We start from the raw sequence: 72,089 nt of genomic DNA on the forward strand, positions 1-72,089 counted from the left end.
TGCCTTCAGGTTATATTCATTTAAGAAGGCAGAAACATTAGATAGTGCCAAAACATGAACTGAATTTTGATAAGCATTTGCTTTTAAAAGGTTATACAGAATTTGATTGCAATCAGCAGCTCAGAGTATGCTAGTCATTTTCAGACACCTTCCATATGCTTTGGTATTTGGCTGTAGGTACATGCACAGTCAGAATTTTAGTAAGTAATTTAGATGTTCGTACACAACTTTTCAGAGCCTGATTTCAGTCCATCTCCTTGATTAAAGCCCATGTATTTCACTATTCATTAACTCAGTTCAATAGTAATGCCAAAGCTTTGCCTTTTGGCGTATTTCTCTGGTTATCATGTGGCTTTTCTGGCAGAAAATTTGTGCAACCCTTTGTAAAATATATGTTGAAATATTAACTCATGTTTCCTTTTTGTCACGTGGAATCAGAATCTGTCACATGTGCACTTGGAATATTATTTCTTTTAACAAATATTTTCATTTCTTTTAATGATAAAGCTATGATTCTACATGGCAGTATTGGGACCTTATTTACTTAATATTCTGTTAGCCCTTAAAGTTCTGCCAGAATAAAACCACACCTTTATTTGCCATTATAACTAACTATTTGAAAACTAGATCAGAGTTTGGGTGCTTGCCCCTGATAAGAAAATAAATAGGTGATTATTATAATTAAGCAAAAGGCAAATGCCTTCAAAGGCTCGGGAATTTTGTTATCTTACTTTACAAAACGGTAAGAGAAATCAAGCAGCCTGATGGGCTCCCAGCCAAATGGTTATCATATTATAACCACATGGGTCAAATTGTTTGCCTAATCACTTTATATTCAAACATACACACACAGAATAAAAATTTTCCAGTTTAGAGGAAAATTATCTTAAATGTCTCAGAATAGTCCATATTTATCCCTTTCAATGTAGTGGGTGTTTCATGACGTATTTTGATATTTGGCTGTGGACATGTATCTTTTCATAGCTGCAGCTATGCTGCCTTGAAGAAGTTCTTGCCCTTTAGCTTATTCTCAAGTACTTATCACTGCCACTCTTTTGGAGATGGCAACTTCAAATCTGCTGGTGGAGCTACTTGTTAAACTCTACCCATTTCAGTCAAGATAAGCTAGGTTAACAAAGACCGAATATTTAAACTGAGACAAGTCTAATGAATTAGATTAGCTTGAAGGAAAGAAGCAAGGCAATTGTATTGCAAATATCCATCTGTCTTGCCAAAAACTTCTGAATCCTTCAACCAGACCTGACAGAGAGCCTGAAGAGTCAAGCTCTCTGAAATTTTGTGGCTAGATATTAACTAGTTCATACTCTCCCTTTTTTCTCTGCTGATTTGAAAGAAAAAGAAAACTTTAACAGTATGTTTAAGTGAAATAGGGAGAACCTTTCAGGAGCACATTTTCAGATTTAAGGGGGGGGGGGGGGAAGGTGCTAAACCAAGTAACAGAATAACAGCAAATGGAAAAGGCTCATCATAAGCTTAATTCAGTCAAATTACTCTCTGGTGCCAACAGTGAGCCAGAGACAGCAGTAACAGGGATAAGAACAAAGTTATCTCAGGAACCTCAGAATCCAAGTAACAGGAGGAGGAGAAGGGGAATTATCATCCATTCTTGCAAAAGACTATATGTTTTCTTCTCAGGAAAAAAAAAAAAAAGGAAAGGAAAAGTCAATAGAAGGAAAAGTAGCATCAGTATGAATGCTTGAAGCAAGAGCTATATCCGGGAAGTTAACAATGTGCAATGCCTGATATCGTCTCCTTAAACTTTATAGACAGTCTGCAGAAGCCTGCCGATGGGAGCTCACCGCTGCACAAGGCCCTGGGGTTCTTTCCAGCAATAATATGTTCTGAGTTTTTCCTCTAATTTTTCAAACAAGAGGTATAGAGGGCAAAAAGGCAGCAAACAGCTGTTGTAGCATGGCAGATGATATTTATAATTTTTTTTTGATTCTGAATGATAATGGCAAAGGGCTAAATCCTGCCCTTTTTTACACCAGTGTTTAGATCCCATCAGAGTCAGCTCAGCATTATGAATAAAACTTAACTCTCCTCTTCCAAGTTAGCAAAATTTGTTTTGCGTTGTTAGTCAAACGGGGTAGAGGTTAGTAGGGTTTAGAAGAGAAAGGGAAGAGGAGGCTGGGAAACCACAGGGCAGGGACTGGCTGAGTTTCCAAAGGGGAGGTAAGAAGGACAAATTGAAGTTTGGGGTCTTTATCCTATCTTACTCCCTCCTTGCTGCACACACACTTTCAAGATTCACAGATCTGCACCATACCCTTCACTGCATCTGCCTATAGCCATACTTAAATCACTCTCCTGGAAAAAACTCCATATACTATCTACCCTGCCTCCATTCTCACTGCAGCTGCCACCAGCTCTCACCTAAGTCTGGAAAAGGGACAGATCTAGGGTCACTCATGCTGTAGAATAGGAAAAGGATGGGCTGTACCTGATAAACCTGGCTGAGCGATTGCTACTCCTGCAGAATTTCCTTGAAGGGTGCTCAGTGTGACTTCCCACACTCCACCTGTAAGGGCAGCAGCAGCAGCAAGCCTAAGAAAGAGTTTGGGACTGGTCATTCAGGAGACTTATGGTGAAGGCAAAGTAGAGCTTGCTAAAGTAAATAGGGGGTGGCATCACAAAGACAAAAAAAGCGGGGGAGTAGATTTTATGCATTGTAAGATTGGTTGGTAACAGAAATTACTTGTGCCCCGTGGGAGGATTTGGGGCATTTGTTCATTCACTTTTTACATCCTAGTATCATGGAAGTGTTCCTATTTGTAGTAGAAAATGTCTCAGTATAAATTAAAAATGTAACACTTATTCACTAGGCTAAAGATAATGGAGAACATTTAACCTGAAACTTCCCAAGCAATAGAAAAGAAGATGGAGAATTTTAAATGGACTTGCAGGAGGAAAACTGGGGGAACGCTGGGGTCATACGGTCAATTTTTCAATTTTGGGATTGATGATTAAAAAAAAAAAACCAAAACTAACTAATAGATGATGCGAGGTGCCTCATTCATTCCGAAGAACTCTGGAAGACCCAGAGTAAATCCTTGGAGGTCAAGCGAAGGAAATGTCTCAGTTCCAGCTGACCTCCCGCAACGCTCAAAACCCATCATGTTGTACTTGTTCTGAGCTACTATTCTTACTTTTTGCTGAGAAAGACTTACTGGAAGATATAGTCTCCAGTTGGATTATTTGGATCCAATTCACTTTTCTTAAATGTAACAGTTGAAAGTGAACCACAGTTTACTGTGAACCGTTGAATTAAGTAAAATTTGAAACTTGAGCAGGCCCTGACTGAAGGTGGATAACCATGTACACATAATTTCTTTTATTTCCCCCTGACCAATTCCCAACAAATCTAAAAAAAGCAGCAAACATCATTAACAAGCTTTACTTCACCTCGATATTCCCAGGCTCACATTTGGTTGGGCTTTCACCTATCTTGCCCTGTTTCGCCTATATCCTTGACATTGATTTGAGCCACTTTCAGTGAAGTATGGATTGAAACATCTTAACAACTGAATGTTTTTACTTGTGCCTCTAAGTTAAGAATGTAGATTAATTTCTTAGATTAATATGAAGGCTGTTCACCCTAGTCCCGTGTCCCTGAAGGGAGAAATGGTAGTACGGTCCACATGGATGCCTGAAAATCTCAGTGAGAGTTTAGGATATGGAATATGAGAAGGGACAGTCAGCTGGACCACTATTTTCAGCTTCGAGGAGAGGAATACAGACAAAGGATCCACACCTATAAGTATGTTTATATGGTCCCAGCCAGAAGCAGTGCCTTGGCTTTGGAAACTTAAAGCAGGCAAGCAAATTGGACTAGGACCAACAGTCACCTCAGTGCTATTCGAGTTGGGGAAGCCTAGCACTAACAAAAGCACAAGAAATCCAGTGTTCTGTGACAGGCCACTTAACTGATTAATTATAACACATCCTAGGTTAGTTCCTTGCAATTATAATTACTATATCATTACACGTAACTGTAATTTTGATGTTGCATTAAGTGTTTTATGTAATGTTATATCGTTACTGCAATATGCGTGTGCTTTATAAAGATTTATACATTCATCAAGGTCCCACACATGCGAGGGGTCGGCCGGGAGGTGTGGGCCAGGATTCGCAGCCGGGGTGGGAGCTGTCGAGCCTGCCCGTAAGGAAGGAGCAACGGGAGGGTGAAACCTGGGCTTGCCGGTGGAGGCAATCATGGTACGGCAAGAACCGTAAGCACAGGGAAACTATCGAGAAGGGGAAATGTATGCACAAACAGCTGAAGTAGAGGTCACCACTGCAGGACTCTATGGCTGAAATTGTAGCTCTTTGGAAATCAGCATGAAATTTGCCCTTGAATTCAATGTAGCAAGAATGTCCCCCTTTCTTATCAATACTACTTTGTTTGCCTGCTAAAAGAGAAAAAGTGCTGTTAGGTTTTGCTAAGTTTTGTATTTCTACTTTTCAAATCTTCAGTAAATTATAAAAACAAACAACAAAAATTTTAATTGAAAACACAAGAGGTTGCTGAGTGACTGGCCATACATCCATCACACCCTTTACAAAAGCTAAGCACTGAAAAACAAAGAATGAGTAGACGATATAATAAATCCTTACACTTTGTCCATCATAAACAAATGCATTACTTCTATCAAGTGCAAAAACATTAATTCTCCATCGCAAAACAACTACGCTATCTCATGAACAGTAGGCTTTTAATATACAATTTTCATTTTGCCATCTGATATTTTTAAGCGACAGCATTGATAAGGGAGCCTCCATTAATAAGCTTTGTTTAAATAATTTCATTCTTTCAGAATGTTTTTGAATTTGTAATTAACAGGAAGACCTTGATAACAGAATGGGTCAGGTCCTTGCCAAGAATAGGTAGAAACCAGATGTTTCAAGTGAGAACCATTTTTTGTTACTTACACTTTCCTTTTTTAACTAGAAGGTTTATAGGAACAAAAGATGCTAATCTTGGAGTATTGGACAGTTTGTTTCAAGAGATTATTGAACTTTTCTCTGCTTTTCTTTTTGTCTGACCTAAGAATTTCGATACCCAAGGTTATATCAAGACATAGCTGTTTTAAGTATGAGTGTATGTCTGTAATGCTGTGATTACCTGTAAGACGCCCCACATTTTTGTCTTATTTGTCTGACAAATCTCTCTCCTAACTCAGGAAAAAGAAAATTTTGCAAAATTTTAACTGTCACTTATATCTAAATTTTTCATTTTTGTGGTTACCAACAGGAACAGAATGTTTTGTTGTTTGAACAAATCCCTAGAGACTGAGATAAAATACTTCCAAAAGGATATGAATTGTTCCTATTAATCTCAATGGCATGTTAACTGTGATATAAAGTAAATTGGGTACTGCTGTTTAGCCTTTCTTACATAAGAACATAGTTAAAAAGTGTCTATCAACTAAACTGATAGATATAAACTGAAAAATGAATGAACAAAGGACACAATTATACCACTATCTGTGGAACTCATCCACACATGGCTTCAGCACACAAGAGGAGACTAAAGAACAAAAGAGGATTAAAAGATGAGGTACACATATATAAAAAAAGGGAAAAGTCACCACTGACACAAATGTGAGACAGAAAAAAAATCACATAATTATCCAGTAGAAGGGCTTTACATTTATTTTTCAAGTTGTTCTGATGCCTGAAGTATTAGCTAGGACCAATACAAGTTGCATAGATGAGAATACCTGTATATGAAAATTCAAACTATATTTTTAAAAAGTAAGAGACCTAATGGAAATGGAGGTTAACCTGTCCCAGGGTTTAAGTCCCAAGAAATTCTGATGACAGCCTCTAACTACCAAAATTGCTCAGCTGAAGGATGAACAAGTATTTTCACAGAACCAAAGAAGCTACTCTGTCTTTAAGGTGGAATCTGCTTTGCAAGCTTGACTACATAAAAGTTGTCCAGAATGATTTCTAATTTTTAATGTTTGTCAAGAGTTTTTGATTAAAAGCTTGTTGGCCTCATCAGCAAGAGAAAATCATAGCAGCTTTTGCACTATAGGAAAATCATAAAAATTTTGTGGAAACTAATGTGAAAACTTTCCAGGTTAAAAAAGGGATCTTCTTAATCTGCATAAATTATTCATTCAAACCTGATGACATAACAAACTTATCAAGGCAATGACACTTTTCTGCAGTTGAGAACTCAAGGTCAGACTCCAGATTCTCTGTTTGGCTCTGCTACTTAGGTAATGATCTATGAAATAAAACTTATAAAGAATAAAGTTAACAATATAGTGAAGTAATTTATTGAAATACTCTCTCCTGCTCTCCCCCTTGAAGGGCTACACTCATGAATAGGTCTTTTTAGATGGTGTACCTATTTGTGTCACATAAAAACATTTAACAGGGTGAATAAAAATGGTCCTGAGACTACAGGAAACCTGTGATATCTCCAGCTTTCCAGAGCATATGGAAGTTATAACCCTTTGTCCTTTACCTCTACCCTTGTGATTGATATTTCATTAATGCAACAGGACTTGTATAGCGGTGTATTTTATGTTACAAGGGTATCATTTTGCATAATTTTAAATGACAGGATAGCATTACATCTTTGTGTCACATGTATTGAAATTTAGAGGACTTCTTCATCTTGTGAAGACTTCAGAGATAATGTAGAAGCAGGGAGATGGATGACAACATTGAGCTGGCTCACAGATAATTTTTGAGTACCCACCTCTAATCATGAAATTCAACACGCTGAGTTAAGTGCCCAACCCCCCAAGGTTGAGACAATTCAGTTCTCCAGGTGAGTAAATACAACAGCTGAATATAAAGAGTTCTTTCAATTGAGTAAGAGGCACCTCTACACCCAATGGGAGTGGCAAACAGAGGAGCCTCTGAATGTGGTTCCTGAACAGGTGTCTTAAATTAGTTTTTGGATATGAGCATCCATGATGGACCATTGACCTCTTGTTTGTCTCATGTTCTGGTTACCACAAGACGAAAAGCAGAGACTCCAGTTATATTATGTTATTGCATATGATTTGAAAAACAGTCTCACAACCTGCAGAATTCAAGGTGACTATGTAAGCCTGAAACCATTTTTAAAGTAAGAAACAATTGTTTTTGAAGGTCTGTCACAGAAGCGAAACGTTTCACTCCACAGATCTATATACTGCATACACTGCCTTGTGTTTCATGTTGATCATTTCTCCAGATGCTTTAACAACCCCCGGGATGTTAATAATTCTACCCTAGGACTCAAAGAATTGGGATGAGTTTTAATATTCCGCCTTGCTCCTTTGAAATTCTTACTCTGCTATTTCCTAGATTTGGTTGCCTTTTCTTTTCCTCATTAACCTTTGGTATATACTGAAGCATATTACTGATACTGGCAATTCAGTGCCAGAGGATTCCCCATTGGCAAAACTACTCATCTAAAGTAAATGGAAGTCATTCCCCTCATATAGAATGTTTTTAAAAGTAGAGATATTGATTATCATGCTTTCAAGATCGATAGAATAAGACAAAAGAACAGGGACTGACAGAAAATACTTGGAAAATAGGCACTTAGTGGTCTACGTGTTTGTTTTCAAAATATTCTGATCACCCCAGATATATCAGTAATTCTGATAAATTGATTTCATTGCTTCTGAATTTCCCATTGTAAGCTATTCAGTGGATACAATGTAGGGCTCTAGAAACGAATGTGTTTTTCGAGGCAATCGCAATATGTAACCAACATTTCTTTGTTGGCAGATTAAATCCTCTTCCCCCTCCCCAAATGATTACAACACTTATAAGGGTAATGGAGTCCTCCGAGGACCGTTAGGAGTTCTCCAGGCCTCAAAGCATCCTGCCTATATTAGTAATTAACACACCTTCCTTTTGGGGGATCAAGCACTTGTATCTATTTTCCTGACTTTGGGAGAATACAATCCACATGTCAGGGCCATAGAGATGAAGCACAAAGCATGTTCTTTCCTCCCCTCCTTAAAAATCTCTTGTATCCCCACAAATTAGTTTCTTTTGTGGCCTCTTACGCTAAACCAGCAATGTCTGTCCATCTTTTGGACTTGCCCTACCCATCTGGAGGTGTGGATAATTCCAGATGGCTTAAGTGTCTTCAGCTAAAGGAAAAAATGTCTCCATATCTTTTAGAAGACATGCATCTAAAATAACTCAAGGATCCAAAAACCTTCCAGTCTTCAACCATTTTAAAACTGGAAAAGCTCCTCCCTAGATCAGCGCTGCTGGATACATCCTACTACTTGCTGCTGCACAGCGGTCCTGCCAGTTAGGCTGGCAGCACAGCAGGGCACAGAAACTGGGGTGCTGATCTTTTCTACAGGGGTGAGATTATAACAACACAACTGATTTGGGTGAAGATTTCAACTCTAGACCTCCCCGGTTGGTCAGAACCATGTCATGTCAGCAATATTCTGGTAGCCCGGTGCTCCTTTTGCAATTTTGTGCCACAATCCTATCAATTAACTCTAGCCCTAGCAATTTTAGTACTGAAGGTCATTCAGTCTGGTTTGGTAACAGCAGCTGCTAAAATCACAGGCACCCTTTGAACTAGGTTGCAAAAACTCTGGTCCCTTTTCAGGACGTTGTCCCACCAGCGTTCAACTTGGCACAGTGATGGGAAATCAGGTCTCTTTAAGCTTGGAGCCAGAACTAAGACGGCTTTGTGCCTTGGAGCAAAAATGATGTCAAGGCAGGTGTCCCTGCCCTAGCTCTGCCTGTAGAAGAGGCTGATCTCCCTTTTCCAGCAAGGAATTGGAGCCATCATACAATCCCCCCTTGCTCTAGCAAGCTATATAACCGTTTGCTGTTGAAGCTTGATACTCTTTCGAGATAGGGAGATCCCAAATAGCAACTGGAGAGGAAAGCTGACAACAATGTGCTGTGAGATTGATTGATCTATCTATGTATCTATCCATCTTTTTTTTTTTTTTTTCTATCTGTGCCATTATTCTCCAGCCAGCCATGGCACCTTGCTCTGCTAGGAGTGCTAACTCTCCAGTTTTCTCTCCATCGGGGTTAACAGCATGCCTGCTAGCAGTTTTTGATCTTTCACAGGTGCTAACTACCCTTTACTTCTCAAGTTGCTCCGCTGATCAGCAATTTTGCGAGACCCGATGAAGACGCTGCGTGCTTGAGAGCTCCTGCGTTTTTCCTAGCTGGCTTTAAATTAAAAAAAAGAAAAAAAGGAAAAAAAGAAAAAGATATTTGCCTTCTCTTACCCCCTTGCCTCTCAGATGGACAGGGCGTACGGGAGCACGGAGGCGATGGCCGGGGAGCGGGTGCTGGGGCGGTGGGGATGCGCTGGAGGGATGCCTGTCACTTCTAATGACTTCTTCTGCAGCTATTTCTGTGTCTGAGCAGGATGGCCTGCAGGTGGCCCAGCAGCTAGCTGTCTCCCAGGCTGCCGGGGAGCTGCCTCTGTGTGTGACCTGAATTGCAGCGCCTGGGCTGTGAGCCCTGCTTTACATGCAGCCCGCGTAAGCAAGAGGCACAGAGCAGCCCTGCTGATATGGCTGTTGTATAGCAGTTATTGCTTCAACACATTTAGACGCAGCACCTCTGTAATTTGTCTCGACGTGATATCATCTTTTGTCTCAGCAAACTGACCCTTTTATCTGTCTTAGTTCTGCTTTCTCTAGCACTTCCCGTTGCCAGCAGTGACAACGGGCAACGGCACGGGAGGAAGAAATAGAATATTCAGATGGCGATAGCAGAAATAATAACTGACTTCAAAGTTATTCTCTGTTTTGAGTGTTCGCGGATTTCTTGTTGTGGGTTTTTTTAATTGAAGCATGTGCCTGCGTGTGAGAAACGCTGCCTGTATTACATGATTCCTCTCATTCAGCTATTTGAAAACTCCAGTGAATCTCACTTACGAAACGACATGCAAGGGCTAGACTGCAGCTCCTTTTTTAAAGCAGCACTTTGCATAATAGCTGCACTTTAAAATATTTGGGTGTATTCTCACAAGTATATATCTCTCCATATAGAGGCGTGCAAAATGGGATATTAGAGTAGGTACTGTTTTTTAATTGCCCTAATTGTCTTTGTGAGCTAATCGTTCCTTTGCACTTGCAGCGGAAATGCTGGGACTGATGTAGGTGGTGTCTTCCTGAAGGGAATTTTCTATCCCCTTCTGCTCAGGCCCCTTCCCCGATAGAGGAGTCATTGGAGAGCCGCAGACACCGACCCTCACACCGAGGAATTTCCCTTTTGCAGTACAGACAGTTTATTGTGGCCATGACAATGCAAACATTGCAAAATGAGATAACTTCAGTCATCTCTGCTTCCCTCTCCTGTTGACCCCGAGACATTATGTGGGAAATGAGAGGAGTTCCAGAAACCAAAGGAGAGCAGGCTTCACAATGACAATTGAAAAGCATTTTATTTAACAACTAAATCATGTAACACAGTAAGTAAATAAAGAATCATGCAATATAGATTTGCTGTGGAAAATTAATATGCAACAGTGATACAAAATACATAATGATAATGCGAATGTAGAGAGAAGAAAAGGCAAAAAACATGGAAGAAGATACTGAAGAACAAAATTAACATTATTTCAAAGAAACTAAGAAAGGAATCGCTCAGCTGAATTTTCACCTAACTTGTTCAGCAACTAAATTTCAAGGAAAGGTTGAACAAGGAATGCTGAACCCCCTTTTGGTTATCTTAGTCAATAAACAGAACTTTTCAATCTATACAAATTAATTGGATATAATCAATCCATGTTATCTCAGCTGAGCAAAGGCAAAAATTATCTTTATTGGCTACTTGCCAGCCAAACTGCTTCTTTTTACCTAAAGTCCCACCTCATCTTTGTCTTGCACCTCTGACATTTCCTAATCCTATAACTTTCACTTAGCCTAATGCTAAATTGACCTAAACTGCCTGTAATAGTAACTCACATATGTTAAACTACTATTCATATTCTTACCCTGTTATATCTCTCATGTTTATCATATGTGACGTCCTATATTATCATAAATTAAATACTATACCTAGACTGACTAAAAGCATTAGGATTAAATGATAGGTCTATGCTGTTCCACAAAGAAGATTTTTAGGATTTAGGTTGGCGAGTATATAATAATAATAATAATAATAATAATAATAATAATAATAATACTAATAATATATCACAGGCTTTACCACTTTTTTGGTTTGGGTTTTTTCCCCCTTCTCACTGTAAATTGGTAGTTTGCAGGTAGAATTTTAAAAGTGGTTCCATGGGCTCTTGTGGCACATTCTTCCTCCTTTTTTATTGAGGGTTTATGAGACATGTCAGAGCAGTTATCAGCAGGTTACAATAGTGTCAAGGGGATTGTCTTGAATAGTTTCTATGGACCTTTTTTCTTTCAACCATTCTCCAATAAAGTAGGGGCTGAAAATAATATGAAAATGGCTCAAATAAACAGGATTACTGTGATAAAAAGGGTTATGAATATTATATCAGATAAGAAACTGTTAAGGGCTAATATTTCCGAATATTCATTTTAGGGGTTTGGAGGGGGGGGAGCCTTTTTTTCCCTGTTCTCTTCTCACTCTCTCTCTGTCTCTATGTGTTTATTTCCATTGTATCAGAGGAATTTGAATTTCCATAGTTAAGGTTAAGTAGTGGTTTTCAGCTCATTTTCCAATCAGGGGATGAAATTCTGATTGTCTCTAGGCAATGTTGTGCTGGGGCGTGTGATTGCCAGAGTCTAAAGCCAAACTGTTATGCAAATAATGGAAAAATAACATCAACTGAAAAAAAAAAAAACCCAAACCCTTAATTCCTATCCCCAAAAAGCTGCATAGCCACAGAAAACAAATTATTAACATTTCCATATCTAAATGTAATTCAATTTTATGTATTAATTTTATTAATTAATTTTAAATATTGCACGTATCTGGGAAATTGAGGCTGTTGGAGGAAAATACTGTGCCGGTGTTTCGGGACGAGAAAGCCTGTCTGAACGGCAGAAACAAGTGGGTCACAGGCAGGCAGAGTTCAATAAACAAAAGCATATGTGCCCTGCAGTGCCTCTCGCCTTTCCCTCAAGCGGAGTCTGGCTAGCGAACCTTGGCGGCGCAGCGCTGGGCCCGGGAGGGAGCACTTCTGACCTTTATCAGAGCAAAAAGCTGCTGACATCGGGGCACCTGGGAGGCTGCGAGGTGCCCTCTTGCACCTACTTCTGGCGCTGCTGGAAGGGGAAGGCGGTAGGGACCAACTCTGTCACCGCAGCCCGGGCTCTGCAGGACGATGGGGAAGGAGCTGTGGCTTTTCCCCTTCTCTCCAGGTCTGCTTCTGCTCTTCGGTGCCTTTTGGAAGGATTTGGCTGAATTTGTTTAAGCAGGGACTCTCCTTAGGGAACTGCAGCTGGGGAAGAGCGGAGGTGCCGGCACCACCTGTCTTCAGGCTCCTGTCCTGGCTGTGACAAGCTTTTCTATACTTCTCCCGTGGCTACGTTGCCAAAAGCTTTAAGGCTGATGTATAAAACTGTGCTCTGCCACCACATATTATAGCACATATACACAAATGGATTTGTAATGTGCACAGGATCATGGCGGAGATGACTTAATAAATAAAATACTATGGGTAAGGTATATGATAAATGCAGTTTCTTCTGTTAACTGTGATTTTTCACAAAAGTATGTGAGCATATTCACGTGTATACATTTAGTTAAACCAATACTGACCCTTTATGGGCATATTTAAATGAATTTATGACCACTTCATTTTTCCTTGATTCAATTATGAGTAAATGTGAATTTTTGAAGGCAGAGAAATCACTGGATCCTCTAGTTTTCCATATAGCACAAGCCTGGGGACTTCAGCCAAAAATTCCCCTATGTAGGCTAAAACTAGAGCATACCTTTGAGGAAGATAGCTTATTCAAAAATTTTCAAGTGCTATAGATCCACTGTGCCCCTTGCTTACTTTCACTGTTACTGGGGGAGTCGCGTTTCCATTCTGGCATTACCCAGTTTCCCCTTAGACGCTCCCGTTATGCCAAGCATGGCAGAAACCCCTCCTTCTCCCCAGTCTCTTACAGGTTGCAATTAAATCTCTGTAAACCCGGTATAAACCAGTTTAATTTAATCGGCGTAAGTAAGTCACCTGAAATTGGACTAATGGGTCTAGCTAACTGGGTGTAGCTGAGTCCAAACAGTCTAGATTACCAGGCTTGCCGTGGTGGTGGTTTTTTGGCGGTTCAGCCAGCTGCTGAGGGGGCAGAGCTAATTAGGTAGCGGTGCCTAATGCCCTCCTGGGCTGCCCGCCTCAGCCTGCCCCGGCAGCACAGGGGCTTCACCGGGGGGCGAGGAGAAGCACGGGTCCTTCCCCAGGCGCAGGCGGAGAAGAGGCAGAGAAAGAGTTACTGGAGCTGAAGCGCTGTAACTCATTAGCTGCCATAATTCAATTTACTGTCTGAATTCTACTGAAGTCTCCCCTGGGAAAAGGTGTGTTTTTAACCATGTTACCATCCTTTTGTAGACACGCGAATTGTAATTTAATACCCATCAATTGCCTGGTGTTAGGTTCCTCACTTACAATTACTTAGACTGGATGAAATGTGTCCAAATGAATAGTGCCTCGTCCGTATTGAGATTGTAATGCATTAAAAACATATTTTATCTTGGCGAGGCAAAGGTTAACTCTAATTTATGAAATATTTTTCTTTAACAAAGTCTGTGTACAGGAAAGACCTGTGCGAAGGAGTTCCTTGCCTATATAGACAGAAGAGTGCTTTTGCCAAATCTGCACACAGCAAGAGTGAAATGATGCTACTGGAATGGTGTGAATGTTTTTTTATTCATAAAAAAATAATAACATCTAAAATGAAATGAAGCCTACAAATGAATGAATGAGTGCTAAGAACAGAACCCCATGAACTGCAGCGTTTTTTATGGCTCAGTCCCCAACTATTTTTAATTTTCTCCCTGCTGGAGATCGCGTCCCCATAACAGAGCTGGCAGAAGGGATCGCGTGTCAACGCGTCGGCTGCTGCAGGCGAGGTCTGGTGCGGTAGCTGAGATTCCCCTTCCCTCCCCGTGCAAGCCAGGCTGTTTGCGCTGGGCTGGCCCAGGCCCCGACACATCCTCCTTTCCTGCTTGCTCTGCGGCGGGGAGGCAACCTCTGCAAAAGGTGAAACACGCAGCTGGGGTAATAACTGCGGGAGCCACTAGAGTTCATCTGTGGAAACCTTTCTTTCCTGCGTGCTGAAAAGGGTTTTTTGCAAGGAAAGGATATTTTTTTCACTATGTTTTTACATTCGGTATCGTCCTGACATATAAAGCTAGGGAAATTACTAAATTAATTAACAAAATTTGGACTACTAGCAAGGGGAACTACTTTTAGTTCCTGGACTCCAAACACCAAAAAAATATTCAGTCAATATTTACATTTCAGCTGATGTTTTGGTGAGAGGGATCCCTGTTAAAGGTTCACCTGAGGCATAGCTTTAAAAATATAGCTCAGAGATGAGGTAAGTCCTCCCTGCCTCTATCAAAAGTCAGATATATATGCTTTTTTACTATTTGAACTCAGTTAAACACTGTCGTCTTACATATCATGATTAACGGTCAGGGATCCATCCTCTTCTGCATTCTTTGAAGAAGCAGATGGGCATCATTTAATTCCTGGCTTTTTCTGGCATTTTTCTTCAAACTTTATCTAATGCTTCATTTTAATGCTGTGTAGAAAACCTCAGTCTCACCTCAGAGCACTATTATTCTGACCATGATATTTGGACTATGGCAGAAGCTTGTTTTATCCTCTCTTATTCCTTCTGATACTCTCTTCCTCCCTCCTCCCGCTGAGCCCTGAGCCGCTTCACCCCCGCCGCCCCGCTCCAGATCCCTGAGCTTTTCTAGTCTTGCTGCTGGTATTTCTGTCGCGGTTTTCATTCCTCTCGACGTCTGGTCCTCAAAATCCAACTCGTCCCGTGTTCAGCGTCTCCCACCTTAGACCGAACCCCGCTCCTCTCCCACAGACGGGGCCTGGGCAGGAGAACAGCACCATCCAACAAAGGCAAACTTTGTAATTCCCACCCCTTGGCCATCCCGGCCGGCGTCAACCTCCCAACTCGCCCCGGCGGCACCCGGGCTTGCTGCCTGCCGGCCGGGGCTGCCCGCCGTGGTGGGCAGCGGCGGTGGGACGCACGGAGCACCGGCCCCGCGGGCGGCGTGGGCAACGGCAGCCCTGCTGAACGGCCGCTTTCGGCGGGCCGGGGAGAGGAGGGACGCCTTAGGGTGTGCGGCGGGGAGGGAGCGGGGCAGCTCGCTCACCCATAGATGTGATACGCTTTCACAATATTTATAAGCTTTGTTTGGGGCTTTCTTTTGATAATAACTGAACATCTGTACGGTTTTTTTGTCTTCCAGTTCGTATGCAGATGTACGTGCAGCAGAGAGGTCGAATGCTGATAAAATCCCCAAAACTGGAGTACTTGTGGTTTGACCATTTCATTCATTGTAAGCTCAACACATTTGTTAATGGTGTCAGCACTTTGACATTTTTCCCTTGCCAGGGTGTTGATTCACATTCTAATAGGTAAGTAGGGATGTGGCAGGTAATGGAGGGACGGAGGAGGTTTCCCACCTGAGGGGGTGCAGGCTGCCTTCTGCGGGGCTGGATTTTTCAAAGGCGCTGAGCACTCCTCTTCTAAAAATTATAACCCTCTTCAGATGTCTCAAAATCAAAGGGCCACTGAAGGAAGTATAGGCTATTAATTTGTCTCAGTTTTTAATTAGGTGAAATTGCACTTTAGCCTTTTCCAGCCTGTGAGATTTTTGACTGTTTCCTTTGCATGTCTCTCAGTCTAAATGGCAAGTGTCTGGTGTCGCTGCTACCAACTGGAATGAGAACGACTTCTGGCAGCAATTTGCCGGTCCCTGAGGACTTGCGACATTTCCATGTCATCCTCCTCATCAGAAGAGTATGGCGTTAATGGCATAGATCTTCCCTCTGAGTCAGCGCAGTGGCTGGCGCTAGTTAATACAGGGGAAAGTATCAAAGTCACCTGATGGAATAATTTATTCAAAAAGAAAACTTCTTCCCAGCCTCTGTCAGTAAGCTTGAAGTGGTGGCACCTGTACCCCTCTGTGACTAAGGCTTGTGCTCCTTGTCTCCTTCTGTGGGAAGCCTGCGTGCTGGCGACAGGGTGGCCCCCACAGGGACTCACCCCGACGGCAGCGAGGAGTGCTGTGATTCCTCTCCTTGAGACACCTCTAAATAACATTGGATGCAGCTAGTCCCTTCAGGCCTGATAATGATTTTGGGACAGTGAGTTCCACAAGTTCACCTGCGATGCATGGGAGCAGGGAGAGTAAATGTTGTTTGTTACCAGTTTTAACTTACTTTTCATCTCCAGTCGGTCTGTCCCCATGTTCCTTACCACCATCAGGGTCACCTAGACCTCTTGGTTTGCCACTCATCTTGGGATGCTTTCTGGTTTTGCTAAATGTTTTCTGTGTTGCACAGATAGTAGTGCTGTACTTAATACCTACCTTTTTATACAGGTCATTTTTAACACCTTCCAATACTACAGTGCCAGCAATAGATGCCCAGGGGGGGCATCTGGAGGTCAGCAGGAGGGGATCACAGGAGGGCAGGAGAGAACCTGAAGAGCAGCACAAAGGAATTCCAGCCAGTAAGTCAGCTTCATCAGGGGCCCAACTTAAATGCCTCTATGCAAACACAGGTAGCATGGGGAATAACCAAGAGGAGTTAGAGACGTGCGCACGCCTGCAGGGCTATGATCTTATTGGCACCACAAAGACTTGGTGGGATGGCTCCTATGACTGGAGTGTTGGAATGGAAGCACACAGGCTCTTTAGGAAGGACAGGCAGGGGAGAGGAAGAGGGGCTGTCACCTTCTATGTCGATGACCAGCTGGAGTGCATGGAGCTCCACCTGGGGATGGATGAGGAGCCGACCAAGAGCTTATGGGTCAGGATCAAAGGGAGGGCAGGGACAGGTGACATTATAGTGGGCGCCTGCTACAGGCCACCTGACCAGGAAGACCGAGCGGATGAGGCCCTCTATAGACAGATAGGAGCAGCCTCACGTTCACAAGCCCTGGTCCTCAGGGGGGACTTCAACCACCCCAATATCTCTTGGAGGGAAAACACAGCAGGACATAAGCAGTCCAGGAGCTTCCTGGAATGCATTGATGACAACTTTCTTCTCCAAGTGATAGAGGAGCCAATGAGGAGAGGTGCTATGCTGGACCTTGTTCTCACCAACAAGGAGGGGCTGGTGGGGAATGTGAAGCTCAAGGGCAGCCTTGGCTGCAGTGACCATGAAATGGTGGAGTTCAAGATCCTTAGACTAGCAACGAGGGCTCGCAGCAAGCTCGCTACCCTGGACTTCAGGAGAGCAGACTTTGGCCTTTTCAGGGATCTGCTTGGTAGAGTACCATGGGATACAGCCCTGGTGGGAAAAGGGGCCCAAGAAAGCTGGTTAATATTCAAGGATCACCTCCGCCAAGTTCAGGAGTGATGCATCCCAACAAAGAGGAAGTCAGGCAAAAACACCAGGAGGCCTGCATGGATGAACAAGGAGCACCTGGACAAACTCAAACACAAAAAGGAAGCCTACAGAGGGTGGAAGCAAGGGCAGGTAACCTGCGAGGAATACAGAGAAATAGTACGAGCAGCCAGGGATCAGGTTAGGAAAGCTAAAGCTCTGATAGAATTAAATCTGGGCAGGGTCATCAAGGGCAACAAGGAGAGCATCTATAGGTACATTGGTGATAAAAGGAAGACTAGGGAAAATGTGGGCACCCTCTGGAAGGAAATGGGCGACCTGGTTACCCAGGATATGGAGAAGGCTGAGGTACTCAATGACTTTTTTGCCTCAGTCTTCACCAGCAAGTGCTCCAGCCACACCATCCAAGTCGCAGAAGGCAAAGGCAGGGACTGGGAGGATGAAGAACCACCCACTGTAGGAGAAGATCAGGTACAAGACCACCTAAGGAACCTGAAGGTGTACAAGTCCATGGGACCTGATGAGATGCATCTGCGGGTCCTGAGGGAACTGTCGGATGAAGTGGCTAAGCCACTATCCATCATACTTGAGAAGTTGTGGCAGTCCGGGGAAGTTCCCACTGGCTGGAAAAGGGCAAACATAACCCCCTTTTCTAAAAAGGGAAAAAAGGAAGACGTGGGGAACTACAGGCCAGTCAGTCTCACCTCTGTGCCTGGCAAGATCATGGAGCAGATCCTCCTGGAAATTATGCTAAGGCACATGGAAAATAAGGAGATGATTTGTGACAGCCAACATGGCTTCACTAAGGGCAAATCGTGCCTGACAAATTTGGTGGCCTCCTACGATGGGGTTACAGCATTGGTGGATAAGGAAAGAGTGACGGACGTCATCTACCTGGACTTGTGCAAAGCATTTGACACTGTCCCGCATGACATCCTTGTCTCTAAATTGGAGAGACATGGATTTGACGGATGGACCACTGGGCGGATAAGGAATTGTCTGGATGGTCACGCTCAAAGACTTGCAGTCAACAGCTCGATGTCTAAGTGGACACCAGTGACAAGTGGCGTTCCTCAGGGGTCAGTATTGGGACTGGCGCTGTTTAACATCTTTGTCGGTGACACGGACAACGGGATTGAGTGCACCCTCAGCAAATTTGTCAACAACACCAAGCTGCGTGGTGTGGTTGATACTCTAGAGGGAAGGGATGCCATCCAGAGGGACCTTGACAAGCTTGAGAGGTGGGCCTGTGCAAACCTCATGAAGTTCAACAAGGCCAAGTGCAAGGTCCTGCACATGCATCAGGGCAATCCCAAGCACAAATATAGGCTGGGCGATGAGTAGATTGAGAGCAGCCCTGAGGAGAAAGACTCAGGGGTATTAGTGGATGAAAAACTGAATACGAGCCAGCAATGTGCGCTCGCAGCCCAGAAAGCCAATTGCATTCTGGGCTGCATCAAAATAAGTGTGGCTAGCAGGTCGAGGGAGGTGATTCTGCCCCTCTACTCTGCCCTTGTGAGACCTCACCTGGAGTACTGTGTTCATATCTGGGGCCCCCAACATAAGAAAGACATGGACCTGCTCAAGCGGGTCCAGAGGAGGGCCACGAAGATGATCAGGGGGCTGGAGAACCTCCCATATGAAAATAGGCTGAGAGAGTTGGGGTTGCGTAGCCTGGAGAAGAGAAGGTTCTGGGGACACCTTATAGCAGCCTTCCAGTACTTAAAGGGGGCTTATAAGAAAGATGGGGAGGGACTCTTCATCAGGGAGTGTTGTGATAGGACAAGGGGTAGTGGTTTTAAACTGAAAGAGGGTAGATTTAGATTAGATGTAAGGCAGAAGTTCTTTACTGTGCGGGTGGTGAGGCACTGGAACAGGTTGCCCAGAGAGGCTGTGGCTGCCCCATCCCTGGCAGTGTTCAAGGCCAGGTTGGATGGGGCTTGGAGCAACCTGGTCTAGTGGAAGGTGTCCCTGCCCATGGCAGGAGGGTTGGAACGAGATAATCTTTAAGGTCGTTTCCAACCTAATCCATTCTATGATTCTATGATTCTATGATACTTTCCTAATTGCAAGGAAAGTTAACGTTATTTCTGTGCCTTGTCTTAACCTCTCCAGCCCTGTGTTCACCCAGCCATTGGTGGACCTTTTACATCAGGAGATTGAGCTAATCCAGTGTGTTACTGGGCTCTTGATCAATTCTTGATGACCAGTGTACTTCCCCGTTTGCAGTGCCACACTTTTGTCAGCGCTAGATTTTATCTGCCATTGCGCTTCCCACTTGTCTACTGGTGGGATTCTTTACAGGCACTTTCAGCCTGTATTATCCTCAGAGCTTTGTGTCAAATGCAAATATTGTTGTTAATTGCTATTTGCATTACAAGAGCGATTACATCTTGCTGTTCTTTAATTCCTGATTTATTTATGAATATTTTCAACACTGACTTAGCATAGAGGCTTTGCCAGGGTGAAAATTGACTATTTGTTTTGTTACTTTGCCAGTGTCTAATCTGTTGCAGTTCTTCACCGCTTGCCCAATGACTAACCAGGTTTCTTATTAGTCTTTATGAGGGATTTGTTGAAGGCTTGAAATTCCCAGTGCAGAGGAAGAGACTACATTATTTCATTCAGTCTCCTGTTGACATGTGCAAGAATTGGATCTGAGGAGACATGGCTTGTCTTATTTTAGCTAGCCTAATTCATTTCATCACGCATTGTTCATCGGGGTGTGCACTCATAAGTTTGCTCAGCATCTCTTCCTTGGAACCGCGGTCCACAACACCTTGCTGCCTTCATTAGGTGTGAAAGGGTAAAGTAGCTACAAGTGTCTGTATATATCTGCTGTTGCATATTGACTGAAATTGCTATTCTGGGCTAAATCCTCATGTGGACACTCTTAGCATTTAGGAATAATTATACTGAAGTAAGTATTCTGGAACAGACTTTAAAGCACTTTTGTCCCAGGGGCTTTTCTACATGGGAAAGTCATATAGGTAGGACAAGAGTTTAAAATTAGTTTATACTATGGGCACAGGGCTGCCTCCAATCACTTCAGTTTGCCACTTGGGAAGCAATTTTCAAGCTATCTGAAAAGGTTTAAAATACTCATATTCTAGATAACTGTGCCCACATGGGAGAGTTAGACCAGAAGAGCTAACAGTTAACTGTATCGGTATAATTAACTATACTGGCACTGAAAAAACTTCCTGTAACGACATATCCCAAATTTTATGCTACCAAAAAAAAAATACTCAAGACATCCATGTGTCTAGGCTTGTATTGTTAACTGGTATTTAAGATAATTTGATATGGTGAAAGAAATTTTGAGACTAAAATCTCCAAATATTTTAAAGGGAGCATTCTGCCAATGCAATCTTGCCTTCGTGTTTGGGTGAAAGCTGATACCCACTTTTAGTTCCTACCAGTATTAATTCCTCAAGCTGGTAAAGGCTACTAAAATGGGAACTTTGTGCATCTGTCCTTTTCCTAGTATTAAGCAGTTCTTATGACATTTGTAGTTTGCTGATAGACTGCAGAGAAGCCAGATGCTTTATGGCTTTTCTACATTGCTATTGTCAGATTCTTACAACTGAGTGAATACAGTGTGAGAGCATAAAAATGAAAGTCTGTGTTATGTGTTTGCCTGTGCTAAATTAGATCTTGGGTCTCCAGAAAGAGACAGAAATTCTAGATGTTGCGTGTCTGGGCCGAGACCATGTGTTTCATTCAAAATTCAGTGACAGAAATAGTAATGACGTGCTTTGAATTTGTTAGGGGTGTTTCCACATTTTCTATGATATTTTCAGACAGAGTGTCATGGCAAGGCCATTTATACTACCTTTTTCCATAAAGATGCAGTGCTACAGCAACTGTGAGATTTCTGTACTTTGCAAAGCAGAAGCCAACAGCAGAAGACAGGGATCCGCTTTGCAATGGCTTTCGTGGTTGTGAAACTGAGGGAACTTGAATATAAACCTTCTGTGAATGACTTTCCCAGAGGTACTGTATCCCAGTAAAATCCACTGCTCTATTTTTTTCATAGGATGTGTAATCAAATATAATGAGATCTGTGACAATTTAAAAGTTCTGATGTGCTCAAAAGGGGGGGAGGAAGCATGTTGGAGCTCCTGAGCATGTCAACAAGTGACCCCACCACTGAACAGCTGTTATTTGATGATGTGCCTTGGAGAAGCCAGATAATTTATGTCCTTTCTACCCCACACTGTTATGCTGCTTTACACACCTTCTGCCTTGCTCTCAAGTCTCCAAATGACATACAGCCCACAGAAGTCAGGGTAAAATCAGCCATGTATCTATCAGCTCTGGGGCAAGAAATTTACTAGCTTGGGTTTTGTTTGCTTTTTCTTTTAATTTCTTTTTCTTTCTTTCTTTTTTTTTTTTAATAGAGGAACTATTAAGCTAAGTGCTCTGTGATAATTTAATCACACTGTAGTGAGGACCTGTGATATCCCGCCTATCCCCACTATTTTTAATCCTTATATTAAGTCTTATATGCACTTGTTCATGTAACTCCAAGTATGAGGGAGAAGATATACTATACATCGCCCTCCTTCCTAATGCTCTTCCTCATTGTTAATTTTATTCCACTCTTACTTCTCCCTCAAGGGTCTAATGATATTACAGGTTTTTCCTGCACACTGAGTCCTTTCCAAAGACCAGCTTCTCTGTCCCAATATTTACCTCTGTCATTGCATAGGCCTTCAGCTGTCTGATATCCCTGGGAATGACACCTTTTGCTACTGTATAAAAGAAGAAAATAAGTGCTGTTCTGGTGGCTCACCTGTCATTATGACTTTGACAAAGAAAACTGCAAATCAAAGAGATTTTAGTACTTGGTTAGGGATTAAGCAGATATCAGGGCATTATATTTGGGAAGTGATTTGGACTCCTCAGTGTTTGTTACAAGTAGAGTGAAGGAAAAGCATGAAACTATGTACAATTGCCCACTTGCTTGTCCACCTGCAGGGCATACACGTGCCAAAGCAGGGGAGAATGCTGCCATTCCACTTTTCCACCTGTTAAAGTGTGGGTGATGTGTGGGGCTACAGCTAATTAAGAAATTCTTGCAGAACAGCTTTTCTGACAGACAGTGCTGATTCAACAAAATCGGAAGGTTTCACAAGGGATTTTTATATATGTATCTTTAATCCAGTCTCACAGGAAGTTATTAAAATGTTTGGTTTTAAAAGGTCAGTGCATTCTGTGTTTGATATAATTTATAATATAGAAATTGAAATAGTAAAGCAGAAGCAAATATTCTTATCTTCTATGACAAACCTTTTTTTGAAAATTTTTTTTTACCAAATATTGCCTTTTTCTCCTTATTTTCCAATCTCAGAATATCCAGGCTTTGTCCAAGCCCAGACAGGTCAGTTTCAGCAAGCTCCTTTGGGGGCACTATCCAACTGTCCGACTTCTGTGCAAGTTCCTATGTCTTTGTGAGAATAAGGGAAAGATAATAGCCAGTATGTATGTATATACGTATATACACTTAGGCACACGAAGACATTATGTGTGTCATTAACTCTATTCTTGGAAAGATTACTCTAATTCAATTTACAAAACCTATTCTTTTACCTTTTTCTTTACCTCCAAGTACATACCTTCTTTGGAAATGGTGTCTGTCTTATCCACAAGCTCTTTCCATTCTTTATTTTTTAAGTAAGTCTCTTTAAGATGTTAAATGTGTGATGCTAATATTTGTCACAAAAAGTTGCCAACCAAACCTTTCTGAAGTATCAAAATACACTAAAGCCTAACAAGACTTTCATCAGAAATTGCAAGACTGAATGACTATGCAGAAAATTCTTAAATTGTAAGATTTTATTTGAACCAAATTGTATTTTACTATATGAAAAAAAGTCTTGTAAACATACAGTTAACAGAAAAATGAAATAGATTACATTAATTGCCTTTGACAAAAGCAGTCAAGTAAATGGAATTTATTTAAATTGTTGACACTAAGAGAAGAACTTTTACAGTGATAATTTCTTTAATGCTTCCTTTGAAGCCACTTGCAGAATATAGTGACTGCAGACACACATTTACGGCTGGTTTCATCCAAGTCATTGTTATTACTGAAGTGGGAGCTATTTTCTAAATAAAGTCTATATTATCTGTGTATCACAGGTCCTTCTGGAAGTTCAGAGCCAGAAGGAACCAATAAGATCTGCATTACACAAGTCCTACAATGTCACAGATTAACTTCTGCAGCTGTGTGACACACCAGGACCGCTCATCTGCCGCCCCGAGCTGCTCCATTACCCCTTTTCACTAAAGGGACTTCAGGTGCAAACTGGGAATAAGGCCGGGCCACGTTGCTAATTTTGTAGGCTTGTTTCCAAAGTCTTCTCCCAGGAGCGCATCGCCTGTTTTCCCACGCCAGAGGGATGCCCGCGTCTGCCCCCGGAGCAGGCGCCCGGACCGGTGGGTACGGCTGGCGTGTGACCCGTGTGTGCCTGCGCGCTGGGGCAAGTGGCTGGGGCTGGCAGCTATGCCTCTTTTATACGGCAGGCCTGACTTGACAAACCGGCAGTTAAAAAAGGCGTTTGTGAGTCTTGGCGTTGGTAAATCATCCAAATTTGGCCATTCGTCTTTTAACGGATATGTATTTTATTGTTCTGTAGGAAAACTCTGTCAGGCAACTGAAAGATTTTCACCAAAGAAAAGCAGTCTGCTGTATATTTTCTTTTACTTTATCCTTGGAATTCAGCTGGTATTAAATAACAATATATTTATATTTCTCTGCTTTTATTTGTTTGTTTCCAGTTCTGGAAAATGTCCTTACATAACAAACTACTTGAGAAAAGGCCTCTTACAGCCCTTTATTAGGACAAAGATGCTGGTATATTTGTACCGTTGCCGTGAGATTTGGAAGCGTGTACCTTGTACAATTAGCGAAGTCACATCCTAGAAAAGAAATTAGTTATACCAGAGGAAAAGAGGGATAATTATGTCAATACCGGGAGCAGCTGCCAGCATAGCTGTTTCAGTCAAATACCCCAGCTCTGCCAGCACAGGTTTGTCAATGGATATCTGCAGCAGACTCTTCTCACTGACCGCTGTCAGTCACGGAGGGCACGTGGTGAACAGCCTTCCCTCTTTCCCAGGAGAAATGGACTTAAGAATATGTATGGTGCTTTTCTGAATTATGGTCTCTGCTTTTAAATATATATAAATGAGCGGTTTAACAAAGGAATTTGCATTCTGCAGCCCTCAACTGGAGCCCTGTCTTTAAATTCAAGGTGCTATCCCTAGAAAAGCAACATTTTTCTTCCTTGATTGCACCTACCTGATGTTCCTGCAGGCACGTTTCGGAATACTAGGCATTGCGATTTGCATATCTATTTTAACTCTTTTAAATTGTGTCTTTACAACAATACGATGACAGAATTTGTCATCTCAAAAGACATTCTGTTTCTGGGGGGTCAGTGCTTTGTGGATTTTGCGTGGAATAGCACGAGTTACAGCTAAGGGCAGGGGATGAAAAATGACTGGATATCTTACAGTCAGCATCAGGAGCCTCCACAAAGGAACAACAGCAATAATAGCAAACACATTCATCTGTGAACTCCATAAGATATCATTAAACACTGCTTTCCTATGTCTTTCAATAAATACTTAATATTCTGTTTTCAGTTAAGCAAAAACAACATTTAGGAATCACCGTGTTACACTGGATCGGTATAAATTTGTCTAATAGATTATTATGTCCCTGACAGCAGCCAATACTGGCTGTTTCCGAAGAAGGTACAAGAAACACATTAATGATCAATTATGGAAGAATCTGCCTTTTGGGCAGCAATTCACAATTTTTATATGCTAGTCACTTTTAGCAAAAATGGTACTGGGTGTACCGTATCACTACGTGCAGGCATGAATAATGGGATTACTGCCTTCCCTTATGAATGTTCTTTGAGCAGTCTAATGGTTTAAAAGTCGAGGTGGTCCATGATTAAATAAATTATGATCAATTGGGTTTTTCTTGTACTTTTCGGGGGTGGTAAGGTGAAGGGGGCTTCATGGTTATTGAGTAAATGATACTTCAGAGTTCCTTTCCTCTAACTAGAGAGAGCCTGAAACAATCATTCTGGCATTATACTATTTAGGACCCTGAAGAACAACTCAGAGATGTGTGTCTTGCTCCTGTCTTCGCCAGCCTCTGTTCATTTTTGTGGCCTTTGCAGAAGGCTGCACTCCTCACTTTGAGACTCTTGCAGGATGAGATGCGCCTTCCAGACCCTGAGTTCCATGTTTTGTGGGTTTACATCCCTGCATTGTACATGATTAAACAGAAATCTTGTAATTGCAAAAGTGCGAGTTAATACTCCTTGATAATGTCTCTTTGGAACAATGGCCGTTTGTCCAAACTTAACAAACCCTTTTATCATCCTTGACTTCTGATCATGCTAAGACTAGCGCACTTTTTAAACTACTGAATAAGAGTCTATGTCTAGTTTTATTTTGAAGGGGTTTTTAAATTCTATTTTTTTACATTTTTGAGCTGACTCAGATTGATTTTGTGGGAATAGCAAAGAGATCATGTAGTAAATTTTTAAGATTTAAACAAAATTTAAGGTGGGAAGAATGTAGAAGAAATAGCATTTTTCAATGGTTTTCATGTGTCCCTTGCTGGAGTATCTTGCTGAGAAATAACTAGGAGCTCAGTTGCCCTGAGGGGTTTTGCACATCTGAAAGATCTTGAGCTCTGACAGGGAAGGGAGAAGAGGACTAGGATTGGTATTACATCCTAGTGACTTTCCATCCTCTAGGGATAGTGTCTGACATGACTTAGACCTACTTAAGTTTTAGATCAAATAACCTTTACTCGTTTGCTTCTGGTTTGGGGACACTTTTTATCGTCATATGGTCTTAATGCTGCACTTTTTTGTTGAAAAAGCTGTACTGAGCCATTGCATCCCCTACTGGAAGTCGAACCAAAAAAAGGTCCCATTCAAGCACTAAAGGTTTGCTGCAGAGACACAGCTGGCCGGGTAGCCCGCTGCAGCTGGGGATGGGGCTGTAAGTCAGGGATCTTCAGGATTTAACCTCAGGGGGGATGGAGCAGCTCCTCCGCCACTCAGGAAGGCACATGTGAGACAGGGAGGGACTAAGGAGGGATCTGATGTGCAGCTAACCCAGTAACGGTGACAACACTGAAAAAGCAAATCTGATTATTATAATCTTTGTGTCTCTTCTGAATACTATCCAAGTTGCTAGTCTACATATAAAAAAGCACAATGCCATGCAAGTCCCCTGTGTATTGTTCTTTTCCCTATTGTGCTTAATGACTGATCAGTTATATAAAATAGGTACAACTCTTTGATAATGCTTATGTAAGTACCTGTTTAGTAATCCTTCTCTGAACATCACATTTTAACTGGTGGAATTTATTAACATTTATATTACTGTAGAGCTGAGAGACATCAGCTAGGTTATAGCTATGTTGCGCTAGGTACTGTAAAAAGACAGACTATCAGCCTGCCACATGAATCCTTCCTCCATATATTTATTTTATGAAATATATCTTCTATATTTGCATTAATGGGAGGTGACAGAACATTGTAAAATTGACCAGCAATTTACAGCCTCTTTATTTTTTAATTAAAAACATAAATATGCTTCTATGTAGCAAAAGAGAAGTTTACTAAAATGAATTCAGAATTACTTAGCAAGCTTCCTTCCTTCCACCCACAGCTATAGAGGAATTTTCCGTAATGATATAGAAGTAATTTGGCTTTTAAAAAATGTCAAGGAATGAATGAAGAAATAATCACAAGCTTTTACCATTTTAGGCTAATAGAGCAGTAGGTGAAAGATTAACTTTCAGTGATACATAAATAATCACTCAAAACTCACAAATAATGCCTTTGTCAGTTATCAAGGAATAAAACATCATTTTAACAACTAAATGTAGACTGAAGCCTTGGGACTATCATCTGCTCACTATCTTATGTGAATAGGAGTAAAATTGGGCTTATTTTGTCCTACTTAGTAGGACTAGCATTATAGCATACTAGTACTTTGTATTTGCAGATGGTGTGTTTAAGTACTTTAATTTTAACCTACCCTTAATCCTAGGATGGGCACATAAATAACCTAGAGTGGGTGGCAAGACTACAGAGGGAATAAAGTACACATTTCTAATAATTATACTCATTTTTTTATGTTAGACCAGTTTTCTAGAAGTTTTTGGCAACATATACTTTAAAGCTAGATTAAATTTTACGAACAGTTAAGTATTAGGTAGAGTTTTATATAGATTTGACATAAATAAGAGAATTGTTCTCACCAGCTAGAATGTTTTATTAAATTTAGCATTTCCTTTATTCATTCCATGAGATAATGACCCTAAAGTTTGATCCGACATGTATGCAAGATATAAATCTTGAATTTTTGTCTTTAATTATAAACTTTTTAGGACTAACCCTTCCAGATGTTCCAGGTTATAATTCTAGGGTGTATAAACTTCAGCCTTTACAGCAAGTCTACCATTTCAGTGCTACTGTTAATGAAACACAAATAGTTTGTCTGTAATCTGAAAAAGAAACAATCTTGTAATGATAGACAGGATTCCTTGTGACAGCAGTCAAAACTCGATTCTGCAAAAAAACCCTAAATGTTGCAAACCCTAAGTCCCGTGCCTCAATCCGGCTGTCTGTGAGACGGCTTTCAAATCCGCCAGCTGATTTCAGCCACATTTGGAAAGAGAATAGAACTGTCAAAGATAATAGATGACTGGATAGAATTGAAAAGCCCTATTATTGCTCCCAATCTGCAACATGAGTTCAGCACCTATTGGAGATCAGAAAATGATCATGGGATCTTAACATTGGGCTCCACAAAGCGAGAGGAGACCAGGATTCAGTAGTTCTGCTGGTCTTAGAACTAGTTATCAATAAGGATGAAATTGAAGTTACTGTATGTGTGGTGGGAGCAAAATTCAAAGAGCTGAATTCACTCGGTGTTCTGAAAGAGCTGATGCACAGTCAGAAGAGGGATTGTTCGTGATCCAGCCTGTAAAACATTTTTAAGCAGGTTATGATTGTATAAGGGGTTTGAAGAATAGCAAACGTAGCCCTTACATTTAGGCAGACTGAAAAAGTGATCTAACAGAGACAGGCACTTTTGTCTGAGTTCAAGGAAGGAAAAAATTGAAGACATGGAGGTAAGTGGCAGGTAAAGAGGCAAAAAAGGTTTGCTAAAGATAAATTTGGCCAGACCAGTCTGTTATCTATCCCTGGCAAAGCAGCTTATTTTTAGACACAGAAAACACAGTTGATCTAATTACCACACCTGAACGACTCCTTGATACAGGATGTTGTTAATGCTTGAAGTTTACGTAAATTCATTAAAAAATCAGAAAAATTCATTGAAGTCCCTCCAAGGTTATTAAACATATAGACACCTATTCCGATTAGGAAGTCTGTGAGCCATACATTTAGGGAGGTAAGGAGACACTTTGGGGGAAGTAAAGCTGTATACTCACTCCATTTTTGTTCTCTTTCATGGACATTTGCTATTTGCTGTTGACAGATGAACCTTTAGTCTGATCAGTATGACCATCCTCATACTCCTGTGTTCTTATCTGAGCTGTACTGTATTATGTGATGGGAAGTTATTAATTAAGCTGGAGAAGGTGTGGAAATAATTCCAGAATTTTAAGATGGATAAAGCAAGGGCTGTATAAGCTATCCCAACGGTGATCCTTCCCCCCTGCTCAGCACTGGTGAGCCTATACCTGGAGTTCAGGGCCCGATTCTGGGGTCCCCAGTACAAAAGAGATACAGAGCTCTTGCAGAGAGTCCAGTGAAGGACCACAGAGATGATTAAGGGACTGGAGCACCTCACATAGGAGGAAAGGCTGAGAGAGCTGGGACTGATTAGTCCAGAGAAGGGAAGGCTCAGGGGAATCTTATCAATGTATAGAAATACCTGAAGGGAGGGTGCAAAGAAGACAGAGCCAGGCTCCTTCCAGTGGTGCCCAGTGACAGGACCAGAGGCAATGGGCACAAAGTGAAATGCAGGAGGTGCCATCTGAACATCAGGAAACACTTTGTCACTGTGAGGGTGACCGACCACTGGCACAGGTTGCCCAGAGAGGTTGTGGAGACTCCATCCTTGGAGATATTCAAAAGCCATCTGGACACAGACCTGGGCAACTGGTTTTAGGTGACCCTGCTTGAGCAGGAGAGTTGGACTAGATGACATCCAGAGGTCGCTTCCAACCTCAGCGAGGCTGTGATTCGGTGACTGCAGAGAATGGAAGCAGGTGATAGAACTCCTCAAGGGTCCCACCTTATGCGTCCTTGGGGCACCCATTACATTTGCTCACTAAACAAAGCTGGATATCACTGTTAATGAAAGGGATGACTGGAGTGAGGTACAGAAGGATTTAGAGAACCCTGAAGACAAGAAAAACAAAAATAGAGAACAATTAACACAAAGTACCAAGTTCTACTTATCAGCTTGAGGAGCAGAAGAAAGGGAATTGGAGTGCTAGCCAGTTATGGGGTTAAGACCAAAGCTGTATGCTTTCGGGTCCCTAGCTGTAGCTTTACTTTGCTTTAATGTATTTGCGATCTTAGCAGTAAAACACAGTCCACCTAAATTAGGTGCCGTGAATTCCCCCACAACGAAAGGACGTAGCATTACCTGCCAGGTGTTCTGTATCACATGCTGTGCAGGGAGTTGCACAGAGCTAGCTTGTCGAGCCGGCGCTTCTGTGGAGCCCAAAACCCTGCACCCCTGTCCACTTTGGGACCCAGGCTGCCCTGCCAGCCACTTTCCCTTTGTTCGGTTTTCCCCCGTCATGGGATCAAATTTTCACAAAGTTGTATTAACCAACAGTTTATTATGTTTGGAGGAGAAGAAAGTACCTTCCAGCTTCCCAGGGAAGCTGTGACACGGTGGAAGCCAGACTGCAGGATTCATGGGGCCAGGTCGTGGTCAGATATGGAGCCGGGCTCGGAAGTCAAGGGGTGAGGGCATCCGAAGGGAAGGGACAGAGAGCCACCTTCTTCCACTCAGATTCTTTCTGCTTTATTTGTTTGTTTCTTTTTAAATATGGGAATTATGTAATATAAAATGCATAAATTGGCCCTTGGGGCTTCTTTTAAAGCATTGTCAGGATGGTGCGCATATAGCACCTTTTGGAAATCACAGCCTATAACCAGGTGAGAAGTGGTGCACTCGGACCTCCTTGGGACCCCTGAGAAGGATGCAGATCTGCTCCCCATCAAGACATGTTGCCACTAGGCCAGTGGCAGTGCTGCTTCTCCCCCTGGGAGAAGGTAAGCCCAAGCAGAAGAGATCATCATGGACCCCTATCTCAATTTTTTAGCAATGTTTCCAACAAGCCTTTCAGGTGGATTTGAACTTTGGCAGTACCTAAATAAAGTAGCTATTTTGATTGACTTGCTAGTCGTAAGTCCTGAGGCTGGCTGCCTCTGAAATTGATAGTCCAACCAAATAATTCCCTGGGGACCTGAGTATTTATTAACTTTCCCCAACAGGAAAATTATTAAACATTAACTGTATTTAAAGTGGGAAGGTTAGAAACAATTCAACTATTAGAGTCATTGACTTGTTGAGAATGCTCTTCCCAAATCGAACAGAAGCACTGGAAGTATTGTGGCTAAATCTGGCTCTTCACTGACTATAGTTAAACACCTTTTTGCATGGGTGAATTATGTGGCTGAGCCTTTCTGAGGAACATATAGTGGAAACACTTTTCTCTGATGCATTTCTGAATGGATTCAAAAAATTATACACCAATATTTTCATAGGAAGTAGGATCTTCTTAGCTTTATTCCACAGGGGTGGAAAATAGTTTTTAGTTGACAGGAAATATGTTATTTAGCATGTTCAGATAAGCTGTCCTCTGGTTGTTTAAGCTTTAAGATCTTATCACCTTAATAGTCATTCTTGTCAAAGAAGATAGCTGAGATCTATATTTATAGAGACCAGTGTTGAATCCTAGTATTTCATCTAGGGAAAGGTGATACTGGTTAAGTTGTCCCAAGGGACAAAATTTGCCGCTGGAGCAAACACAAATGGATTTTAAAAGAAGACTGTCAACCCAGGGACTGATCTTGATGACTAGTGGCCTCAGTATTATTATACTGAAGATTCTTTACAGGATACTGCACAACATAAGGCCCGTAGATGTCTCCACGAGAAGGAATATATGGGAAGAAGCTGGTTAGGCTTGGCTTAGCAGGCTACAAGGACCAATGTGGAGCAGTAACAGCAGCTGGAATGTTCTTAGGAGAAGGAGGAAAAAGAGGAAGGAGCTGGAGGAAAAGCCAGTGGATGTCCTGAGGGTGGCTGTAAGAGCAGGAAGAACCGGGACAGGGCCAGCGATGCCCTGCTCCCGACTGCGGATGAGTGTTGGGGCACCGAACCCCAAGGTGTCACTGGAATTGAGGTGATGAGTTTAAAACTTACACTGCCAATGCAAGTGGGACCTGCAAAGTCTGTAAACTAATGTCTGGTGGGTTGGGGTGGGAGTTGGTGGTACAGTCCTTCACATGGCACTTAAAGCAATTATGCCCGTGACAGTTTCACTGCCTGAGCATGGAAAGCATCGTGTGTTATTCATCAGGATATGGCTGTTTATAGGAGTCCACGGAGGGCTCAAGCTGGGAGAGGCTGGTGTTCAGGCACACATTTTCCCCGTGCCTCTGACTTTGCGTTATCTCCGCACATGTCTGCACGTCAGTGTGCCACACGTTCGGGCTGACAGGCCGAAGAGGGATCGGTTGCATTATTATCTAAATCCCAACAGTGTGCTCGGATCTGATGGTGACACTAATATACCCTATTTCTGTACAAAGAAAACTGCACTGAGAAAGGCAAGGAGGATGGCAGGTGGGACCTGTGGCTTACTGGGTGTCGGGGTTTATAGGGACTACTTGTCTAGAGTTTTTACTCATCATCTTTTTATATGGTACTTTCTCAAAAAAAGCCAATGTAGTTCTGGTCTCTCAATTATCTGTTTGTGTGCTTGTACACATGTACATAACTATCTGTAATGTTTCTCTGTAATACTGCCAGCATGATTTTTTTTAATCAGAACAGTTGCCGGTAGCTCTGTCTCTGACTGTTTCCTATTCCGACAAAGATGCACTTTTCACAGAGCGCATCTAACTGTTCTTATTTCCCAGAAGGTCCCAAAGTTTGATCTTTTTAAAAGGAAAGATAGGAAAGGCACCTTGAGTATTATTGCTACTGCTGCTTCCCTTTAATGGTTATATGGTGACACTGCTTTGCCAGGATTACTGTCACTGGCACGGAGGGGATAGGAGATTGGCTGCCTTGAGGAACGAGACGAGACGATAAAGGAAAGAGGATGTTACCTCTGCGGCATCTGGCTCCGTCTCTCGATTTTCGTTCCATGCTTTCTGTGTTGAGCCAAGGTGGGGTTTGAAGCAGTTTCTTGCCTGTGCGCACCTGCCATTGTTCAGCAACAGCAAAGAGAGCGAGAGAATTGTGACAAATCTATTTTACTTAAAATAACTGAACTGTGTAATTGTCTGAGAAGGCTTAGCAGCCAAATACGATAAAGCCGAAAGTTATGCAGATCACCAAAGGTACAGGATAGAGTGACAGAGTGATGCAGAAAATTGACTCGTGCTATATTATTCTTTGGTAAGCATTGATGTAATTATACTACTTAAGTGCTCATATTGCAGTGAACATGGTTTTCAGAGTGCTGCACTTCTGCTTAACTGGAATGAAAACCCTAAATTTCTTAACCCCATTTTGCTTTGTGCAGCGAAGGCTGACGTTTTCTCGGCAGAAATCAGGTTCCAGTATACTAACCCCTTTGCAGTGCAGCAGTTAGAGCTAATCTGGGCCATTTTTGCTTCATATGCATCCAAAGTGTCACAATTAAGACTGTTTGTCATGGTAGGAGAGAAAAATCATAAAAGGAGTGAAAGGCCCAACAGTGGGTTGATAAGAAGAAACGTTTTAGCCAACCTTCACTTGTTAGAGCGAAATTTCCTTTGAAGGCAGGGGCATGTGGGTGGCTCTCGAGCTTGCGCCTGTCATCAAACAGGCAACTGCTCTGCCAGTGGTTTTACCTTTGCACTCTCCAAAGTTGTGTCTATCCCAGATAATTTAAGTAAAAATGTTGTTCCTTAAAAATCTCAGTAATGAGAGATTTCAGTTTTCTATTGAAAGTTTCCTGTAATAGTCTTTCTATTATTTGATGTCTGTTCCTTTCAGGGAGGGGTAATTAAGAGCCAGAAGAGAAAAGAAGAAAAAAAAAGTTTCTCACCTTTCTGGCATATTTTCAAAGGATTCAATTAGGGAACACAAAACAAAATTCCTTTAAAAACATGATTGATGTGGGAGCTTTAACTAGGTGCTGTCATTTGATACAAGGGCTTTTTATTAATGCATATTGCATGATAGAAATGTGTGGTACAGGATGCCAGGCTGTTGACAGTGTTTGTGTGTGGTATATGTGTTACATGAGTAGATGGGCTGTGCATTTTGTTTCTTCTTTCACTGGTTCATTTCTTTAATCTGAACTGAAACTGAAAGATCTTACTGTGAGGCAAGGAGTTTTGAGTGAAAAGGGCTGTTAAGAAAATCTACCTTGAAGGGGAATATTTTATATACAGAATGTTATTTTCCTCTAGAATGGAAATGCTTAAAAGCTGGTGGTTGTACCCTATATTATGCATACTGCAGAGGGCTGGGAAACCATTCATGACCGCTTGATGTTCCTGATTTTCTGCATATATATGCACATATATGCACATGTATATGTACATATTTCATATACACATATTCATCTATACTCATGTACATCTAGATGATATGTCAATACATATATATGATATATATGGTATGTATATGACAGCACAATCACTGAGAGTTGTAAAATGCTGTTAGCACTGCCTATCAATAGCCTTTAGAGTTAGGAGCTGCTTCTGTTGGAGGGCAGGCTCTTTGTCTCATCTAGAGAAAGACGATAAACTGTGAAATCCTTATTATTTTTGAAAATGCAGTTCAGAAAGCGAGTAGTCATTTTTTTGTTACGGACATTTAATTTGCCTATAAAATAACTAACATATTCTATTTTCCTCTCTCTTTTTTTTTTATTCAATAGTGATGAGTTGCCTGTGCACAACGCAACCCTGATGAAATGAAAAATTTAACATCTTTTATTGAGAGATTATAGCTAATAATCTTGCATACAGATACCAGTAGCTCTGGAGAAACCTAAGGTGGTCTTGCATGGTGTTGGAAGAAGATAAAATGTAGGTACTAGTCAACAGTTTAAAACATATTCTGGAAATATATACAATGACATTTTTCACCAGCTTTCTGAGGAAGATTCAGGCAGTAGTCTAAGGGTTACAAAAAGTAAGCCTTATAAACCTGAAATTGTATTCATGAAGCAGGTAAGAAAACAGTTTAATAAATTGTTTAATGGTGATTTGTTTTAAGCCAAAGAGAAGTTTGTGTATTTTTTTCTGTTTTTCTTAAGATCTCTGAGATTTTTACCTAGAACTGTGGGTAAGCAAGGTAAATACATTCACCGGGAATGGGACTGAAAACTGCAAACACTTATGTACGTGAATAACTTTACTGAAATTTGTGCTTGACCAAGTAGGTACATGTGATTTGCCCTGCCCCGTGACTTGATCTGTTGCTCATATCAGAGAGCTGAGAACTGACCCTGGCTGGACTCCAGCATTATTTAAAATGGTTTCCTGCAGACCTTAACTCAGATACCCTTCTTTGTGATGCTTTTGCAAACAGCGTTGAACATAGTCTGAGCAGCAAGTCCATTCACAAAAAAATTGCACCCAGACAATAAATCTTTCAAAACTGCTTGTGAGATTGCTTTGCTACAGCACTAGCTACTTAAAGTACTTAAGAATTGTCCAGTAAATAAAAGGTACTGTTAGAAACTGCTAATAAAGTTTAGAGAACCTCCCGGTGACAAATTTCAAAAAAGCAGTCTTTTGATAGAAATGACACTACTTTAGCACAAGTAGGAAAATTATCCAAGGGGTAGAAGATGAAAGGTTCAGAAAATCTAACTTTTTATATAGTGGCACACTCAGATCCATTTCCGTAGGTCTAAAATGAAAATTGCCATTTAAGAATAGAGATTTTGAACAAATGGCAGAGTTGGCAGAAAGAACTGCAGGACCTTGGATTCTGGAGAAAATATGTTAACATGAACATACTGTGTACATATTGCCAGCAGTAAGGAGAAAAGGGCAATACGGCAAAACATTTGTCTGAATATATGTCTCAAGACCTGCACTCAGACAAAGGAGTTTTTTCATCCGTTTTATCAGAGCCATTAGATGAGCTCAGTAAATTTACCGTTTGAAGACACCTAGGTAAAATATAACAATTTTTTTCAATGGAATAGCTGTTCAGATTAGAGCCCTTGTAGGGTATGAAAAAAGTGTTCAGGACAAAATATCTAAAAAAGAAGGGACTGGGCAACATTGTTAGGAAACAACAAATTTTCTGTTGAAGAATCTCCTTATATTGGCCAAATGCCTTTACAGCAGATAATGAGCTGTATTTCCTGAATACTGAGTCTGAGAAACTCTTAATTGCTCATAAATCCATGTACTGGAAAGTTTGGAACATTTAATGAGTTGGCAACAGACTTCAAAGAAAAGGATTTCATACAGACTGAATTAGCAGAAACTAATGGACAATGGGTAAATAAGAAGGACTGCAGCTGAAGTGTTGGGGAGTTAGGACAAACCAACCCATACATTTTGGAATTAAACCTTTCCTTCATGGTCAAGCATATCTGTCTTCTGCTATGATGATGATTTCTACATATAGTTTGAGGCATGAAGTTCAAACAATAATACATATCTTGCCTTATTGCAAAATGATCTTGGACTGTTCATTTTCCTCAGAGGTGTCTTTAGCTGCCTGAAACAGAGGGAGTCACATAAAGGACAATGATGCCATATACCTTATTGCTGTAAGCTGGTTTTGTTTCTCTCTTCTTTGAGTGAGAGTTTGATGAGGCCTGACTTGTTCATGAAGATACTCACATGTAGAAAAATCTGTCTTTTGAGGACTCGTGTCTTGCATCTGTGTTCCTGAAATTTTTTGAATGGGATCCCCGTTGCACGTCTCAGCACCTTGTATTGATACCCCTCAGTGAACATCCAACTTGACATCAGTTCTACAACTGGCCGCCCTCTCATGTGGCACTAATCACCAGGCAGAGTCAGTAAGCTCTGCACATGCCTTGTTAACATTAACACCGATCCTTCTTTGACATGGCTCCTTTCACTGATAGCAGACAGATGGCATCTACAGGCAACCTCAAGTTTGATATTACAGATTTTGTAGGAATCTGAATGTCTATATTTGGTGTCTTTTAAATTAGGTGATCTATTAGAATTGCTCCAAAAGTGTATTGAGATTTCCAATAATTTCCAATTATACTGCCTCTTTCATCCTTGTTTTGGGTTTTGCCAACTTTCAGAAGGGAAATATCATTTTGCATGTTGTCTGTGGACAGATCTCAGAGAAGCATTTCATTAATTTGTGCCATAAACAAGGCTGTTTTGGTGTCTGGGCTTTTTGAATTCTAGGTATGGTCCATGAGAACAGTGTTCACAAGCTCCTCCTTCTTCATTGCTCAGCTAGTATTTGTGAAGCTTATGTTTCAAAACTACCATAAAAGTTAAGACATTGCAGAAAAAAGCTTACAAGAATCAGACAAATAAGAGCAGCAGTATCAGATGTATGAATAAAAACACATATTGTGGCATCCTATATTCACTTTGATAAAAATCTTGAAAAAAATATTACTGTGGACAGGTTATAGTATGTGAAATGACTCTACTAAACCATGTAAATAAAGTTGTCCAGTTCAAGTTTTGCTATCTCAGAAGTTATTGGATAACATCCCGACTAATGGACTGTGAGAAGTCCTTAACAAAGTCTACTATTCCTTAACTGGAATAAAACAAGTGGTTTATGAATGACTACATAAACACAGTAAGATGAAGTGTATCTTGTGTAATGTTCATTTTCTGTAGATGTTTAGAAAATAGAAAGTCATTCTAGAAAACTCAAAACTATCATGATAACTAGCTTAGAATGATTATGTACTGTACACACTAAAAATGCAAAGTCCTGAAAATCAATTTGCCTGAGTTTTTAAAAATAGATATTAATAAAGCAGTTAAATTTTGGCTTTGCTACAAAGTAACAGTTCTGTCCCAAGGATTGGAAAGTATTTTTGAGACTGTAACAGCAGAACAGGTATCTGACTGGGGCTCAGCATTTCTTTTCAATTTCTCAGTGCTTGAAGGATACCCTACACCAGACCAGCATTTTAGTACAGATTATTTCCCCTTTTGTGGAGGCACAGGTCTGCCTAAAGGGAGAAAAAACTAGAATCAATGCTTTCCCAGCTCTTCGTGCTTGTTCTCTCCCCTGCTTCACAGAGGAAGATGCAGAGGCCTTCAATCAGGTTTCTACTTGACTCATGGTGCCATGGAGCAAGAGTACGGGGTGTTTAAGGCTTTCCTCCCCAGCACAAAAGGGCTTGCTAGTTAGGCAGGATCTCTGCAGAAACTTTATTCTTTTTAACGCATGGATCACAACTGAAAAAGTCACAAAAAACTAAAGCATTTTCCAAACCGTCTGCCCACAACCCTATTCAACACTCTCCATCAGTCTAGAAGTTTTGTCTCCCTTCTTGGGGGACTCTGACACGATGCATTTACAAAGTAAAAGGTGACACCTGCTGTGAAAGCAATGAAGATTATTAGTGTGTCCATCTTCAAATACTTTTCAATCTTTCCGTGATTATGGATGCTTCCTATCAAAACTGTCCAAGATGTTGTAACTTTTATATGGGTTTCTGCAAAAAGATAAACCTTGGAAATTGCTGGACTGTAAAATAGCAGTACACTATGACACTGGCAAACCCTTAAAAGATAAATCTTGGCAGCCACTGGACTGTACAATATTAGCGCACTCTGACACCACTGGATCTTGAAACTCCAGAGAAGGATCCTAGAAGTGATTTTTCACACGTAACAGAATGAAGAAGACTGTCTAACCTTCGAAATCCATCTGGCTTAATTTAATTTACAACTATCCTGTGCAAGTGCATATATCTTTAGTGAGCTCCTTCTAGAAAGGCAACAATGGCAATTACTTAGTTGGTTCATATTAGTTTATATACTGTAGTGATAGCTCTGAAACAAAGCCTGGCAATTCCAGTTCTCAGAACAATGGCTTATCTGTAAAAAATAAGCTTCCAAAATAGTCAATAATTTTAATGACAATGTAGTTTTGCCATATCCAAGCTTTTGAAAACATTGAGCTTGAGCGCCCATATTTGTGGCTGCCTAAAATCACTAGGGGCTTCTTGGTTTATATGTAAATCAAACTCCCTTTTGTCCCCTTTTCTCTTCTTTTTAGCATTAGTGAGAAACTCCTGTTTCCTTCTTTCTCCCATCTTCCCTTCCCTGTCTGTGGCATTTTTTCAGGTTTTAAGTTTGTTCTTAAAAACCCCTGCAGAAATGCAACCTCTCAGCTCACTGATCCAAGAGACTCTATCTACTAGGAACCCCTGAGACTCAGGTTTCTCTATCCCAGCTGCGGGAGCAGCTACCTGCTTGAATTTTCTTTGCATGTTTTCACATAGCTCCCATGCCGCAGCATTTGCTTGACCTCCATACTTCCTCCTCTTCTCACAATTTCCTACTTGGCATTTTCCTCCACTCTGTTACAGCACATTCACCTGCACTCTGACTCTGCATCCTCATCTTCACGCTTGTCTGCCCCTCCTCTGCATCCCTCCTGGTCCCTACATTAGTCTCACTCAATTTGCTGTCCCGTTTCCGAATCCATTTTCCCTCCCCGCTGCTCCCACGGTCTCCGGCATGTCCATATTCTCCTGTCCCTTGCCTGGCCCTCACAGAGCAGCTAACGGACCATTAGCTTCCCTGATGGCATCCTGCCTTCTGCCCCATTGCAAATAACAAGGACTGGCATCCATCTTCGCTGGTTTACACTCACTTTCACCCAGAAACTTTAAGTGGATCTGGCAACCAACCTTCTGAGATCAGGCTTGGCCTGGTCCCAGTGTTGGTAATGGGAGATGGAAGGCATTTTACTTACAGATCAAATTACACAATTTTTAAAATAAAAAATGTATTAATAATTGTAATAACCTAAAAATAATTAATAATATATTAATAAAACTCCTCTATCTAATCTATTCTGTGATTTGAGTGAAAACATGAAGGCTGGTGAGGCTGTTGACAGAGGTCCTACACAGCAGTTGCGGAGTTGTGAGATCAGGGAGGACTGAAAACGGGGCTTTTCCTCTGGTATTGGTGGGACTGTGCTCCAGTGAAACCCTTACAAAATGTTAACTTCACTTGCTGAGCTCAAATCCTAAATAAATGAACCTTCCCTGCCTCACTGGCTTCCACCTCACCATGGAAAGTTGTCCCACACGTTGGAACAATTCCTGCCATTTCTGTGACAGCTGTCTGTAAAAAACTAGAAATGATGGCAACTTCATTATGATATTTCTTGCTGCACACTGTAGAAAACTAATCATGACCTAAAACTAATCACTGGACCTAATAAAACACCTTGCCTTCTATGACTTCAGAAGCTATATTTTATTTTTGAAGTTAATCTACTCTTAATGTGTGGGGAGGGAGGACAACAGACCATGTCCTCTCAGCACAGGCTGGGAATCTCAGGCGCAGTGTGGTTTTGACAGCTTTGAATAGCAATCCATCACTTAATAGACAAATAGAGGCTACGGTCTCTTTGCAGCAGCTCTTTTTCAACACTAGGATGACATCCGTGCCCTCTGCGAAGGATTGCACGGTGTCAGCCTCAGAGAGGGATAGGTTTCAAACACAGCTGGGATTGAGCAGGCTGTTTGCAAGGTGGTTTGAGTGTTATTTCTTCTTCAAGAAATGGTTCTCCAATGGTGATATAATATTTCTGTCACCCAAACTTTTCAGCAAGCGCATACCAAAATAGAATAGCTAGATAGTGGATAACAGCAAATGGAGGATCACAGCCGTATAGCTATATGTCACAGGCAAAATGAGAAGTTATACTGGCATATGCAAAACTCCATCTGAAAGCAGAACTGACGCAATGTGTATATCAGAGGATTAACTGATGGTATCTTCTGATGTTGCTCTCTGATGAAAGTTTTGAAAATAGGGGTAAATATTTGTAAAGATTTGTCTAGGGCGAACTGCATTAAATATGTATATTATAAAGTGAATTTGCAAGTGAATTCTTAAGAGGCTGGGAGACAACACAGCAAGAATAATTGCAAGTCAGTTATACAGTTCATCAAATGCTTTGACCCAATATAGTCCTGCAAACTAGATGAGTTGTGTTCTTTGTTAGGACTTTATTGTAAAATATAGTGTACCTTAAATATTCAATGTCATCTTCTCATAAAGAAAGATCAAAAGTAAAAATGCTAATCTATATTTTCTTAACTATTTCATTATTTTACTATACAGTGCTTTTCTTTTTCATGGTGACCTTGTTAGAAGTCTGACGTTGTCAGAACATCTGATTGTCCAGGTCATTAGGGACCATGCTTTCCCATAAAATTATTTGAGATATTTTACTCTCAGAGAGGACTACAGAGCTTTCCTGTCACTTACACGTGCAAATAGAACAGTGGGATTATGCACCCAGGTATTTACTTCCTTATTTCTTATGGTGGACATGTGTTCTTTGAGTAAAGTTGAAATGGTTTTAATCCATCATGGAGTGGATTTAACAAAATTTTAATATTAACAATTAACCAGTAGACTTGCTTGTTAAGAACAATGCCCCCAGAAATAGTGTATCATAATCAAAAAGTAGTATAATAATCCAAGAACTCATGGATTATTATTTCCTGCTGTATTTATACAGATAGAGGAGAACATAGTAATTGTGTAATTGTTTCCTGTTGATATGTACAATTCAGTAGCTCTCAGTCACTCACCCTGTGGCCTTGCAGAAGTCATTTGTCAGTTCCATAGATTTTTAAGCTATCAGGGACCATTAGATCATCTTGTCTGATCCTTCTGCATAAAACAGGTCAGAGAATTTCATCTAGTTACTCCGGTATTGAGTGGGGCAACTGGTATTGGACCAAAGCTTGTCTTTATGTCACACAGTTTACCTATTTTTATTTTTTTAAATGGGGGATATTACTTCCTATGTAGTACCTAAGCTGTGAAGATTCATTAATGTTTCTGAATACTCTGAGATACTGGGATTTAATGTGCTATAAAAGTGAACAGTAGAAATATTTCCAGTGATGATCTAAACAGGATTTTTTAATCAATGATATGATCAATTGGATACTGGAACAAATTAATCAGTGGTGTCTCCAGCAGGAAGGAGTTTTGCCAATTCAGTCCAAGATTTTTTGTTAGAATAGTTGCTGATAATTTGAAGAAGAAAAGATACATGGTACAAAAATGGCATGTTTTTAAAAAAGTTAAAAATAAAATGTTAAACAGAAAGTAACTTTAGATATTTGATGTCACGAAATCTAATTAATGAAATTTTCTTTAGGTTTCAGATTAAAAATTCACAGAGATTCTTATTCCTTTTATCTTCATTAGCCCATGTATGTGTTATTAATTATTTGTTAGGTATTTCCATAAACATTTGATGCTATTAGTGGTGTGAATGTAAAACCAAAATTCTTTTACTCTAACATCACTGGGACAATAGAGTGATGCTTGCCCGGCTCCATGTGTGTGCCAGAGTCTCCCTTAGAAGGCATTCAGTTAGGTAAAACTCTTGCCCAGCCTGTCTCAGGCTGCAAAGTGCCTCCCACCTCCATGTCTGCTGCACCGCCTTTGCCTTTGCGTCAGGCAAAAATGATTTATACACGCAGGGTGGGAACCCTCTCTGATCATCTGTAAAGAACGAACAGGAGTAGGTAATCAAAGATGTGTTTTCCATCCTCAGTGAATGTGATTTTAGTATGACTTAACCAAGCTTTCTACGAATTGCTTTCAGGATACCTACAGCAGTAGCAAAGTTTTAAAAAAATACTTGCTTTCACTTGTTTATATTTGTCTTTGCCTTTTTAGTAGCATCATCTTTCAATTTGCTACATGGAGCAGTATTGCCCTTGCTGCTGTGAGTCTTCTCTGGCTCCTTCTGGTTGTTTAACAAGTTCCTCTTCAACCAGCTTTTGTGAAGTTTCTCGATGGTCAGAATCTCAATTTACAACAAACCTCCTTCAGAAGAGGGTGTAGTCAAGGCCATTCTGGTCTCTTATGTATACTGTCTATTTATATTTACCCACAGTCTATGTATATTCAGTCCATTTGAAAAACACACAGATGTATTTGCTGAACAAACAGTAGCTGCTATCCCAAAGTTACATTTAGAGTGGTCAGAGTAAAAGTTTTAAGACCGGTAGTGCCCACATGGAGTTAACTACTACATAGGAGACACTAAAACCAGTGATAATGTTTTTAAATCTCTCTGCTCCATCCAACGAATTTAAATGAATTAAAGTACTTTTGTTAAGAGATATTAAAACTTCAGGCTTGTTGTTTTACCTCTGAACAGTTAACATGTCAATAGAAATAAATATTTATAAAATGTTGAGAATTAAAAGGAAGTCGATTCAATCCATTGAAGATTTACAGATGCTGTCATTTAAGCTTTTGGGAACCAGTAAAATAGCTGGCACTTCTGCAGGATCTGCTCCTCCAACCAGTTTGACTCATTTCCTCTGGAAGCAGCAATTAATAACTTACTGTCCTCAGATTATTGCTTCATTTCTTCCTTGGTATTTGAAAAGCTGCATCCTTTCTTCATTGTTCACCGTAAGAGTGGGGAAGAGGAGGTGATCAGCGGGGCTGTTGGGGCCCAGAGGGACAATCCTGTGGGAAGAGTCTCAGGAAGGAGACCGCCAGAACAGGGAAGGGGTCTCAACATGTGAGGCAGAGAGCTGTGTAGCACCAAGCTGATGTTGCCAGAGACCTTCTAGTCTACTTACAACAGAAGAATAATGACTTTTTTTTTTTTTTTTCAGTTGCTGTTTTGAAAGGAAATGAGGCTAGCATAATCACTGCCATGCCTTCAAAGATGTGACTGTGTTTAGCATAACTGGCAGGTAATCCAAGAGGTGCTGCTGTTGCTTCAGGACTTTTACCTGTTCCCGTACACATAACGAGCACTTGATCCTTTTTTTGAAAAACTACATGAAAAGACTTTGAAAAGACTTCAGTGATAAACAGTGTAGTTACTTATCCACTCACTTAGAACCAGCAGAATCGAAAGCAAGGAAATTAATAGTTTAGGGTCCTTGCAAATCTTGAAGTTTCCTGGCACGCAAAACTCCTATGTTCTTCTTACTAAGAACAAGAAAATACATATTTCATCACAACTGCCTTAACTCTGACCTGTGCATTGTGCCTTTTATGTATTATTTTTATTATATTGATTTAGAGTAGAATTCATCTTCACTACATTTAGCCATCTAAAGGTAGGGGTTTCATCTAAGCTATTTGTCCAGGTTACCCTTATAGTAAATGGAGAACGATAGGTTCCTCCAAATGGCAATTCATCCCATTTTAAGGTAGGTGTCTGAGATACAGATGGGATGAATTGCTCTCTATCACAATCTCTCTCCATTGCTTGTAGAGGAACTTAAGCAAGTAGCTTAGGCTAAGTGCCCAACTTTCAGATGGCTAAAAATTAGGTGAGATGAATCCCTCCCAAATATTTTCTTTTAAGGGATGCATTTAACTGAGAAATATCTGGTAGTCAATTTGCCATGTGTTATTTCACTAAAATTTGATAAGTGATATTTCTTCGGAATCACATACCTGGCATTTAATGAATAACCATAATATCAAATAATAGTAAAATTACATATGACTAGGCAGTTGATCAATACATGACGTTAATGTGCACATAAATCATTCTCACATTCTCTTTCAAAGAAGTGCATTCATTTAGATTGCTGGTAGAAAACAAAGCTTGTTTTTTTCTGAAGTACCAATCATGAAGAATTCCTTTTGAAATATTACAGAGCTGCAAGAACTAAGTACTTCTGAAAAATCAGGCTGATAATATTGATTTAGGGTCAGAGTAGGGGAGGAGTTGTAGTGTGTTTGTTTCTATTTGATAGGAATTGTATGTTCAGATTTTATTATGTGGGAGTATGAAATTTTTAATACCCTCAGCTATTAATTTCTTTGAGTTTAAGTGTCTGGTTTTGGAAATGATGCAATAGATAACAACACTATTGTCTCTTAGCAACATCAACTAGTATTTGAAACAAAGGAGGGTTTGTAAGCTTGGACTTTTTCCCATGATTTTACACAAACTTGTTCGTTTGTGTGTGTGTGAACACATTAGTGAATGTATCAGTTATTAACAGTTTTTAAAATGGAGTAGACAGGCCATCAGCTTATTAAATTATAGGAACGAGTGGTGCAGGGCAAGCAAAGAACACCTCTTGTGGAGTCCTGCCTGTTTCACTGAGCACCTGACAAGATATGCACATCCCCTGGGTGGCTAAGTTAGGCATGCATGCATGCACATCACAGCATGCCTTCCTTCCAAATGCTGGTAGAAAAGGCTAAAAAGTCACTGCAAATTATGTGTCACACCCAGCAGTAGTGTAGGCAGCAAGTTGCTACCAGACCTCCCATTCCTTTCGTGTCAACAAATTGCCCTCTGACCTGGAAAAATATGTCTAGAGTGGGAAATTATTTGCCCTAGATCCAAACTGGTTCTATGACCTGTTCAATTAAAATCAGGTTTGAATGGATTTAAGTACCTTCAGCTCAGTGTTTGCACTAGTTTCATTAACCAGCTGCTCCAGAAATTGCAATATTTTCAATGCCTAGGCCTATGCATGTAGCTTATGGAACTACAGGGTTCCTACTGATTGAAAGGAAGATTTCACCAACAAAATACTCATTTTGGTTTCTTTTATTTTCCCTCACTAATTATAGCTATATCCTCTGACCATATTTTGTGTAATATCTCTTCCATCTCTAAAGTTTGGCACTTGCATATTCAAAAATAAATCACATTCTTCCTTCACAAGAACTCAATATGAATAGATTTGCATTTGGAATGAATTGGTGGGGACAGAAGAGTAAGTCTGGCATTGTAATGACAGAACTGTATTACTTATATTCATTTCGTGACACTTCATGTTGTTATAACCACATCAAGCCTTGATACCTCTCAGTTTACAAAAACCATGGAAGATTGTGCAGATTCCCCCTCTTGCCTTGCCTTGCCTTGCCTTTCCCTTCCCATATCTTCTGCTGAACTAAGACTTTTTGAGAAAAACGTAGAGGAAACTTGTGTTCATGTCACCATGGATGATCTCGGACGTTCGGCTCTTTTCACACGAGTCTCGTGTTTCTGCTGCAGCGTACCTGGCAAAGCAAACAAGCAGAAGCTGCATCCAAGGTGCACATCTAGAAAAACACATGGCTAATATTATAGTATAATACCATAGTTTCCTAGGAGTGGGATGCAATAGGTCACCAGCAGGTCTTTTGCTGCATTTATGGTTTTGCTTTTTGCCATTTAAATCCTTCCAGTTCAAAAGGCAGAAGTAGCAGTTTCTACCTAATAACAGCAAACTCACTTAAGATTTTTTTTCCTATAAACCTGAGAGAAAAATCCTTCAAGAGCAAAAACCTAAAGCTGACCATTACTTGTTCTGAAGCCCCAGTAAAGAAGCCTGCTGTTCTAATAAATGAGGATCCACAAATCCTTAGATTGATTACATATTCAAATTTTGTATACTCACAGTTTAATTCCTGCAGGGAACCTGTAGGAAATAAGAACTTGAAAAAATCCCTAAAAATAAATTATTTAATCCTCAAACTGGCACATATTTATCACTAGTGTATTGAAAAGAGAAAAATAATGATAAATTACCAGAGGAATATGCACGTCTATGTTAATATTTATACATTTTTTTCTTTGAAGTGAATACAACAAATACACAGCTATAACATCCTAGTGGAAATACATGATAACTATAGATGGATAGGTAGATATTCGCAAACTGAATGTCAGAAAGATCAGGCACAGGAGTAACAAGAATTCCTGAGGAGAAGAACCAAAAGATTTGCCAAGCATGCTACAGCCATGACAACAAGAAACCTTTCAGATCCAGATCTGTAATAAACATAGCAGAAGTATTACTTGCTCTTAGTTTGATCCGCATGAGGGTATCTGGTGTGCTGCAAACGCCTCTCCATGTTTTGCCTTCTCAAGGGATGACTTTTCTCCCTGGGCTGGTTAGATGTATCTACAGCGAGCGTGGGTGAGGGTCTTCTTCGTGGCAGTGGGACAGACTTGTGTGTGGTGGCTTGACCCTGGCTGGATGCTAGGTGCTCCCCCAAAGCTGCTCTATCACTCCCCTCCTCAGCTGGGCAGGGGAGAGAAAATATAATGAAAGGCTTGTGGGTCAAGATAAGGACAGGGAGGGATCACTCAGCAATTACAATAATGGGGGAAACAGACTCAGCTTGGGGAAAATTAGTTTAATTTATTACCAATCAAATCAGAGTAGGATAATGAGAAAATAAACCCAAATCTTAAAAACACCTTCCCCCCACCCCTCCCTCCATCCTGGCCCAACTTCACTCCTGGTTTTCTCTCCCTCCTCCCCCCGGCGGCGCAGGGGGACAGGGAATGGGGGTTGGGGTCGGTTCCTCACACGTTGTCTCTGCCGCTCCTTCCTCCTCAGGGGGAGGACTCCTCACTCGTCCCCTGCTCCACCGTGGGGTCACTCCCATGGGAGACAGTCCTCCACGAACTGCTCCGGCGTGGGTCCTTTCCGTGGGCTGCAGTCCTGCAGGCACAGACTGCTCCAGGTGGGTCCCCCACGGGGTCACAAGTCCTGCCAGAAAACCTGCTCCAGCGTGGGCTCCTCTCCCCACGGGCCCACAGGTCCTGCCAGGAGCCTGCTCCAGCGCGGGCTTCCCACAGGGTCACAGCCTCCTTCGGGCATCCCCCTGCTCCGGCGTGGGGTCCTCCCCAGGCTGCAGGTGGAGATCTGCTCCCCGTGGACCTCCCTGGGCTGCAGGGGGACAGCCTGCCTCACCATGGTCTTCCCCAGGGGCTGCAGGGGAATCTCTGCTCCGGCGCCTGGAGCACCTCCTCCCCTCCTTCTGCACTGACCTGGGGGTCTGCGGGGCTGTTTCTCTCACATGTTCTCACTCCTCTCTCTGGCTGCTGTTGTTCTTGCTCTTTTGGGTTTTTTTTCCCCCGTGTTAAATCTGTTCTCCCAGAGGCACTACCACCATCGCTGATGGGCTCGGCCTTGGCCAGCAGTGGGTCCGTCTTAGAGCTGGCTGGCATTGGCTCTGTTGGACATGGGGGAAGCTTCTAACAGCTTCTCACAGAAGCCACCCCTGCAGCCACCTGCTCCGAAAACCTGGGCATGCAAACTCAATGCACAATGGCAATCCAAGTTACACCTCAACACAGTCTAATTCCCCTCAGATTTTGTAGACCCCAGCTACGCTGAGGCTAAGGATTGTCAAAGCCGAGCACACCGAAAGACAGACCATGGTGGGATGGTACCACCCAAAGCAAGAAGATGGTAGAGCTGGCAGTTCGCATGTGAAACAAGCACCAGATAAATATATGAAAGGGCAGACCCCAGTGCCTTATGACATAGGACGCAGCTTTGCACATGGTCATCAACCCTCTCCATATAAACTACCATATCCAGTCCTCAGGGCTGTTGACAAGCGAGGAGGAAGGACGAGGGGACATTACAAGGAAGGAGTTTTACCCAGTAGGCCCTGACACGATATGCTTAGTCCTTTTCAAACCTCATAACTCTCTGAAATCAGCAGCAGCTGAGTAAGAACTTTCCCGTTTGGGTCTGAAGATTTAAGTGCTGTGAAGTTTTAAGTTGTCTGTAGTTACTTTGGTGATTTCCTTTATTGTTTCTTTCCTTTGGCAAATATGAATGTCATTAGACTGCTAAAAAGTTTCCCTCTGGATCTGATGTAATCTTTATTTACTGGAGCTGTTTAAATCTTGACAAAAGACTTTTAAATAAACTGAAGGAAATAATTCAGCATTTGAAGGCAGATGCCTATGATGACCTAACAGGCTTTTTTTTTTTTTTGCTTTTTGTTTTCATCACAAACTTCTTCTGTGATTCTGTCAATGTTTCAAATGAGGTTTCTAAGTGCCAGTGAAATAGCTTCATGTTAGGGGGTTATTTTTATAATTCAGTGCATCCAAACTTCATGAAAAATATGCAAATCACCTTCATTATAACCATATCTTGTCGCAACATGCAGCATACGTAGTGCCAAAAATGAATGCATTCATGGCATCTTTTGGGTCCTAAGATCCAATTATGTCTTTTGTTGTTCCTTTTTGGCTTTCTGTGTCAGCTGCATGGTCTGTAAAGTTACTGATTACTGACCTATTGGCAACTTTACAAATCAGCTTTGAAATGCAAGCTGTCAGTAGCTCTTGAGTACCCCAGTCCCAGGTTACCAAGGCCATGAAATGCTGCATTGAATTTTTAATCAGTTTTCCCTCTGCTTCTGCCTAGCTTTTTCCAGGTTAAGGTCAATTTTGAAACCAGCTGAATTCTTTAATAATCACTGTCTTTGCAGTCCTCACTGGGTTCAAAAGGAAGAACAATTTTTTCGTTACATTAATATTAATTTTTTTACTGTGGGGGCTTATTACAGTGGCATATTTTCTATTTAAGTATTCATTGTTAGATCACAAAGTGTGCTACAATCTAGCCAAAGTATTGCCTCATGAAGATACGAGTGAACTGCCGTTAACCCGAAATTTCACTGCCCCCACTTTTAAAATGAAGCAAGGCTGCTATTGTAACCCATTCTACATTTTTTTCCCTGAAGCCGTGCTACTCGGAGGAGAAAGCTTGCCACCTCAGATACATGTCCTTTGGCTCACCTTTCTAGATGTGACAACTGCAGTTTATTTAGTAAATCTACCATCAAGCTTTGATCTCTGTTTTAAAAAGTTGCAGCTTTTTGTCTAAGTAGGCAAGACTAGAGTAAGTCTTAATTAGAGTGCTGGAAATTCAGACCTAAATGTGAAACAAAGCAGTCATCTTTATTTCCTCTTCAGTTTTCTCCTGGAAGCATTTTTCATTTAGGAATTTGCTTTGATTTAGTGAGTAGGTGCTTATTTGATTGTAGTGGTGAATAATCCAGAAATGCTTTATTTTCAAAGATCCTAGTGATGCTTTATTCTACTAGATATCCTAGAAGTTATGTTTATTTACAGGTTCCTATGCCATGATGACACACCTAATCAGATAGTTATCACCTTTTTTTTCATCACAGGTTTTTGCACACTCTTACAGAATCTCATAATAATGTGATTTTTCACCCTGGAGTGAAAAGACAGTTGTTACTACCCTTTACTACCAAGGAAAGCAGGTCAGTAAGAGGTAGTGTGGTAGCATTTCTGGTTCAATAATCAATAACTTACCCTAAAAAGATGCTGATATTTGGTCTTCTCTTGAGCATAGTTGTTCTCTTTGAGGCTACATTTAGAATGACTGGGATTTCCAGGCACTGGTAGCAGTGCTACTATATGTAAGTGAATTCTGTTGGTGTTGTTTCTAAAGTTGTTTGCCCCCATACCACTATGAATCTTTAGGCAGTTAGTGACAGAATAGTTACTCTGGGGCACTCCAGGTCATTTGAACTCTGGAGTCCACTGAAGTTGGATTTACTTATGTCTGTGAGCAATGCTTTATACTGAATAAGTAGAGGCGCCTTATAGCAACACTTGGTGAAGGTATTACTCTACATGTATCTCAAAACAATCTGAAAAACAGAGGTAGCTGGGGCAAAAACTTACTAATGATGCACACTGAATATTGAAAAATAGCTGATGATTCATGGATAACCTGTAAATAAAGGACCTGAAGAAACAACTACAAAGCTAACAAATAGTTCTGTGATTCGTAAAACCTGGTTTCTGGTGGCTTTGTGTAAGGTAAGTTTTCATCTCCTTTTAAGCTCTAGTCAAACTTCTCCTGTGACTGGGGTTTAATGAGCAGTCCTTCCCGACATTTCTCATATGAGTTGATCATTTTGCTGCTTCCTCTTTATGGATGACAGGGAAGAAGAAATAATTTGGTCAGTCTCTTATAACTGACAGCAAGCTTATTTTCTTAGTCATGTAGGAGCTTAATAATAACTGAGAACTTTCCTCTTCTGTCCTTTTCAGTGGAGACTGGTCAATAGTTAACATGTTTTGAGGTGAAAGGATGACCAGCGCACAGAAAGATGCACATGCTGAACTCTTACAGAAAGCTTATTCCTATATGAAACCAGACACAAAAATTACATTCCCAGTGGCATTCACTTACAATATTTTAAGGAATTAAATGTATTAATTATACCTAAAAATGGTGTCTTAACAAAAAAACAGGATAAAGCAAATTAGCTGCTTCTTTTAAAAAAAAAAAAAAAAAAACAAACTTGAAAGACTGAAGAAAACCTCAGATTTTCTATCAGGTTGTTCTTGCATTCAGTCATGAACATTTTGTGGTGCTGTGTGAGATCTCCTGCCTTCTGGGAGATTCCTATTGCTGGGCTTGGAGCTGCTCATGTTCCAGTTTTATCAAAGTGGATTTTAACCACCTCTACAGAGCAGATGAAGATCATCTGAGCAGGTCCCAAACTGTTCAGAGTTTTATGGATACAGGAGTCCATGCTGCTAAGCCTTTCTCAGCTCAAAACATCAGAGCTGATGGATCCTTTATAGATTTCCTATGAGCAAGCTGCTATGACTATATAGTTACTGGCCTTACAGATTACTTGGGACTTACTTTACCACACAGGAGAAAAGATTTCAATGGGAGCTCAATATTTGGGTGTTATTTGTAATTATTTTATTGCACCTATTTTAATAAGTACAGTCCAGCACACCTTATTGACACAGTTGAGACCAGGAGTTACGTCTTTTACACATGTGGCTAGAAAAACAGGACAGCATTGAAGAAAGCAATTATTCAAGGATCGTTGGAAGGAAAAAGGAGATGATAAAACTGAGAAGAGCACTGATAAAGGACAAAGAGTGGATAAAACCGAGACTGAACAAGAAGAGCAGTAAATAGGCAATTTGAGGCAACTTTATTTTGCCAAATAACTCTTGAACCAAAGATAGCTGCTGATGACTAATAATGATAGTTATTTGGCTTGGTAGCACTCTTAATGTGATAATTGATGGGCAAGCACTTCTAGCTGGAGATCATCCTATCATGCAAGATTTTTTATATTTTAACTTGGGTTTTTTGGCCATTGCTTTGGGTTAATCATAGGAGAAACTAGTCAGACTATAATGGTTTTCATTGACTAGATTGATAAGTGACCTGTAAAGCTGAACAATACCCCGGGAACTTAAATTTCAGTACAGTCCACATCACTGCCCACACAGCGCATAACTGCATTTAGAAAGCGTAATTATCTTTTCCAAACACAAATTAAGGGTCTCTACCTTGGTGATACAAAACCAAAATGCAGTGCATAAAGAAAGCTTTGAACCCTTTGCTGACTGTTACTCTGACATGTTTTGGCTGAAAACCGTAATAGCTGTGAGAAAGTCACACAAGATAAAGTGTGATATTAGGGCACTGCAAGGACTGGTATTTCTCATGGGTATTGACACCCCTCATTACACACCAGTACAACGCCAGACTGCCATACCATTTGGTGGTATATCTTCAGAAGCAAAAGAGCCACCTTACAGCCTAGTGAAGTTTAGACACAACATTCTAGCCAACCCCACAAAGAGGAACACCACAAGGAAGGGCAGAGCCAGTTGCTCTACAGCCCTGCTGAGAGAGAAGGTACTACCACATGCTCTTACTGTCAATGCAGCGTAGGCAGGGGATGAGTTTAGAGAAGGAAACCTGCAGCAGGAAGTTTTGGGGGTACACTAAACTTCTTATTTTACTTTCTGATACTGTAGGACCAAATTGGGAACACTTGTCCCTAACATAGCAGTGACCAGGGATAAAAAGCAGAGGTTGAAGCCTGCCACTTCATATCATACCCTGCACCCTGGAGTCTGGGTATAACCAAAAACTCAGCCTACTTTTTTGTTTCCTGGACCTTTTTTTCAGTCATGTATGAAGCAACGAAAAGAGATCACAGGAAAACCCATCTCTTTGCTCATTATGCTTCCTGCTGTTCGGTGTGCAGCTACTCACATGAGGTATGTATTTGCACACAGATTTTCCCTGCTTTGCGTATGACTAACCAGAGAGAGAGGCACTCCAAAGAGACTCGTTAAACCCGTGAAAGCTGCCACAGTTTGTCACATGTGGCGCTGCACACGTAAGCAGAGTGTTGCTTTTATAGTATACTGCAAGTGTCTCCTTCTGCAACAATAGTAACTCATGTCACTGCTTTAGTCCCAAGAGAACCTGCTATTAAATGGTAGATGTTAGTTTAATATTAATAATTGTCTTAACTTCATACATCTACAGGTTTTCATCTAGTAAAAGGGAGCTATTCATTTTTCCTCATAAAAACAACATTCCTCTAAAGGGAATTTAACAGATGTAACAGGGTTGATGGCAGGTGCAGCATAATGAAAGCAAGACACTTTGAACTGTCAGTGGCTCTCTAACTGCTCTTTGTATTACCCTGGCAGAGGTGTGCCTGCTCCAGTTCAAAACAGCTGCTCTCTCACAAGTGTACTCCTGGCTCCCATTCACCGCCCTGCAAGGAAAAGCAGGGCTGCAGTAGGAGAAAAAATATAGAAAAAAATATCTGGACCAGGTGAAAAACATCTGCCTGCACATCACTACAGTTTAGAGCAGTCAAGAGAGCCCATAATGTTTTATAGAACTTGCATATTGTCATTTTTAAGGGGGAAGACTCAGAAAATGAAGATTCATTAAAGCTGTAGCACTGGATGTCAGGCGAACACCTCTTTCATCATCCAGCACACCACCGTGGGGAGCGCTGCTCTTCTGCAGAGTGTTCTCCGTTTTTCTGCAGTTAGTTTTAAATTGGTGCTAGGGCTTCTGCCACTTCTCTAGGAAAAGATATTAATAGGTCTTAGCAGTAAGAGACGTTTCCTGATAGCTAAACTACAGATAGCCTTTCTCCCATTTTATCTCATTATAATTATGTTGCTATTTTGTAATGCATTTAGATTTTCTCTTTGTTCTTGTTTTTTACATTCTTCATCTTCTTGTCATCTGAATGACACAGAGTTGAATATTTTCATCTTTCCCCACATATTAGTCTTTTGACCATTTAATCAATTTTGTGCCCCCCCCCCCCCCCTTCATAATTCCCTCATCTCTGTCCATATCTTTCTGGCTGAGACTCTCAGAACTGTCTGCAGTATTAATAAAGAATGCATGATGCTGTAGTAAAAAGGTTTCTTGGCATGGGTTTGGGGTGACCTGTAAAACTCTTGTGGTAAAGTCATAAAGTAGGCTATGCAGCTCACCTGAAATTATTATTAAACCTTCATATGAAGGCTGCAAGATATATAATTTTAAGACCAGTGCAGAGCTGTTTTTCTAATACTATTGCTTCAAGTTTATTTTCCTTTCATTTTTAGTTTCTCTTAGTCACTCAGCAGAGTTTTTTCCAGGAGGAATTGATATCTTTTGACACTGTATATAGAAGACCTTCTGTTCTGCCATGTTCTCTTTTTATACATGTGACTCCACAATGAATGGGACTGCCTTTCCTGAGGCAGTCGCTGGGGCTTCTGGATCATAGGCAGGAGAAACAGGAGCTGTTGAAAACAAAACTATAACCACTGTATGCAGTTATATATGCAACAGTCCAATGTTGTCTCCTTCTAGGTGGCATGGGAATAGCTGGGAGGATGCAATTGCTATTGCATTTTATTATAGTTTAAGATTTAAAGGCAAAACAAAATGTTCTCAGTGACTACACAAGGTTGTTTGAATTCCTATTGTCAAATTTCACATTGATTAGAATAGGAGAAAAGTTAGGACCACTGAACTTTGGGATACACGCTGTATCTTTAAATAATTAATTGAAAAAATACTGCCAACACAGATTATACTGAAATTATTAGTATATAATCAGAGATCTGTTCCTCAACTATCTGTCTTCCAGTTCCGGATGTAGTGCATTCCTGTGAGATCTTAATTGAGAAAGGGGCATCTGCCATCCAGCACGCTGTTTTTAATCAATTACTGATTTTGAAGATCTTGCAAAAGAGTGTTTTACCTTACTGATTTAACTTTTGCATTGTATATATTTGGAAATACGTATTTGACTACCTTTCGTACGAAGTAATAGACCGTACTACATGGACTTATTGATATGCTTCATACAAGTTATGGTGGCCCCAACTCAGTAAAGCACCTAAGCATGTGCTTAAAATTAAATATGTGCTTGAGTATATTAATGAAAATCCACCTGCGGAAGGGCTTTACTGAATAAGGGTGGCTTTAGGCATACGTCTGAGTACTCTGCTGAATTGCAGCTTGAGAGTCCTGTTTTACTGAGAATTGAATGGAGTCACTCAAAGTATATAAAATTAAGCACGTTTATGACATGTTTATGATTTTGCAGGATCAGTACTTAATTCATATCTTGGAGCACATATTCACATGAGAAGCTCTTTATTAATGAAGGGATTCAGAACTGGTCTTTTTTAAGTGGCAGTTTTAATAAGAAAACCTTAATAAAAAGTGTAAACTACAGAGTAATGATGTTAGTTCAGTTCCCTAAGGCAAGCCTTACATCATCATGTTTGTATACAGTAAATAAGCCTACAGAGAAAAAAAATTCAGACCGATAAATGGATTATAGAAACGACTTTGGTAATGAAACTTTACACATCGACACATTTGCCAGTGAAGTCAAAACGTGTGTGGCTGAAACATTGTTAAAAATAAAGGTTCTTCTGGCTGCCTGATATTTCTTTGGCTTTTGACATGTTCATTTACATATATACATTTTCTTATGGCTTCCTTGAAGGAGGATTATTATTTGCATGCTGAAGATGCATGCTGGCACTCTTCTTAAAAAACTCTTTTCCACAACATGGAGGGAAACTCAGGGAATCAAGTCACCAGCAAAACAATAAGGCAGGTCAGAGTGAGCTGAATATTCATACTTTGTCTTCAGGCACGACAGGACTGACAGCTCTGAAATTTTAAGTTTCTGTGTCAAAAATCTTGAGGTCCCAATCATATGAAGACTTCCACTCATATGAAGCATGCTGAGGGACCAGTCCTGAACTAATACAGTGCATCTTTAGATCAGTCATCTGCTTTTATCAACCTTCTCCTCTTTGTCTAACTGCAGGGTAGATTTAAGCTGTTCTTGCGTGATACAAAATTCAGTGCATCTAGCAAACCAGAGGAAATTTAGATAAAACTTTTTACCAACAACTTACAGAATGAAGCTGCTCCCATCAGCCACATACTTTGACTCGAATACCCGTACTGCCCTGGCTTGTTTTCTAAGCAGTCAGTGCTCTTCTGTGAAGAACAGCAAGTACAACGAAGTGGCAAAGGTGAAGACTCAGGCAGCTGCTGTACTAGCCAACAGACTACTCAGCCAGGCTTTTAGGAAACATCCACATGAGACAAGGAAACTATGCTGCAGACTTCAGGCCTGAGGTCAAAGATGCATCATTAGAGACATCATTTCCTGATATTAGAGGCTCCAAATCATTAGTCTTTTAATACATAATATCAATAGCTGTAATGAAAAATGCGGATAGGATGTAGAGAATCCCCTGAATCTTAATGTACTCTCTGCTGTCGGAAGCATAATGCAGTATATATGCCAGCTGAGCTGAAGAAAAACAATAGGTCAAATGGAGAAAATGAAGAGGAAGGCAGCGGCTAAACCTCCAATTCTTGCATGTGAATGCAAATCGCCTCTGTTCCCGGGGTCAGCACAAGGTGCGCCTCTGGAAACTTACTGAAATGGAGCGCGAGTGGGATTTCTGCAGAACACGTGGCCGTTCTGGCTCCTGCACACCGAGACGTTTCACACTGTGCGCAGCAGATGGGAGCTGGGAAGTTCGGCCCAAGCATTGAAGTTTGCATACATATGCATAAATATATATATATATATATTGCGTGTGCGTGTCACTAGACCCTGGCCGAGCTGCCGCCAGTAGCCTCTCACTGGGCTGTGTCTGGGTCCATGTGCATTTAAGCATCCTTGCATGCCCCTGGCACGCCGCCCAGGCACGGCTGCTCCACCGGCAAACGGATGCTCGCGGCCAAGCGACACTAAACCTGCGGGACCGTTGCTGAGCCCTTGCTTGGCAGACTCTCCAGCAGGCCAAACCCACCTCTTCCCAGGGTATGGATATTGTGGGCACGCTGACTTTAGAAGTGATTTGCTAAGGAGCCCTAGTGACTGAAAGCATGCAGAAGCTTTATCTGGGTTCAAAAAATCAGTCGCCTTTTAAAATTTTAGCACCAGAGGAAGCTGTGAGTAACAACAGCTTAATAAAACCCCATACTCCTTTTTCTGCTTCAGTTTCTTCTCTGCTTTTAGAAGTTCTCAACAGGGTATGTGGATGAGTCTTCAAGCGAGGTGGGGATCCTTCTCCCATTTTGGGTTTTCTGAATCACAAATCCATCATGTTCAAAGACACAGCATTAACACCATATCAGTTTCTTCACCCTTTTGAGCTTTTATATTGCCCAGTCCAGAGGCTTGGGAAAGCTGGTTATGCACAGGATAAGGCAGCCTCCATTAAATCCAGCAATGCTTAGCCCCTCTCCATTATCCACAATCAAGAACAGTGTTTCCTCAACATTTTTTATCTGCAAGGTGCACTTTACCTTTTTTGAAAAAAATCCACTGATTATGTTGTGCAGCATTGCTGCAGTGATTTCCATTTAGAATAAAATAAAAGGCTGAATTAAATTTCATTTATTACTTTTATTTCCTCCTCTCCTTTCCCCATTTCTGTTTGTTTGCTCAAGTGTTGAATATGTGTAAATTTTTTAATGTAAATGTATTTTTGCAGGTTTTTACAGGCAACATTTAATCTGTATGGCATTGGTGTGGGAGATAAATAACTTGGTTTTGATTGTACGTGGCTGACTGTATACATGAAGACATTTCTTGATGCAGTGATTTCATGAGGTTAGTCAGAATCTCTAAGTTGTAAACCGACAGAACCCCCAAATATGTACCTGCAGACAAGAAACTATGTTAATTTTCACTGAGAGGCTGTTTTCTGGAAAGTTAGCCATGAATGCACAGATAAAAAGTGCTTTTTGAACTGATCTCTCTAAAAGTTATTTCTACCCAGTTGCCCATGAGAATCTGAAATATACTGACACATAGGTGTTTTCTTCAGCTCTTGCTTCTCTGCAAGGCTAGTGCGAGAACCGTTGTAGTTCCAGGCAAGGCTTTAAATATTGCTATTTTTCACTGCAAGAAGCATTATTACAGATCCATTACGTGAGCTGAGATTTCCCAACTCACTTCTAGCCCACTTTAGCTTGCATACGATGTTTGGATAATTGGGGCAAGTTCTGGGCTCTTTTCTGAACAAAACCGTAACTCCCCGAGCCATGAGAGGTGTCTCCCTCATGACAGCAGTTATCTCAGCCTCAGCCCCGGGCAGGAAACTGCATCCCAGCAGTTAATTGTTGCTCTCAGGTTTTTGAAGCATAATGGAGCTTTAGGCCTTTGAGGGGAGGATGGGGAGGGCTTGGAGGAGAAGGTCAGAGATTCCTAAATTAAGGCTTTTATTTTCTTCTTGAGAAATGAAGAGCAAGAGGCACAACTAGAAAGCAATTCAGACCTCAAGAGGCTAGAAGCATCCCCTGAAGGTGCTTCTCCCACTCTCCATTCGCTGTAGAAAGAGCCCGAGGTGACGAGGCTCCTGTTTGGGCGCCTGAGATAAGTGCTTAAAATTAGGTAGGCCGATCCCTCTCCTTTATGCCATCACAAATTCCCTGTTTTGTCCTTTGGTACAGCTTGCACAGGGCTGTACATTAATGCAATATTGATGTTCTGTGACAAGTTAAAAGACCAATAAGAGTAGTGCTCAATGTGAATTATTTCACCTGTTTGATACCTGCTTTTTCCTTAACTCTCTCGATGGTGCAGTGTGTTTTCCTACCCCAGTGACATTCGGTTGCATGTATTGTTAATTTTTGCTTTGTAGCTCGCATCTAGATTACAGTTTGCGTGTCCCCAAGGTGGTATCAGTTGCCTGAAATCTTGATTCCTCAGTGTTGTGTGGCTTGCATAAATGTCAGCTGGTCCAAGGGAGCGGTTTTAAAAGAAACAGAGCTGATCTGACATTCTTCAAAGGGAAGCCTAGGAGACTCATCTCTGCACCTGGGTTTGTTATATACACTGAGCAACGGGAAGAGTGCTATGAATGCTGTCACTCGAGCAGTGAAGAGGGACAGGCAGCCATGTCAAAAATGACAACGTTTCTTTTACTAGTCTTGCAAAAGATGTCTGCAGTGATGTGACTGCAGATGACATCAAACAATATAAGTGGCTGGTTTCTGCAGTAGATTGAAATTCATCCAGTTCCCTGTGTTCACTGTGATGACTTTCAATGCTAATTCTTAGTGAGTGAGGCATGAAATATATTCACAGGCTATACACAGTTAGGATACTTTTAAGTTATTTGAGGTACCTGTGATGTAAACATCTGTGCCTCTAGCTTTCGTGCATTTTTTCCTGCGTTTCAATTATGCAGTCAAAGAAACACTGGAAAAGGGGAGAACAAGTTTGCTGATCTAGTTCTTTTTTTTTTTTTTTTTTGAAAGGAGTGAGTGCCTCATTGTCTGAGCAGAGGAAAACGTAGGATAGAAGCACACTTTCATCTTCTCCAACAAGGAAGAGATCAGCTGAATTGATGCAAATGAGGTGTTTTTGAAAGTGATCCCCAAAGCTCGCTGTATTCGCTGAGCAAAACTGTGGGTTGCTTAAACTTTCATTTGAAAACCTAAATGAAAAGATGAAAAAGTTTTAGCTTGAGTTTTACTGCATGGCTGTAATGCTCTTTGAAGCTGAAGCTAAATCCAGCATTCAGCACATACTGTGTCCTGCAGCTGCAGCAGCGTGTGTGCTTCAGTGTGTTTGGAGAGGATGCTTCTCAGTCCTGACTTCAGATGACACTCTTGTGCCCTTCTTAGGATTATCTGGAAGAAAGAGGCTGCAAAATGCAGAGGAAAAGGAGGGAAAAGCTTCCTGTGCGTGTGTGGAAGGTCATGGGAATCTGGTGACTACTCCTTGGGATCTGCAGAAGAGGAGAACTGGGAGAACAGTCTAACTGTCAGTGCATCAGGTCTAACTAATCCGAGGTAAGTGGGGTTGTGGTGGTATAAATGAGAAAGGGATTTCTTGTTCAGTATAAACTGATACTAAACCTTTTTTTTACCACAGATAATTTCTTCCTTTTTCATATGTGACCCTCAGCATCCGCATTTTGTGTTAACTCCTTTGCTATTTACTCTCTGCTTTTACAGTCAGCTAGGAAGAGAGAGAGACAGTCCTGTCATGACTTTTGGATTTCAGTCTCTGTTCTAATGGTTTTTTTTTCACATAAAAGACATAAATAGCAGTGGGAGCAAGGGGCTTGCACTCCCCCCCTTTCCCAAGGAGAAGGCCACAGAGTAATGCACAGCCTCTCTTCCTGACCTTGAATTCTGGGTTTTATACAATGGAATAGCTTTTATAGGATAGGTTGAGAACGTTTTCACCCTAGAATAGATCACTGGATGGCTGTAAAGCCGAGAAAAAATAATTTAAATGAAGGAGAAGTAAACCCAGGACTCTCCAAGCCGCCTGTGCCTCCTCGCCACCGAGCGACCCGACCCGTGAGCTTTAGCAGTTCCCGCCGGAGCGATTCCGAAGGTTAGCGCGGCCAGCGGTTTGCCCCGTCCTTCCAGCAGAAGCTGAGGCGAGGTGGCCTGTCGGCTCCTCAGCTCCTTCACCGGGCGACCTGTTATGACCGGCGGCCGTCCGACCTCGCGCCCCGGGCTGCGACCCGCGGCGCCCGAGCAGCAAGCGCCCGGCCGGTGCGTGCGGGGTGCGAGGAGCGGGGAGAGCGCGAGGGACCCGCCGAGGCTGGCCTGGCCGTGCGGGACCGCTCAGCCACCCCGCGGCTCGGGCTCCTCCGCCGCAACAGCCTAGCCGGGGTACGCGGGCCCGGGTTTTGCAGAGGGAGGACGGAACCGGCCGGCCGGAGCCCCTCGGGGAAGAGCGACGGGTTGGTCGCGTCCGGATCCCGCCCGGGCGCAAGCAGGCAAGAGGCGTTTTCCTCCACCGCCGCCGAGACAGACCGGGTGTAGAAGGAAGCAGAATTACAGACTCTTGGGTTGGGATTCATCTCACCTACCCTCAGACGTTTCTCCTGTGAATGTCTATATATGAGCTGGTTACACCAGGCTCCCATTGATGAAAAACAGGCGCTGTTGGGACGCGATTCATCAGAGTGATGATTTCAGCATCTTATGAGCTCTTTAAAATTTTACTATGAGGCCTCTCTATGTCGGTATGTTTATTGGTGGTACCTAATTATTGTTGTCTTCTGATAAAGCTGCAGTAAGAACACTGTCCTCCCTTTTTAAAAATTAATTTCTGCAGACATCTGTTACATAAAAGAGTTGTAAGGAGAAAAAAGATTTAGGGTTTCTCTCTTGTGAAATGCCAGGAAATAAAGAAGGGAAAAAGAGCTGAATTTAGATGGATCCATAGGCTCTATATATTTGTGACCTGACACACTAGCCATTTGCTCATTATTCCTCTTCAGCATTTAATAAAGCAGAATAAAGGCTTTTATTTTATTAAATATTAATTCACCTTTTCATATTTTTAGGGAAGGCTATAGGAATAAAACATTGATGGAGGAAGATAACTGAAGGGATAACAGTAAATGAGACACAATTTCCCTGATTTCTAGCAAAAGCTCTCCTGGCTTTATGCTACCACTTTATCTAATTATATCTGATTTTTTCAACAACAAAACATATAGAGAAAGAAAAAGAGAAGAAAGCACAAACAGCTTGGCTCTTTGGAAAAAAATTGTCGCTGAAAGCAATTTTTTCCCCTCTTTGTTTACTGGTGAAGGTGAAGCAGTAACTCAACATGCAGGTACAGACGTGATAATTTACTTGTCAGTTATGTGGTGGAAAAATCACTCTTAATGATAATTGTTGTATTAAGGGTTGGTTTTTTTTTTAAAATCATGAAGGCAGCTGACTATTCTTTTTCAACAGTGCACTCGTGCACTCTACTGCTTTTTATTCCTGGCCCTTATCATCCTACATGTATTTTTTCACCCGCCAGAGTCAGGGAAGGATCTATTGTGTTTTATCATTCAGCACAAAGGCTACTTGTGGTCCTGAGCCTGGTCTTCTCTATCCACTCGGCAATGTTGTTCACTGTTATTAAGGATGTGTGGGTAGAAAACATACCTATGATTTGGTATAATTCACTTGTTGACAAAAATCAACCCTTACATTTCTTTAGATGCCCATTTCTCAAGTACAGTAGATCTTAATCTTAAGCAGTGGCATTATATTAATTTTTTAGCACATCTATTGAACTGGTATATATAGTGCATTTAGTTGATTTAATAATGTGTTTTAAGCATTCAAAATGAAAGCAAAGAGGAGCTAACTCAGTAACAACAAGGACGAATTTCTCTTCACTTCTAATTAAGCAAATAAACTAAAATAGAAAGGAACATTCTGTCACATTTCAGTGCATGCAGGAGGCAAGGTGAACAAGACCCTGGCCTCCTGGCTTGGCTTCTTCCCATAACTTTGACCAATAAAGCATACGTCCATGAAGAGTTCAAGTCCCAAACAAGCCTTCTCATTAAAAGATCTGGAAAGGACAGGACTTGATGTTAAGGGCCATTAGCAAGGGAGATGCCATCACGGATAACTTACTTGTCATGCACACACAAGTGCCTGTCATGTCCATAACCTACCTGGTAATTCTCAATGGTTTTAACTGTTGATGTTCGGTCTAGCTCTCTAGATAATCATCTTTGCCAGCCCCTCTACCACCCATCACCTGAGTGCATGTCAAGTTACAATCCAACTACCTACCTTCAGCTACTGTACTCACAGTGCAAATGAAGCATGCAGACCAACTATTAAGATGTGGGTAAAAGCAATAGGATTTACACCAGGAGATAAAAAATGGAAGGAAAAGATGTGCTGCAGGGAAGGAGAGGTGAGAGACGAAGCTGGAGATCAGAGTATCCTGCTCCTACTACTACTAGTGAGTTGGGCAGCACAAGGGCTGAGCTTGCTGCTTTCCAAGGGGGTTTATCCCATTCTCCACTCCTACAGCAAGACCTGCCACCCCAGAAACATTGATGCTTCCCTAAAAACCAGCAAGAACCCTGGTTCTTCATGTCTGCGGTGTAGCTCACTAGGTAGGGAAGGATCATGAATATTTGGTCACCCTCAGCAATTTGCTGTCTTATTTAACCAGACCCCGTGGTCCCAGCCATGACCACACTGTAGGCTTCTCCTGCCTGAAATGAGCAGCTTGTTTGAGCTTGCTTAGGCATATCACTATCTAGCCAAATTTTAATGATGCGGCTTTAATAGTGCTGGATTTTCCTTTTTGCCCCTGTCTTCCTTCTGACATAGCAGAGCCCTTGAGAATGTACTAGCCCTCACAGCAAGACCCTTGCAGAAAGAAAGGCAAAAACAATTTCCAAAATTTGGCAGTACTTGAAATAATTTCTTTATTAAATATATGGTAAAAATTCTTTTTCCTTTTTACAACTCCCTTTTGTCATCCCTGTATCTTCCCAAATCCACTTTTTATAAAGTTTTGTTGAGAAAAGTATTACAGATAAACTAGCCTACGTGGATTAGGATGGTTTTAGTATCATTTTTCCTTTTCCACCAACAGAGGGAGTAAAGTTATCTTTCCCCTCCAGAGCTTTTGGCCATAAGGCTTAGTTATGTGAGACCAGTAACTTTGCCCTGGGTTTTGCACGTGTTAAGGCAGGAGGTCAGCTAGGTCTCAGTTTGCAATCTTTAGAAAATTATGGTGCAGTATAAATAGCACAGACTGTGTGAGATTAAATCAAAATAGCTGATGTATTGTGAGCTGAATGGATATTGCGCCAATTATGAGATGCATATCGAAATTTTGCAATATGGTGCACTCCCTTAAGGACTAGTGATGAGATCTGTTAATTGCATTATATTATCTACTGGTAACTGCACCATTAATGCATGTCAGCGCCACTCCTGACAGGGCTGGCTTGAGGGGTTTTTACTGCCGTAGGCAAACTGGAAAGTGTGTGCCGCTCTTAGCCATATTTACTTCCACAGTAAACAGTCAAAACAGTCAGTTGTATCTAGTTCTCAATCTTAAATTATACACCAGTGACTTATTTAAGTAATTAGGGACGTATTATCCACCCCAACAGCCAAAAAAATGTTTTATGAAGAGGAGTCTTCATAAGAGTAATTACATTTCTTTCCTGATCTCTCCTAGACCATGAAGTAAGTACTTGTGAGTTTGCACTGCTTAGTGAGGACTTGGCAAATGCAAAACAAGCAAGGCTGGAAAAGACAGATCTTTGTTGCCCAAGGCCATATGCTCTCTGTGGCATCAAACCCTGGCTGACCTGCAGGGAAATTCCTGAAAAAGTTAACACCGGGTATGTCAGTGCTCTCTACCCCAAATTCTTCTCTGTGTCATTTTGTGTCTTGCGTTACTCCCAAATTACTATTAGACCTCCCCAAATTCCTTACTTCTAATGAAAATTATACTTCTATTGTAATATTACCCTTCATCACAAATTTGCAAAGTCTTTGCCATCATTTTCATTGGAAACTGTAATGTGCACTAAAGAACCAACCTCTCCTTTCTTGCACAAAGCTATCTCGTGATGCTAACTCACGCATGCACGCGAGGACAATACACTCAGGTTGGCTGGGTGGCTTGACTTTGCAGTCTTGGTCTCGGTGTTACACTTGCTGCTCTGTCCTTGTGGCTATACAGGATATATCATCTGAATTCCTATAAGTTGAAGTTGACCATAAGGTTCTTTTGGTTACTATGCATAAAGAAATGTTGGCTCTATGCACGTAAGCCTTATGTCCCGCTGAGTTTCCCTCTGGATGTCAAGCTGTGTGTGAAAGGAGGTGGGTATCCCTTCGTCTTCTGTCCTGCCCTCAGTTCTGTCACTTGCTCCATGGGGTTGTGGGGGAATATAGGAGAAGGAAATGTCTTATGGTAGGTTAAAAATCAGAATCCACATAAGTGGAGTGATAATTTGTTTAATGCGATCTTCTAATCAGGAGTGTTCTGTGTTATATCTGAGTAGGTATTAGATTATTTAATACAGCTAAAAACCCCCAGGAATTTCTAGCCTGGTTTTCCCCTCTGCAGTCAAAATATCTGAATTGATTGTGAATCAGAAAGTTGAAACAATCAGTTTGTAAATAATGCAATACTTTCTGTAGTATTTTAATTGAAATTAATCTTTTCTGCAGTCTCAGTTTGAAATATTTCATCTCAGTGCACTGAATCAGGTTGAAATGTTTGATGTTCAGCTGATGCATAATAACTCTTCAGTTTCCAAAGAAAAGCTTTATGGGCATTGTACTTTATTTTATTTTATTTTACCCTGCCTTACGGGAAGGGCTAATTGGCTGTAGTATATTTACCATCAGCCTTGCAAACCATGTCACTCAAGGTATCCTACATGACTTGGTCATAGGGGAAGATACAGAGCATCACTGAATATATTGCCAGCCCAGGAAGTCTGCGAGAAATCATGGAGTTATGTAGCATCTGCATCACAGTTCCAGTGGAACTCCCACGAGGTGCTGAGCAGATGCAACTTGACATCAGTATGATTCAAATGAAACATTTCTGCTCAATAAACCAAAGCATTTTGATTTGGTGGGACCACCCTGGAACAAATAACTTTGTTTTTATTTTCTCAGTTTTGGCAGAATCATTTTTTCCCTACTCAGTTAGCATAAATCATTTAACAAAAATTTCCCTGAAAATTCTAATATTTGCAATGCAAAAGTGTGTGTGCATATGTATGTGTGCTTATACAAATACATATACGCGTATATATACGCATATAAATTGAACAAAGCTTGCATGTGTTCCTCCTCAGTTTCATCAACCTGGGAGGCTTAGCTGTGTTTTAGAGGGGAGGGAGAGATGTGGCCCCAGACATTTAAAATGAAACTTGCTGCATTAGACAAAAGGTTTACTGTAGTTATGAGCATTGACTTTTTTTTTCTTTTTTAAAACTGTGACTGTGTCACCTTGAAAAGTGAGTTGATTATGTGATGCAAAATATGTATTAGAAAGTGCTTGGACTGGAGGACTGTCTGGCTCAAGGGATCAGTAATCTAATGTGGGACCTCTCACCCCTTAGTCGCTAGCCTGACTCTGGCATAGGTGAGTAATAAAAACACAAATCTCTCTGCATCTGGCATCCATTTGGATGAATAAATAAATTGAACTGATAATATCAATATAATTTGGTGGAAAAAAATCCCACATCTGTGCAATAATTAGCGTGCTTTTTGGGTATCTCAGCAAACGGAGCAAAACCTGAAAGGGCACGGGGATTGAAAATAACAGTGGGTTGTGTTTCTGTAATATTTCCCATCCTGAATTATCCCAAAGCATTTTATAATTTATTAACTTAAGTCATATTCCAGTGCATATCTCCCTGCAAATGCCAGAAACCAGGGTCTGCTTAAATCTGATCCACTCCTCTACTTGATAAGGACACCATGAAGACTGAATTTGTTTGTATTTAAAATTTCCTAAAGAGGGAGTTCTGGGACTCTGCTTGAAAAACAGGTATGCAGGGGAGCGAGGCACTGAACTGGCTCCAGGACTCTCTTCCCACAGTTACTTGGCAACATGGCCCTGGCTCTCCCTCCTCGCCGCAGTCCCCAGGACCTGCTTTTGGTTGGGGTTAATTAGATGTTGCTTAGTGCATTCCCTGGCTAATGCTAAAGTCTTCTGGGAGCTTTCTTGTGGCCTAAGGCTGAACTCACAATAACTATGCTAATGAATTAATGGGAACAAGCAGGAAAAGGGTGAGTTACAGAAAACTATCTGTCTTTTTAACCCCTGTGTGAGCCGGTGTTAATGCAGGGCTGGCAAACTCCGAAGCCTTGCTGGACACGAGCTGGCTTCCCGCGGAGCCGCTTGGATGTATCCACACCGCGCTCCCTGGCATGCTGGTTCCAGCAACACGACGCGGAGGCACCCGAGCGCTGGCTCTGGAAGCTGTACAGAAGTATTTATGCAGAGCTTAAGCTAATAAGCTCTGCCAGACCTGGGCTAGCCTGCACAGAGCCAGTATGGATGTCTCTGCAATTGTGGCACCATTTATCAGCAAACTGGATAATCTGCCAGGGGGATAATGGAGAGCTGACTGTATATGGAATGTTTGTTTGCAATGAAAATTACGTGTTAGGGTTTTGACTCTAAAGCATCAGTGGATTAAAGTCAGACAGCTGACGATTTCTGCTCCTATCTGTCTGCTGGCCTCCTTCTCAGAGGTTGCTGCCCCTGTGACAGGGATGGCTTAAAAGCTCATGAAGCAGCTTCTGAGTAGTTTATAACACGTTGTGGCGGGGGTTTTTTCTGGAATGATGGAAGTGATAAACAGTATTCATGGTAGAAGTTTCAATAAACCGGGAGACTGATTCAGACAGCTTGGACCCTTTCCATTCTGTTTTCTGAAGGTATGTCAGGTTTTTTGATTGAGTTGCTAGAGAGGGAAACGTTGTCTTGCTTCTGGCTGCATTCACTCTTTAAATGCCTAACTGTGGCTGCAGAAAGGATGATGAACGTCGTCCTACATCCACCCCAAACTTTGGCTGTTTCGGAGCTCTCTGGACGAATGCATCACTGGCTTGACATTCGTGATCCAGTGCGCCAAGAGGAGTAACCATCAAAATATGATACATGGGCAGAGCTTTGGGACTCATAATTCAGACACAACAGAGGCACAGTAGCTGCAAGGGTAAGAGAGGAAACTAGGAAGACCAGCTTCAAATGCTATGTCTCGGATGTTTTAAAGTAATAGACAGGACTGAGAGCAAGTGCACATGTTCATATACATGTGGTTGTGTAAGCGTCTCTAGAAGGGCCAGAAAAAGTAACATTTAAATTCAGTAATAAAAGAAACATGCTGGAACTACAATATATCCTGAAATTCCCTATTGGTATAATACGGCAAATGGGGAGGATCAGATATTTAAATGCAGGAGAACAAATTAGTGGACAGCAAGTACAAAAATTAATGAATTATAATTTTATTCTATTTACACTTATACATATATATGGAGTTAGTTTCTCACAGCAAAAAGAGCAAAACCAAAACAAATATGCCAAAAGTTTGTCACATCAGTTCTCAGACTCTTTGTGCTTTTAAGAAGCAGGTGGAATAATCTTTACACAGTCTTTCTTTGCCATGATACCTCTTTGTCTTGTGACTGCCAGTCATGGCAAAAAGATTATGTATGAATTTTTATGGGAGAAGATTTTGTCTGTCTCCACACCATCTGAGCGCAAGGTTTTGTGCCTATTTTTCAGTGTAGATGCATATTAAGCTGTAATGTTTTATTCCTTTATGTATTGAATGGAATGCAGAATTTTCCCCTAGCTTTAAGGTGGCAAGTACTGATGCTTAAAGTAGAGTCCCAGATGATACCGTGGTCTGTTTGTCTTCTCCAGGCTTCCTGAACTAAGCAGGAATCCTTGCACCCCCCTGGCAAGCAGATGCTCCTTGCTGTTAAAAGTCATGGTGTCTTTCTTCCTACCTCTGCATGCATTACACTGCACAATTAACTTTGTACCTTCATCTGTGAAAGATCTAATTCTAAGTATGTATTTTCCATTTCCCTTTTTAATAACGCAATCTGTGAAAGCAGACATGAGAATGGAAATTGCCATTAGAAAATGTTTTAGTATATATGTCATGTATATCATGTGACTGAAGATTTTGTCTGTTTGCAGCTTTCACACTTATAAGAAATTTCAACATTAAGGACCCAATTCTTGCATACACCAATGCCCTTTTGGAGTATCCTGATGCCCACCCATTTTACAATCCCTTCACAATGAGGAAAGTTTAAGTATTCTCATAATAAATGAAAATATGGCTCATATAAAGCCATTGAAGAAGAGACACAGAATTGGTTTAATAGCCATGGTTTCTTCAAGGTAGCAACAAAGGACATATAAAAAGCTGTTGATAACTGAGACGCAGCAGAGTTCATGTTATTTGCCTTTAACTGATGCTGGTAGGTGTTTGATGGGCTATCACAGACAAGATTTTCTTACTACTTGCTTTAATTCCAGACTGGTAAAGTATGGATACCCTTGCAACACTGAAGTACTCATCATCCTCAAGCTCCCATTGTGCCATGCTGTGTGCAAACTTGGAGCAGTTCCATGTGTTATTCCTGACAGTACTTTGGGTTGTCCACTGGGTCATGTTTCCTGGAATTAATGGTTGGGATGCTGGACCTCAAACATTTCCCTTTGGCAGATACTGTTTTCCACAGTTATGAGCCTGTTAAGGCCCTTACAACCAAAACATTAAGGAAGATGCTTTCCATATGCAAAACTATATTAATAATTATATTTACATTACACCCTATGTAAACATTTTCAGGGTGCAGAAGAACCATCTCTAAAAAAACCTTCATGAATTATGAACATCACATTCTCAACAAAATTACACAAAGGTGTATAAAGCGCTGGAATTGATGGAGCTGGCTTTCATATATTTTTCTCCATTACAGCAGCCACAGCAAAAGTCTGGTACCTAAAGCTTTTCTCTGTAGCAGTCTGGGCTCATCCACACTGCAGAAGTATCCTCTTAGAAGGTGCCCTAAAGGATCACCTTCAGCTTCTGTACAGAAACAAGCTTTGTCTTTGTCTTAGGCCAACCCCAAGGACAGTCTTGCTGGCATTTAACTCAAATAGAAAGCTTCTTTGGACTCCAGGACTCTCTGCATGGTAATATAGGTAAAGTCAATATGTTTTACAGGATCTGAGCATTTATTAAGTGCTGCTGTGGTCCAAATATGGTTCTAATGCAACAGTTAAACAAAACAAATCAATGGAAAAAGTACCATTGGCTTCAGTGAAGATTGTTTCAGTCTCCTGAGATTTTATTGTAAATGCAGATGTGTTCAAGCCTATTGCTATGAAGTGAAACAGTCTGTGCATTACTTGGCTGAAGCAATCTATGATTACTCTGACATCGTTGCTCTTCTCTGCAAAATCTTGTCTTCAAAGAGGAGTATGAGGACAGTTGTGCAAGTCTCCTGCATCTCAGAGCCACTGAACTCATCATTTAATAAATGGAAGAGTTTAATACGTCTACATAGGGATTTTTGTTTTATTTTCCTGCAAAAACTACAAAATGGAGAGTCCGTCATTTTGGCACGATGTAATAACCAACTTTGTGCTACCCAATGCACTTGCAGATTTTCAGAAGGCATGGGGTTTGCTCAAAGGAAGGACCGCTACTTCTGCACAGGAAAAAGGTGTATAAAGTGAAGAGATCCCATGTGACAGCTACGGAGCAAACAGAAACCCTCCAGTTCCAATGTCTTTCAAGTCTGAAAAGCAAACACTGAGATACAGGTGCAAAGGTATTAATTTAAAAAAGTGAAACTGCCTTCAAATACTTTTTTTTTTTTTTTTTTGTAAATTTTGTAATTTAGTATTCTGGGATAAAAAAGGTACATTGCAGGACTATTTGAGCCTATCAGGTTCGTCTTTTTAGAAAGTCTACACTGGCTAATTTCTGTTTGATATTAAGCAAGTGCTTTGACCCATATTTTGATCAATCCTTTAGCGGTTTTTCTGAGGTCCAAATGTTCAAAGATGCCAAGTACCAAACTGGCCTGCAAAATTTCATTCTGCGTGTTCTAGGGCTGGATGAACACAAAATCTAGAGCCATGAGGCTGAAGGTGAGATGTTTCAAACCAGTCAGAAAAATATTGCCCAGTTCTATCTACACTTTAATTTTACTGCACTATATTGGGGGAAAATTCCATATCTGCATTCAACTGTCAGGTGGAAATTTTACATTGATGTCACAACCATGTGGTTATTCACAAAAGCAAAATTCATACTTAGATAAGAAAATATTAATAACCCACTGTAAGATGTATTTTAACAATATGGAGAAACATTCCTTCCTTTTTTCTTTTAAGAGTTATTTCTTAATATTTTAAAACTGTTCTAGGCTATGGTTAGGGAAGAAAACTTGAAATAAGAAAGGAATAATGCTAAACTGTAGTTCTGTTGCAATGCAATTTAAACTAAAACCTGTGTTTATAATAGTTTGTCCATGCATTTATTCAAATATATGAAAATGTATGCAAATTTACATCCCATTGTTTTGTGGTTAGGTATACTACAAGGGATGTTTCAGGCTATGCAGCTTCCCTAGTTAAAACTCTCACTGACTTCTGTTGCATAAGATTCAAACAACACGGTTTGCAACTGATCTTGAAATCTGAAACTAAAGAGAGCAAGCAAAGGTGAAGTACTATTATGAAGGAACTTAAAAGAAAATGGAAGAACTATCCATTCTTACAGGTACTTTATATAACAAAAAAATCCCTTTACTCATTTTTTAGTTTTTTGTGTCCACGCAGTTAGGCATGTAATTACCTGTTTACCAGGTAACAGCCCAGACATTCAGCACTCAATAAACTGGTGATTGCATTCAGATGAAATTCAAGAGAATTATTACTACCCTAAATAATACTTACATTTATTGCAAATCTTAAATGACCCTTTTTAAAAATTGTCAGTCTCTAAAGTACATCCTTTCCCCTAAAGGACACAATAAATCGCTTAAGCACCCCCCCAGCTCTGCTGAAGAGGCATCTGATTAACACTTTTTTTCTAATAGAGGTAAGAACCTGGAAGGGTCAGAAAGGAAATCTAAATGTCTCTTTTCACAGCTATTTGGGAAAGAAATCTGTGTAGTAGTTTGATCTGTATCTGCACTTGGATTGAGCAATTGTATTCAGGCAGAGAATTGCCTGGCATTATCTTATGACTCACTTGACAGAGCTTACCCCTACTTTTCATTACCTGAGAAGAGATCATTACAAAACATACAAGTAGTATAATTTTATAGCAATCTATTTTGAACTAGCAAATTAAATGGGAAGAAGAGAGGAAATGGAATGCAGCAAGCATAATGCTTTTTAAATGTTTTTAAAGAAATAGGAGCCTAGCAGAAGTGTGGGAGAAGGTCCAGGTTAGGGAGCAGGAGCCCTTTCACTGTCTTGTGACATGGCAGGACTAACTGCACAAACGTGATTCATGCTGGAGAACCCTCTCACTGAAAAAGGGTAAATACATGTGGGTGTCATAGGTGAAAAATATCTTAAATTGTGAAGGGTAATAGGTGGCAGATAATTGGGTGTACGTGTGTGTGTGTGTTTCAGTAAATGTCCAAAATTGCACTTTTGAAGTTTCAAGCTGAAGCCTTCTGCTTGCTAGC

This window comes from Aquila chrysaetos, chromosome 15 (assembly GCF_900496995.4).
Source record: "Aquila chrysaetos chrysaetos chromosome 15, bAquChr1.4, whole genome shotgun sequence".
NCBI lineage: Eukaryota > Metazoa > Chordata > Aves > Accipitriformes > Accipitridae > Aquila > Aquila chrysaetos.